The sequence below is a fragment of the Elgaria multicarinata genome, chromosome 1 (assembly GCF_023053635.1).
Source record: "Elgaria multicarinata webbii isolate HBS135686 ecotype San Diego chromosome 1, rElgMul1.1.pri, whole genome shotgun sequence".
Lineage (NCBI taxonomy): Eukaryota > Metazoa > Chordata > Lepidosauria > Squamata > Anguidae > Elgaria > Elgaria multicarinata.
The window spans coordinates 53,892,582-53,964,670 of NC_086171.1; the positions used below are offsets into that span (position 1 = coordinate 53,892,582).

General features: G+C 41.7%; 1 protein-coding gene across 1 annotated transcript; it reads left to right on the forward strand.

Annotated features, from left to right (window-relative positions):
• The first annotated feature begins 25,230 nt into the window (after positions 1-25,230).
• Positions 25,231-59,155, forward strand: LOC134395506 (kinesin-like protein KIF15). Its single transcript, XM_063121705.1, is given in 7 exon segments — positions 25,231-25,327; positions 29,334-29,424; positions 57,066-57,147; positions 57,149-57,257; positions 57,260-57,437; positions 57,503-57,918; positions 57,921-59,155. Coding segments are annotated over 7 exon segments (2,208 nt in total).
• Positions 59,156-72,089: the final 12,934 nt, after the last annotated feature.

A 72,089-nucleotide genomic window follows, 5' to 3' on the forward strand; every position in this document is an offset into this window, starting at 1 on the left:
TGTTGGAAACATTCTGCTGAGAGAACTCCAGCAACACTCTGTTGCTTAGGTAGAAGCGTTTATTTTCTGCAAAGCTGTGCCAATCTGAAGTGAAGATTGCCAGTAGTTTAACTCTCTGGTAAACAGTTTATGTGGTGTATGAAAACCCAGTGTCAACCCTAAATGAATTTGCCAGCTGCTGGATTTGCTCAATTATATTCTATTATAATTTTCATGATAAGTAGCCAAAGATCAGGAACATGGTTTAGAGGTATACACTAGAGGCAAAGTCCCGTGTCCAAAGGAAATTTGGAACCGAAGGGCCTTTGAAATCAATACAGCAAGTAACTAACTTAGGTCCCAGTGATTTCCTTTTTCCTTTTCAAAAAGTTGTAAATTGCACCAGTAGTATGCTTATATACCCAAATATATCCAGAATATAAAGAATTAGAATCTTAGAGTAGTTGAGTTGGAAGGGGCCTATAAAGCCATCACATCCAACCCCCTGCTCAATGCAGGAATTCACATTAAAGCATCCCTGACAGATAGCTGTCCAGCTGCTTCTTGAATGCCTCTAGGGTGGAAGAGCCCATGACCTCCCTAGGTAATTGATTCCATTACCATACTGCTCCAACAGTGAGAATATTTTTCCTGATGTCCAGCTGGAATCTGGCTTCCTGTAACTTGAGCCCAGTATTCCGTATCCTTCACTCTGGGATAACTGAGAAGAGATCCTGGCCCTCCTCTGTGTGACAACCTTTCAAGTACTTGAAGAGTGCTATCATGTCTCCCCTCAGTCTTCTCTTCTTGAGGCTAAACATGCCCAGTTCTTTCAGTCTGTCCTCATACAGTCAAAGCATTGGTCTTGAACACCAATATTACATATATCCAACATTTTTTCGATGTCTGCCACCACTATATATTAATTCCACATCAGACCATGAGATTTTCACTTTCTTTGAAAATGCCCACTGATTTCAGTGGAGCTTAAATGTGACTGAGCCTTGTGTGGCACAGAGCGGTAAAGCAGCAGTTTCTGCAGCCGAAACTCTCCCCACAGCCTGAGTTCGATCCCAGAGGAAGCTGGTTTCAGGCAGCCGGCTCGGGTCGACTCAGCCTTCCATCCTCCCAAGGTCGGTAAAAATGAGTACCCAGTTAGCTGGGGGAAAGGTAATAACGGCCGGGGAAGGCAACGGCAAACCACCCCGCTATAAGGCCTGCCAAGAAAACGTCAGCGAAAGCTGGCGTCCCTCCAAGAGTCAGTAATGACTCAGTGCTTGCACGAGAGGTTCCTTTCCTTTCCTAAATGTGACTAATTTTCTCTGAGCCAGGGCCAAAGTATACAAGCAATGTGACCTTAATTGGGCTATGATGCAATAAAGGGTGTGAGTGTTGCTGGTTAAAGGCTTAAATCCTGAAACTGATACTTCAGCTGCAACCTCACCTGGATGGAGATAGCTTGGCCACAAACTCCCCATGAGCTCATAAGTTCCCGTTTAGGCTATTGCAAGGCGTTGTACATGGGGCTGCCTTTAAAAATAGTTCAAAAAAAATTGTTGGCCCAAAACGGGGCTACTAGATTACTAACTGGGACTGGGCAGTTTGCCCACATTATAGCTCTGCTTTGTCAACTGCAATGGCTCCCAGTCCAATTTAAAGTGCTGGATTTTGTTTCTGTTATTAACCTATAAAGTTCTATTTGGCTTGTGATCAGGGCATAATCTACAACAAGCAGGATATAGCACTATGAAAGTGGTATGAAAGCGATATATCGTATGTAGGGATGTGCTCCGCTTCTAATCGGACCAGCGAATTAGAAGCGGAGTGGGGGGCTTCGCCTGCCCTTAAGGCGGAGGTGAAGAGGATTGGGGGGCCGGCGGAGCGTGGCGAAGAGGATCGAGGTGAAGGCAGATCCTTCGCCTCAATCCGGAGCTCCGCCGGAAAGGTAAGTGGGGTTTACCGGGCCCTGCCGCTGCCGCCCATGCGGCGACGGCGGCAGGGCCCGGTAACCCCCCCGCCCTCCTCTCCCTTACCTGCCTCCGTCCGCGGTCCGTCGGCGTCTTCAATTGAGCCCGCGGTTCAACCAGGAAGTCTGGGCCGCGGTTCAACCAGGAAGTCTTGGCCCCAGACCCAAGTCTGAAGCAGAATGCTATATTTCCCTTTTAAAATTAAGCTTTATGAAACTTGTAAAAATGAAATAAGAAGATATGTAAGATCCTAAGACGAGCCATGCTGAATCAGACCAAAGGCCTATCTAGACCAGCATTCTGTCCACACAATGGTCAACCAACTGACTGTGGGAAGCTGACTATCAGGACACAAGTGCAATGGCATTCTCCCGTTATTTTCCCAGTAACTGTGTAGAGAGCTGTTCTGCCAAATCAGCACTGCATGACTACTGAGCCTGCCTACTTGTCACTGGGCTGTTTGATGAGTGCTCTCCCTTAGAGTCCCCCCCCAACTTTTTAGGGTACTTCCTTAAGCCCCAAATGGGTTGTTGTCTCTGTCTCCTGTATGTGTGGTGCACTCAGAGAACTGAGACCAGCATTACATTATATGAGATGATACAACTTCCCAATCACTTGGGTAAGGGTATGAGTGTACTGAATTAAACGACACTGTGTTCTTAAAGACTCCTTGGTGTGCAAATGTTCCTGTATCACTTTATAGAATTAGCTTTGTAATTATAACATTACTCATCAGGCATTGATTATGCCAGCAGGAGATGCCTTTTAGCTCTACAAGACTAATAAAGGAGGCCAATTTTGTTTTTAAAGCAAACATTCCCATTCACCTTTAAAGATTTTAGTGGGCTATTTTAACAGCACACCGAATGGAATGACAGAAGGTCACCTTGTAGTCGATATGCCATAAGAAGATCTTGGAGTTGCAATTCACATGCTTACTGTACAAATCAAATGAAGGCTGTTCCTTGAGCATTAGGCAATAGGTGAGATTTACCTAAGCTTTAAATGGACAGTAGGTGAGGCTTCACCAGTTAAGGTGGCATTCAGTGGAAGGAATCAATGCTGTATTTTATTAGAAATAGAGTGCTTTCCAGAGATACTTACAGTTGGAAATAAGTTCACGAAAGGGTTTATTTTCACATATTTAACCGGGCCAAGCACAGCCTCAACCTGGGCTCTTGTTAAATGAATCCACCAAACAGCTACTTTTGTAGCTCCAAGCTAGCGTTGTGCCTTATCAATGTGATGCATCCGCAATGGGGCCACCAGCATTAAATCACAGCTAAGGGGGAGCCCAAATGACCAGTAGACAGTGGCTCAGTTCAGACAACATGTTTCTCAACGGTGGTTCTAGAACTCCACGGTGGAGTTTTTACAACCACTGTTGAGAAATGTGTTGTCTGGAGGGAAAACTCCATGAAATGGTGGAGTTGTGTGTGTGTGTGTGTGTTTAGAAAACACTCCATGCTGAATATCTATGCTGTGCAGAGGAGAGTTCCTGTACAACCATTGTGTTGTGTGGAGGGCTCTGTGGAGTTTCCCATTGCACTGAGTTGTCTGTTCCCACTTGGTATCGAGTTCCCTGGCAAGAGTGGCGAATGGAGCGAGTGCTACTCTAGGAGAACCACCAGGATTTTTCTTCTTCCAGCAATGGCTAATGGGATACCATCAGGAGGACTGGGGAAAGAGTGAAGGTGAAGACCTTTTTTATTCTCCCAGTATTTTAACAGTCTATAAATTAATTTTAACATTGCTGTTTAAATTTCTATTTTAAATTTGTGTTTCTGCACTGCTGCTGATTTTATCCTGGTTGTGCTTTTATATTGTATTTTATGTTATGGTTTTATACTGTTGATTTATACTGTGAATGGCCTTAATTTTTGTGAACTGCCCAGAGAGCTTCGGCTATTGGGCGGTATAGAAGTGCAATGAATAAATAAATAAGGAGAGAGGGTGGAGAAACTGCCAATCAAACACCACATTGACTTTTACTCAATTCCACAGTTGCCCGCAGTCACACAATGGTGGAGTTAGAACATGTTGTGTGGTGAGTAGCTCCTACAAACTCAACTGTTGGGTTAGTTTTCCCACTGAACTGGTTGCACAAGCACAATGAGCAACCACTTGCACCACAGAAAGATTCAGCAGAGTTCTGCTGGTGCTATTTCAGTTAGTGGAAGGACATTGTTGAATACTGCCCCTAGTCACATTCTTCCCTACTATGGTGAGATGTATTGTACTTCTATTTAAACCATAGTCATTATTTTATCTAGACATGTAAATTAGCTTACACAAATATTACGTAAATCTGTGTCCTCTTTTTTGGTGATTCGTTTCCTCGCTTTTTGGTAATTTGTAGGTAGCCACACTGTTGACCAACCATCTGAATAGATTCATCAGAGCTTTTCTTTCATATATATCATTTCCTTGTAGGAATATTTATTTATTTATTTATTATTTGAATTTATACTCCACCCTTCACCTTATAACCTCAGGACAGGCTTCATACATAAAAATGAAACAATATAACAACCTATGGGTTGCACCCTTATTAGATGGGCACCTCAAATCTATATACCCAATGTCCTGCTGGACTGCTACCTGCAGGGTGGGAGGAGCAACAGAGATGATTTTTCACCTTTTCGTGCTCTTGCTGTTTTGTTTTTTCTCTAGTGAGGCCTTTGAACCCATACAAAGTAGGTGTTCTGGGGCTTGAGATTCCATAGGAGACATAGGGGGCAGGGGAAGGGGAGGGGGGAGGCATAGGATTCCAAAGTCCCCCTTATGAAGTTGTGGCAGTGTCTATAGCCTCAGAGGGAGGACTCTGAAGAATCTATGGTCCCTGAGATGCTTTCTCAGGACCATGCGATTGTTAAAACAAAATCACCATCAAAGTCATAATCCAAAAGCTTAATTCACTTCAAATGACATGCATTTTGACTTGCCAACAAAATGCAAACAATGAACATGAAAGACACCCCTCACAGGGAAGGGAATTCCACAATCTTGGGGTCACCATGGAGAAGGCCCTTTCATGTATCACAAATCTCCAAAATATGTATTTGAAATAACAATATAACTCTCAGCATTTATAGAATGTGTTTGAGAATTTCAAAGTACTTCATGTACATTTTCATGCCACAGCAAATACATTGGGCATATTTGCAGGGTAAGTCCCCCTGTACTTCACATATTACAGCAAATTTATATTTTACTGCACAAGTCTTTGCATGATCTCTCTGTTGGCAATTTATAATGTGCTAAGTGTTTTGCATTATAAGTGGTACAAGTTTGTGTTCTGAAAGTCGATTTGTTTTTGTTTTTTAGCAGTACTTTGTCAAATCAAAGTCATGCATTTTAATTTGGTTTTTTGAGAATAATTCATGGCCTAATTGGTTATGCTGGCTCCAATATCTAGAAATGCATATAGGCAATTGTGCAGTTTAATTATATGCCTTGCTGACTTATGGAATCCTTTTGATTGCCCATGAAATCAGATAACTAGTGCATTTATAATTGACAGAGTGGGAACACCAAATACTTATACAAATTACTGAATACTTGAATGCTAAGATACCAAGAGGAGGTAGGTAACATCATAAAATAAAAACCTAAATTAAGCAATCCAACAAACCAACCATAACTGGCTACTTAGCATAAATGATCTTTATATAAAAGGTGAAGCAGAAAGTATTTGAGCATCCATCTGGAAAAATGACTAGTTTCACAATAATACCTAGGAAATCTGGAAAGGAAAGGAAATCATACTGCAAAGCAAATTTCTACCCACGTGTTTCAATGATGAAAAGAATCATTAGGAAAAACACACACACAGAGTCATCCAGATGAAAGGCACCAGAAAGGATTAGTATGGAGATCTAAATTCTAAGCTGCTGAAGATCAGAAGCAATTGTATTAGCGATGGCATATAGAGAAAGGTAAGGGCTTCCAGAAGCCCCAGGAATGGGGAAAGAGGTAAGGGCCCATGCAAGGGAGTGGCCAAGAGGGACAGATAAGTCCAAGGCCCTTATCCTCTCAAACCTCCAAATCTTAAAGGCTCATTCCTAACAGCTTAGCTAGGGCTGGACTTCAGCCAAGGTCATCCAGACAGAGGCAGGTGATGGGGGCAAAAGCAGACAGGCCTGGGGTCAACATTTGGGTAAGTCATTGCTAATGCTACTTGCAACCACATACTTTCTTCTTATTTTAAAAAAATACATTTTACAATTGGAGTAGCTGGCTGGGCCAGTACATGGTTATCTTTACTGTAAAAACATATTATCCCTTTCTACAATTAAATGCTGCTTTTTCTGAAGTAAGTGTGTTTGGCATCAAGGCAGTAGATGCAAACCTGACTTTATGGTTTAAGTAAGTGACCACTTATGAATAACCAAGGCCAGGTCTACACCAAGCAGGATATAATACTTTGAAGGTGGTTTGAAAACGGTATATGGAATGTATCATGGGCCCCAACAGCTGTCAATACCATTGCAGTAGCATAGATCCTGCCCCAAAAGAGAAATGAATCGAAAATGCATACCACAAAAGCAGACAAAAGAGGAAAGTGATTTACACAGGTACACGTATATGCAAATTTAGAAATAATAATCTCAATAGAAATACATTACATCTCATCACAGTGTGGAAGAATGTAAACAGGCAACCTGTATGGCTGCCTATTCAGTCTGCTGTTCAGATAATAGCTGTTGATGGTCAACAGTTCATAGGGTTCATTATATTTTAACTGGAAATACATGGGTGAGTAGATGAACTACACTGCAGGGAGGTGTAAGAAAACCATTACGCACACTCTCCTCACAAGACCGGAGCCACATAGCACACCGTGCTTGACTTATCCATCCCTGCTCCGTATGTAAATCCCTGTCTTCCCGCCCACGTTGCTGCTTATCCAAATGACCACCACAGCCTGATTCCCACTATTACTGTTGCTGAGATAAGTAGCGGCAGCAGTGGGAGGATGTCACTATGCGATGGCGACCATAGAGTTGGTTGCACTACCTAGAGTGTCAGCAGAAATTCCAGATGCTCTAGGTGGTCATCCCCATGGTCACCCTCTTTTTCCACGGAGTGGCCATATTTAACCCTGGAGGCCCTTACTCTCAGTGCACAGGGCAGATATAGCACCCATTGTAGGGGAGGAACCTCCCACAACATACTAACCCACGATGGATTGGTCTCAAACATGACTCACAGTGTGATGTCTGAACCCAGCTGACACGTTCAAATAGAGGGCTTTCCTCTGTTAAAGGGGACTCCTGGCCACCCTAGATTTAAGTTTAAAATGTGAAACTGCAAGTGCTTAGAGTATTTATTTACTTATTTTTCATTGTTCTTTTTCTCTAACATGTAAGGAATGTAGAAGCAGTTATAATGTAAAGTATGGAATGGCAGTGAAGAGACAGGGACAGGAATAATGTCAGTTGTATGCTTTCCAACTGAAGTAATACATTTGACTATATGAAGGGTCTCCCCAGTAACGCCATTAAGCCCAAGGTCTAAAATACCTAGCTGCACTACTGCTTATACTAAAAAAACTAAAAAAACCTGACATGCCGTTGCCTTAGTAAGCAGCTTTTAGTAATAAGCCTGCAAAACATATGGGGTCTGCACTGTACTATGAATGTGCTTGAATGGCTAAATGGAAAAAAAAATATTAATAGGAACCTCTAGAGAAAATGTGTTCATGGCCCATAGTGAGTTCTATAATGAATTAGGTCAATGCGAGCCCAAAACATTTTTCAAACCCATTCCGCACCAGCGAAAAAGGCAGTGGGAACCAAAGGAATGACTTGGCAGTGTATCTGTACAGACTGAAAGACCCCAGTAAAACAGCCAGGCACTGAAAGCTACGCCCAGCCACAAATGATCTCAGCTCGTTTTAAAATTTATTTTGAAAGTCAGTGTCATGAAGCCGTCTCAAATGAACAGCTGAAATATAGGCCTTCGAGAACGTTTCACTACCGTGGAGCCGTGGTATTGAATCATGGACTGCTGCTGCCTCCTCCTCTTCCATTTTGTAATAACATTGATTCATTCTTTTCCTTTACCATGCCTGAAAGGGAAGCAGAGAGAAAAGAGGCGGCTCAATTCATCCACATCACAGCTCCCAGGAAAGCTCCACCAGAGACCTCTCTGGCCTTTACCCCTCCTGTGTCTGGACCTATCCAGAGCCGCATAATCACCTAATTGACTTCCAGATGTTGTAATTAGATTCGCCCTAATGGGGAAAACACTTAGTTTTACATCATTTGCTTAATTAGTTTCTTTCTTCTGGTTGCTACAATAGAAGCTCAAGTGCAAAGCCTGTCCGGGAGATCTGGCCTGCCAAAAAACGAAAGGGAAGATGCCAAGACTGTGTCACCTTTGCAAGAATACAAAAACACCAGTTACACATGGATGGACCCCCACTCACCCACACGCCCCCCTCTCCATAGAACTCCTTGTGTTTGCTCAGGACCTTCTGAAATCATTTGGTGTCTTTAAGCTGTTTATTAGTATCAGTGTCAGGCTACAAATGTGTACAGGCAGACAGATCAATCACATATAGTGAGAATGACACTAGCTGCAAATCAAGGAAAACTGCATTAGTGCCCAAGGCCTCCCACACTTAGTAAACACACACACTAATGTTTAACAAAGACAGGTGATTAACTCTTTCCCTCATAGCCAACTATACTATGCTACAGAATGCAGTGCAAGAGTGCTTTCCATGGGTATAATAAACTTCCTGGATTACTCGTTAAGAGGGGTAGCTCAGAGATGGTTTGTCACATCCCTGCCTAGAGATGGTGCTGGTATCTTTAGATGCCCTGAGCCACTTCCCACCATGAACTGCAAAGCCAAAGGGAGGCACAATCTGGCCTCTTCCAGGCTGGGAGGTTTCACCTCACCCCGCTCCCCACCACCCCATCTCCCAGGAAGAGCATTACGACAAGGGGAAGAGCAGCCTGGCCTCATCCACTGGTCTGAAAAGAGGAAGCTGCAGGGAACTTTGCTTCCCCCTTTCTGCTGGAAAAAAGACACAAAATAGATACTACTTTAAATGTGTGTCCAGCAGCTACATTTTTCTCATTTTATTCTAGAGTAGGAGTACTCCTCCTGGATGAGATCCCTAGCTGGGGGGCGGGGGGCAGTTAGGAGTTCTTTTTATGATCTGGACTGTGTCCTCTGTTCCTTCACTAGAGTAAAAGTGAAACAACACCCCCACTAGACACACTTTTAAAGTACTGTCTCTTTTGGCCATCATTCCTAAATGTGTGCCGGTTGACCTGTGACTGCAAAACAGATGGGCGGCCGATCCTGGACTCTGCCGCTGACCAGGAAACATAAGGCCATTGGAAGGATTCACTCCTTGGCTCCCAGAAAGAACACTGTGGCAAGGGAGAGAGCAACCTGGCCCCATCCATCAGCCAAAGAAGAAGCTCCAGTGCTTCTTCTGATCCAGGGCTTGCCTTTCTCTTCCATCCCCATTGCTTTTTCCCTTTTGTATCATTTCAATTAGATGCTCAGCCTGAGAGCAGGTACTGACCTTTCTTTTAAAATCTGTTCAGCACTTTGAAAGTTGTTGTTGTTGTTGATAATAATAATAATAATAATAATAATAATAATAATAATAATAATAATAATAATAATATTTTCCCACTGGTCCTCTGATCAACCATCTACTGAGGGTGATGCCAGATGATCTCAAAGTAAATGGGGAAGGTGGACAAAAGGACAATAGAAAATGGGCAGCTGCTGCCTTGATCAGTGCCTTATTGCACAATCTTCAACTGGACTTATATCTTGGTAAGTGTGTATAGGATTGCAGCCTCAGTTTATTTAAAGATACAGGCACCTTCTCTAAGCCAAGACCAGGGATCACCTAGTGCCAACATTGCCTGCATTCTCCAGTTCAGTTTCTTATGGTGCTTACATAAGGGTACGGTTCTTCATCAGAGATGATGCCCAGAGATTATGCACCACAGATTCCTTCGAAGCTCCAGATCACCATGAGTAGCTGCTACATTGCCCATCCTGCTGCTCCATCAATCTTTCCTGCCAGCTGTAACAAGCCTGACTCCCACAGCAGGTACAAGATGTCAGTGGATTTAAACATATGGGACTGTCCTCCAACTTTGAATCCAGCAATCAAAATTGAGATGATGATGAGGAAATTAGGTTCATAAGTTCAGCTATAACCTAATGGCTGAGCAAAGACATTGACTTGGATTCAGATTTACTCATACTTGGATTACAGTCTCACTGAAATCAATGGGACTACTCTAAGTATGACTAAATCAGGATCCAACCCATATTTTGCATGGGTTAATTTAATATCTTGATCACATAAGATCCAGTATCTGCAGAGGCGCATCGATGGCCATGGTGGTCAACTTGTGGCCCTCCAGATGTTTTGGCCTGCAAATTCCCTCACCCCCACCAATGATGGGACTTGTAGGCCAAAACATCTGGAGGACCACAAGTTGTCTACCCCTGATCTGTAAGGTCATCTTGACTGCATCAGTGACCCTTGAGTAAAAACGAATCAGCTTGTCCCCTCATGCTTACACAGAAGCAGAACCCTACTCCACAGAGGTAGTTACAAACACTTGGCCCTTCACCTGGCCCAGCAATGGATATCTCTACCTCACTTTTCTGGCATAACTTGTCGGAATGAAAGCAGCTTTTTCTTTTCTTTTTTAAGCATACATTGTGAGTGTAGTGTCCACTTTAGGTTAATGTCTGTGTCCTTCTGATAATAAATAAATTCATAAACCAGGATTTTAAAAATCGAAGGAGAAAAGGTGTAATATGCAGAGCAGGACTTAATTTGATTTGTATAGTATATTGTAAACAAAGCCTTAGAACAGGGATCCAAAAAGTGTGGCCCACGTGCCACATACCGCCAGCCAAGACATTTCTGGCAGCCCACCAGATTTCCCCCCACCCCATCTGCTGCTCCTGCCACAAAAAACCCCACAGCAGCACTGCCTGGCACTTTCCTTGCTAGCATTAGGGGAGGTCCTAAGGATTTCTGAGGGGAGGTCCTAAGGACTCAAGGCTTTCCATAGCTAGCTAGTGCTAGCAAGAAAATCCCTTCCATTATCTCTGATCTCGCATCCGAGGAAGCTCCTCCACACAATGGGGGACTAGGGCCAGATTTACGTACAAGCTAAACGTTGAAAGAAAGAAAGAAAGAAAGAAAGAAAGAAAGAAAGAAAGAAAGAAAGAAAGAAAGAAAGAAAGAAAAGTTTACAACATTGCCACCAGGAAACCATAAACATCATACAAAATGAAGACCTCTTCAAACGGGGGAATAGTGTTATGTGTTTGACAAACTCCTAAATGAAGAATGTGCCCACATATAACTTGCATTTTACACAACTATCAAATTCCGTTTAATTGTACAGCCCATATTCTGCTTTTTAAAAAAATATTATTTGTTGAAGAGGGAAGGGACTCACTCATGTTATAGTTTAGGGCCACAACAAGTTTAAATCCAGCCCTGTGGATTTACATCCCTCCCTCAAGGGAAGGAGCTCTATGTGCATACACAAGTGCACACATAGAGCCTCTTTTAGTTAATTCTACTATAGCTTTTCAATTGGGTATTTTTATTTATTTGCCACATTTGTATCCTTGCTTTCCCCCTATTGAACTCACATATTGGGCTGTCCCATTTTAGCCCTGCTCCAGGACACCCAGGGAGTTTCATGGTTGAGCAGAAATTTGAATCTGGACCTTTCCATTCCAAAATTATCTTTACATTCTGCTGCTTTGAGCCATCAGAGATAGTTTACAGAAGGGCCCCACTTCTAATTAACCCCATGCTTTGGCAACTAGTATTCATTTATCTTGAAATTCTGTCTGGGTTTGTTAATCCATTCAAGTTCTCACCAATGATGGGCTTAATACATCATGCTGCCATGGCTTGTTTCCATGATGCTGTGATGTGTAATTGTCCTTTCCTAATGTGGCCGATTCCTCTTGGCACCATTGATCATCAACAATGAGTATATATCACTCTAAGGGAAGGCCCAGTGTTCAAGCAGTTCTCCTTCATATCTTCCATCTCCTTGGGCATGCATTTGCACTGGCTACATCTATCCCTGGCTTTCTCCTTGCAGTTTCTCTCTAGAGGTATCAGTTCTCTACAGTATTTGTGCAGTTTAGACTGTGATCCATCTCTGTCTGCTACGCAGGGTCACTTCTTTTTCTGCCTGCTGGTGAACAATGTGTTCTCCCCCTCTCATCCTGTATTGTAACCATCCTGCTTGACTTTCATGATTAATGTCCTTTGGTAGTCATTAGAGGTCAGACCTTCTGTGTAACCCACTTCATTACTTGCCTCATTATGTAACCTCCCCTTATCTCAAATCCTTATCTGTTTTGATTATATAAAATGTCCTTCAGAACTTGCTAATATAATTAGCTTAAAATAAAGAAAGAACCTTTCTCCTTCATATTCATCTCTTCCCTCCTTTGGGCCAAATAAGTATGTTTTGAGAGATCTATCAACAGATCTCCTGGCATCTCTTTCTTTGGTTAAAAGAAATGGCAAGAGTATCAAATGCCACAACCTTTCTGTTAGGACAACCTTGAAACTGGAGGAGGCCTCCAAGGAAGAGGAGGCGGCTCCTGTCACTAGTCCTAGTGACTGTAAGGATCTGGGACAGTGGGAGACCACTACCAGGAGCAATGCCCCACTCAAGGGGGCTGTGGCAATGGAAGAACCAAAGCACCTGGTCCCATCCACCTGCTCCAGGCCCACCAAGATCATCTCTGGGACTCCATGAACAAAGGTGGCAGCCTGTCCTGACAGAAACCCAGAGAAAGAGGTTCAATGTGTCTGTCACCATGTCAAATGTTCATGAGCCTGATTCATGAGGAGGAAGCATGCCCTGGATCAGGGCCTAATGTCAAGCCAGAAAGGGATGGGGCAACAGCATCCCCTAAGAAGCTGTTCAACTGGAGCCTATACCTTGCTGAAGCAACATCTTTCTTACCATGCTCCCTGCTAGACAATTCCCTTGCTAAGCAGACCTTCCTGATCCGTGAACCACAGACTGCTCCTGTTAAAGAACAAACTGACCTTCATGGCAGTGATGGTGGGAATGGGAAAATGGGTCCTTATTTGGAGTTAGAGCAACGTTGATAGAGAAGCAGAATTTAACCCTTTTTCCTGAGCCTCAACTTAATTCACTATCTCCCAGCTGCAATTAATAACAAAGGATGGGCAGGCAAGTATACACATTATTTTATTAATATTTATTAAATTTATTTCATTTGTACACTGCCTCTCTGCCAAAAGTGGCACTCTATTTATAATGATTAATAATGATAATAATAATAATTAATATACTTCGGGTTTGTTTGTTTTTTCTCCTCGGCTAATAGCAGCTCAAATCTTCCACAACACATCTAACTTGGCTCTTTCTCATTAAGTTGTGGCCTACGAGTCCCATCATACCCATCATGGATGGGGGTGAGGGGATTTGTGCAAATTCAGGAAGTTGAAAAAAATCTGATTCCGTCAATGAGCAGATCACAGAACAAACGGTCCCTGACAATTCACAAAATGCAGATGGAACAGATTTTACACAATCCATATATCCCTAGCATATTCTCTTTGGGAAATCCTAAAAGCAGTAAACCAATTTGCTCCCACAAGTTAACATTCCAAAGTGCAATAACTATAGTATGAATGATTGAAATTCTATAATATTTTATTCCACAAAAGTTGTTCATTCATTTTAGAATTCAAATGTTTTGATGCGGTTGTGTTGACTGATCTACTCTGATGGATTTGAGAATTCTGACAGGCTGGTTCTTTGTGGCACTAAAACTCCAGTCACTTGTCTGTAACAACCCCTGGTTTGCTAGTTTAATGGTGATATCAGAATCCTTTGTCAGTTCCAAACAGATCAGCTAAAGGCAACAAGAGAAATGGAACAGTCTTGGAGGTCAGAGGTCAAGGAAGATATTTTATGGAAGAAAGCAAATGCTGTCGATTATATTTAGAAAACTAATGCTTGTTGTTTTATAAGTGTAATCTTTCAAACAAACGAAAATTCTGCAAAAGTGCTGTATTAAGGGAAATTGTAATAGCCTATTGACCGTGGTATAGTCAATGATCCATTCATTATTGTGTCTTGAAGGCTTTTGGAGTTTGTGAAATGATGTATTTGATTTTTTTGAAAAATCGATAGAAACACAAACAGGTGATCATGAGAAGCCAAAACAATAAAATGAATTTGTATACGCTGGGCACAGCCACAATTTTAGTTTGGAATGTTTTCTAGAGTGAAATGGTGAAAATAATAGTATTAATCTCCTTAAATGAGGTAGAATGGAGGAAGGACAGTGATCATGATACTGCCCTCTTGCAATGCCATGGAAAGAGACAATCCCCATTTTTGTGGAGATCACACACTTGAATTGAAAATCTGGTTATACCCCTTCCAAGAACACTGAAGAAATGAATTGTTTCTAAATGCAGGGTAGTTACTGTTGAATTAAAAAGCCTAGCTTGAACACAATGGAAGAGCACGTCCATACCATGGTTGCATTCTCTACCTTGTTTTATTTGATCTGTCTCCAGATTAATTTACATGCTTCTGTCTCCCAGTTAGGACAGTGCTGAAACTGTTTGCTGGCACTGGATTTGTCAGCGGAAAGCTACACCAAAGTGAAGACAGGGCTAAATTTAGTAGGACTTCTAGGAACGGGACTAATTATTGTATACGTCAATCCCAGGAAGAAGATGGATAGATGTCCCTACTTCGTACGTATTTTGTACCTGATCCCTCTCTTTTATGGATTATCAGAAAATACTAATAACAAAATTGCACTTGGTCAAAAGAAATACGTAAAAACTACCCACCACAAATCTTTAGTTATTCAAGTGTTCTGCAAATGATACGCTAGGAAAGGTTTAAGTACCTATCCGTTTCTCAGTGCTGACGTCTGTCTAGTTTTGTTTTCCCAGTTCTTTTTCTCAGTTCCCCAAACCATCATTTCACTTCCATATAAAGAGGACAAAGATTATCCACATAAAATGGTTCCTTTTCTATTTACATTGAAGTAAATTTGTTCAGATCTCAATGGAGAACAGCAGGCCTGGGGCATTTAAAAAGAAATATGCAAATTGCTTGCTTCTTATTTCAGTAAAACAAAGTGCTCTGGAAATTGAAAGAAATTAGGATATAATAATATTCATATTACTTTAATAATATTTTCTTTGCACTTGAACATATTTCTTTTTACCTGCACAGCTTTTTCAAATCTATTCAGCTATATCCAGGTTTTGTCTTTTCAGCTAGAATGAAATGGATTTTTTTCTGGCATCCATGCAGTTCAATAATATTTAATAACACTACATTTTCCCTATAAAAGCCTCTTCCAATAATATTTGAAAAATATTCATGACTGGAGAGCCTATTTTCATTTTTAAAAAAACTTTATTCAGATATCCATATTGCATTTTCTACAATTGAAAATGGACTTTTTTTTCTGAATTATGGCTAGAAGGTCATGAAAAAAACTGTGCTGAACATATTCTGATGCCATGGAAATTTATCTGATGCTGAATGGATATAAACCACAATTACAGGGTCGGCTCTATCTGAAAGATATGGTCTTCTAGATGACAGGTTGCAAACACTTCCTCGTCCAGCGGTGATTTTGTGCTTTTCAAACTCAATTACCAAAGTATAAAAATGGAATTGCCAGCAGCTCCTAAAAAGACCAGCTATGGCTTTTTTCTATCTTTCCCAGGGCTAATTGAAGACATGTGGGCCTAGAAGGGTGAAAGGGAAGGCAGAAGAGATAATTATCATGTTTTATTATTTTGTCTTTTACTTTTTTGTTGTTTTTTGTTTAAAATTTTGAGCCATTTTAAGTATTTTGGTAGAAAGGCAGCATATAAATGCAGCCTCTTGCTCTCCCCCCACCCTGCATTGGATAATAGATGCCTCCGAGTTCAGGGCCTTCTCTTCACTGAGGGTGCAATCAATAAGATTGTGCCTAAACAGATTTTCCTTCAGACCAGATCTCCTTAAACTAGGGTGATCATATGAAAAGGAAGACAGGGCTCCTGTGTCTTTAACAGTTGCATAGAAAAAGGAATTTCAGCAGGTGTCATTTGTATATATGGGGAACCTGGGGAAATTTCCTCTTCATCACAACAGTTAAAGCTGCAGGAGTCCTGCTCTTTTTAAATCTGGTCACTCTAGTATAGCTCCTGAACCTTTAACTGTTGTGATGAAGATGGAATTTCACCAGGTTCTCCATATATACAAATGACACCAGCTGAAATTCCCTTTTCTATGCAACTGTTAAAGATACAGGAGCCCTGCCCTCCTTTTCATATGGTCACCCTACTTAAACTCCACCCCAACCAATTCCTCACCAAACAGGAACAGAAGTTGTACATCAGACTTCCTCTGCTTCTAGTTCCCCCTGCATCTTCTGACGTCTAGGATGATTCAGGGAGCAACTGTATTGATTGCACCCTTAGTGATCAGAACCTCCTGAATTTGGAGGTTTCTGATAATCTAAAGCAGGACAGGAAGAGTGACAGAGGTGATGTACATAAGAACGTAAGAAATGCCATGTTGGATCAGACCAAGGGTCCATCTAGTCCAGCACTCTGCTCACACACTGACCAACCAGCCATTGGCTACTGGACATGGTGCAACAGCATCCTGCCACCCATGTTCCCCAGCAACTGCTGCACACAGGCTTAGTTCCTCGAATACTAGGGGCTGTATCTTCATTTACTCATCCTCTTTCCCAGCATATTGTGCTAGACCATGCTTCGGACAGGGAGGGAAGGAAGCCGGCAGAGATGCAGGAGAACTTGGAAGGGGGGAGTCTCTAATGTTCTATGACCTCTCGAAAATGTTTGGCAGCTGTGGGATTGCTCCCTCCAGTGTTTTGAGGACTTCTTGCTGATGTTCCCCCTGGTGAGACACAAAATTGGAACCTAAAATGTATTATGTATTGGTTTACTCATACAATTTTCAAGTTTGGTAAAGTTAATTTAAAAGTATAGCTTATTCAGACAATAATTAGAAATTTACTAATTGAGTTTACTTGTAAATGTTTTAATTTTAATGACAATTTTATGAGCAAACCAAGTTATGCATAATACATGTTATGTTCCTTAAGTGACTTTAGTTCTGTAAAGAGTAGAATAGTAAGTATTGCATATTTTTCTATTTTCCCCAAAGTTTGTGGTGTGTGTGTATGTTATTTTTTTAAAAAAAATCCTCCTGGGATGTGTGTGTGTTTTCCCCATAGCTTCAACATTTATGGAAATGTTACATGGGGAACGTTGGTGTATAAGTGCTGGAGCTGTGAACTGGGTAAGAGTTTATAAAAAATTGAACCAAACGAAGTTCTCATCCATGCCTAGTTAAGAGTATTTTCACATCCACTCCATCAATGTATGGAGGTTACATGATTGCTTTGTTTTGCAGCTCTCTTTTTGAAGAAATTAGTTGTTGTTGTTGTTGTTGTTGTTAAAATATTTGTATTCCGCCTTATATGATGGGATCTTAAGGCCACGTACAGATAAAACCATACAAACAGTATAAAACAACAAATATACACAGCTAAAAAAAGCCGCTCTGAGAGCCTTTTTGGCTGATGTGCGGGATAAAAATACTCTAAACAAGCTAAACCATTAATCAAGCTAAAACCAGTATAGAATTTAAAAGCAGTAGAAACAATTAAAATTTATTTATTTATTAAATAAAGCTCTCTGGGTGGTTTTCAAAAGTGAAAACAATGAACATTAAAAAGTATACAAAATTTAAAACCATCAAAAATATAAAAACAGTATAAAACAACAGTATCCATTTAAACAACAACAGTTCTGGGGTCCATTTAAAAAAATGTATATACTACGTGATTTCTTTTCTCTTTTTTCTCTTGAGTCTAGAAGAATGTCCCAATATGTTGCACAGGGCTGAAATGTACGATGTGACATTTCATCTCACCCTCTGGTTTATGCAAGTTTGCTTATTTAGAAGTACCACACTTGTGCCAGAGACCTTTCAAAGGTAGAAAAATCTCACCGTATGATTTCTATGAAGAATATTATTCTCAAAATGGATGCTGAATATAAAAACACTATAATTTCATTTTCAATGGGAATGTTCATTCTTCTAAGACTGCAGATAAATCACCAAGGGCTTTCTAATCCATGAATTCACATCATTTCTGAGATTTATGATCCATTAGAAAGACAGTTTCAATTTCTCTTGCCCTCGCAATATTTTAATGTATAGCTAGCAGAAAATGCATTCACTCTGCATGCTTCTCATAGCAATAATATCATTTATTGATAAGCCATTTTAGAGCTTTTTTCTTGATACAGATATAGTTGGCTGCTTTGTAAAGATGTAGCTGGTTATGTTCTTTGTTTATACTTAAGTGGTAAATATGCAGAGAAGACTACTATACTGCAGAGAACAAAAGGGCACTAGCATCTCTATTGAATAACAAAATAGGAAAGAAATCTCTAGCAAAAAAATAGTTGTATACCCAATCAGAACTAGAAGATGTAACATATGCAAGATTGTAGTCTCTGTGGCATGTGATGTGCAAACAGAAGTTGGGGTATATTTGTAATCTATACCGCCATGGATCCTGAGAAAATGATTCTTTGGTGAAGGGGAAAGGCCCTTCAATAACAGTAGAACACAGGCACCAGTTTAATGCCCAGCTTTTCCAGTTAAATGTTCCCAGCTGAGAGCTCCTCAACCCCTGCAACCAATGAGAGTTGATAGCCAATTGTTTTCCCTCTGTATAAGGCAGCTTCTGAAATCCTTTGTGATAGCCTTTTGCACCTGGTATACACTTAAGTCTTTCAGTCATCAAAGAACTAGTGATACAAGCACAGTTGATACACAGTTCTTGTGGCATAGGAAATATCACACAAGGCAGTTGTGCACTGGGGCAGAACTGACACACAACAGCTGGTTGGCCTCTGTGTGAATAGACTGCTGGATGAGATGGACCCTTGGTCTGATCCAGCATGGCTCTTCTTATGGTCTTGTGTTTGCAGGAAATGTTGCACAAGGCATTTGTGCACTGGGGCAGAACTGACACACAATACAACAAATTCAGATATGCTGTCATGGGCGCAAGTCTCACCTAGGGGACTTCATAAACCTCTGTTATACATGGCTTTGTGCATTCTGACTAAATCTCCCTCTTCTTGGATATCACACCCTGCCTCCAGAGCTCTAAATGGCTCTTTCTTCTTCAAGGGGTCCTCCTTGAGGAGATCGCTAAGGGGGTCATACACTGGGAGACAAGTCAACTTCCCCACCCCATGTGTGATCTTTCCAAGATCACTCACTCACTCATCCTCAGACCAGTCATGTTACTTGAGCATCTGGACATAGCGTACACCAGCCTTTCAAACACAATAGGATTGAAACCATGTTGGGTAGCTTTTTCCCCAGATGGGTGATTTTTTAAAAAAAACAACAATACACATCTCTCTCTACCTTCCCCAGGAAAACTTTTCTTTTTCAAAAGGACAGTTTTGTAGACAGTGGTACAGTGGTAAATTTTGAAGTGCAGGTGCTCCTCATGAAAGCCTTCGCAGCCACGTACCCCAAGGAGAGTGCAACAATTCAGGCAGCTGTGTTGAGCCATGTCAACAAACCAGTCCTACACATTTTCACCTCCACTAGGAGCAGGGTATCTTGAAGGGTTAATGGGTCTTAATTGCCCATTTAAGATTAAGCTACCCCAAATACCTTGAATTACAACAGGGATAGCTCACAATATATTATTGCTTACATAATCCATTTCCCCTCAGCTATTAAGACAATTGCAGCTAAGCTCAGAAGGAACAGGGAAGTTGGTGGGGGTGGGGAGAGAGATGAACGGACATTTTACATCAGCACTCCTAATTATCAAAAAGTGTCTGTGTGGTCTCCATATGAGCTCCTGTTCCATGACACCACTGTTTGTAGATGGAATTTTCCTTCACCAATCAGGGCCAGGGGTCAGGCGAAATGTCTTTTGCAGATTTAGGCCCAGCTAATGGGGAAGTGTTAGAAATATGGCAGGTTCTTGTCCCTGACCTTAGGTACGAAAGACGAGCGTAGAAAAACACTGCAGAGGACACCACGTATCAGTATACTGAGGTGCGACTCAAACAGGGTCGGACCCTGATCGGAGCTTGCACACCACTTTTATTCACATAGGGTCAGCTGACAATGGAAAAAGGGGAGTGGAATGAAGGGGGTGGGATGCACAAAGAAAAAGGGGAGTGGAATACATTTACACAACCTGTGTGAGAGAAGTGGGATAAACAGGATACCTTTACCTAATCCCATCTCCCTTCCCTGCCATTCCACATCTCTCTGGAATGTGTGAGTCAGCCACTTCCTCTTGCAGGGTCCACAGAAAGCACAAAGGGCAGCTTAGAGTTCAATTAACCCCTTCATTTCTTACAATCCCCCCTTTGAGACTCACTTCCTCTTTAAAATGATGTGAAGTCTCACTTATCTGTTTTACTCTCACGGGGTATTGTAGTGTATTCTTCTCTCAAGTCTCGATCTTGCTGGCTTAGGGCCATGTAGGTAACTCTTATTTGCTTTTGAGTGACTGACTCAGACACATTACGAATCAAAACAGTAAGGCAGGGAATACAGCATGGCAATAAAAGAAACAGTAATGACACCATGAGCACTATGGGAACCAGACCGCGAAACCATCTAATATCAGGCAACCATGACCATAGCCAAGAAAAGATAGAATCACTTCTTTCGTTCTTCTAAGGACCTTCTTGAATAAGCGTTTCCATATGATGGATAGTGCGGTCAATACTTGGTGCATAATCAGATATATACATACAACAATGGGACTTGATCAAAACACACACACCTCCTTTCGCGGCTAAAATAAAATCGAGGGCTTGGCAATTTTGTAAGGCCACATTCCTAATTTCATTTTGTTCCTTGGCCAACATTTTAACACTAGAAACTGTATCATTGAACAAACTCTCCGTCCAATTGGATAATAGGTGTAAGTCTCTATAATTAAAGGCAACTCCCACTCCTGGAATTATTCGTCTAGCAACCTCCGTCCCTCAATTAAATCTTAAGGGAGAGTTAACTTCCCTTCGATTACGAAGCCTTCTTTTGACTGTGACCTATGATGAATAATTAAAGGGGATAGCATGCATTACCAATCTTTTACTCCCCCCCCCCCCGGTGGAACATGCAGACACATCTAACAATCAGATACATTTAGGGTTTTTGACAATTGCTTAATATCTTGAAAATATGCATTTTTCTCTTATAGATGTTTTTCTTTATACTCAAGAACATATGCCTGGGAAGGAGTGGCAAAGAACAACACAATAATTCCCCACATTCTCATGATTTCGCAATTGCAAACCCCAATAGATTTTCTTGTGTGCTGCTGTTCATAGGTACAGATTTTAAGCTTAGCTTTCCCAAGGTGCTTTGACGTGTATGTCTTTTCTTTGCTGGCTTCTTGTGTGGGACCTCTGTCAGCTTCCGGTACTGTGGCAGAGGGACCTACGTTGGTGTCCTCAGGGATGTATGGCTTTAACCTATTACAATGTGTCCACTTAGTTGATCCTAGAAATTTTATACAGGCATGCGTCACCAGTCCAACCACATATGGCCCTTCCCAAGACTCCCCCAAAGTCACTTTATTCTACTTCTTCAGCCACACTCGGTCTCCTGGCTTGTATTGATGCAAGGGGGCGTCTAAGGGAAGTGTCTGGGTCGTCACTGCATATTCTCGAAGCTGTGAAAGACAGGACTGCAAGCCAGTTAAGTGTTCTCGTAATTGGCTGTCTCCTATCTCCCATGTAACTCCAAATGAATGTGGCCGGGGAATGGGGGGGTGGAAATCCAAAAAGCATCTCAAAGGGAGACACCCCCACCCTCTTTCTGGGCATGATTCGAGCTTTTGTCAGGGCTATTGGTAACGCCTCTACCTAAGACATCTGAAGTTCTATTTGTAATTTTTGCAACGTGCTCTTCAGAGTCCTATTCATTCTCTCAACCTGCCCTGAGGCCTCCAGGGTGCATGCAGCTTCCACTCAAATTGCAAAGCTTGTGCAAAAGCCTGTGTTACTTTTGAAGTAAAATGAGACCTTAAGTCACTCTCTAAACATTCAGATACTCTATACCTGGGGACAATCTCTTGTAACAGTTTAACAACCACAATGCGAGCTGTACAGTTTCTACAAGGAAACGCTTCTACCCACCCCGTAAGCTGGCAAACAATAACTAAAAGATATTTATATCCCTTGGAGGGTGGGAGCTCAGCAAAATCAATTTGCACTCGTTGGAAAGGGTAATATGCAAGCGGCCGACTACTTGGTGGCACCTCTTTTGCAGAAGGTCCAGCCTTCTGACATACTTGACAACTCTGGGTGACCCGCTTCGCTGCCATGGTGATCCCTGGGCAAAACATTTGCCTTTTAACATATTCAATCAGGGCTGTCATTCCCGGGTGCCCCAACTGGGCATGAATCATTACAGCAAGGGGGTGCACTAAGGCCTCTGGGATATAAATTCTTCTATCTGGGAGCCCCTTCCATCTTTCTGGGAGGTCCGTCACGGTCAGCTCTTTTTCTAGCGGCCTCTTGCGCTGCCTCATCTGCTAGCTGGTTTCCTTTTCGAAGGTATGGATCAGTGCTCTTCTCGTGTGCCCGCACATGCACTATGGAGACTTTTTCTGGAAGCTTGACAGCCAAAAGCAGTTGTTCTAGCAAACTCTGGTGTTGTACAGGCTGTCCATTTGAAGACACAAACCCCCGAGTGGACCAAAGTCTAGCATGGGCGTGGCAAACCCCAAATGCATACAAACTGTCTGTATAAATGTTCACTTCTTGCCCCTCTCCAAGTTCAAGGGCTCTCATTAATGCCACTAACTCATCTGCTTGAGCTGAATATTTACTGGGCAATTTCTCCAGGTACTTTCGAGCAGGTTTAATCATGATTACAGCACATCCGGTATATCTCTGTCCATCTTTAACAAAGCTGGATCCATCCACAAACATCTCAAGGTCTGGCTTCACAATTCACCTAGTCCCTTCTTCTGCCCCTCTCCTTCCTTCTAAAATGCTGCTATCATCTTCACAGTTCTCTTTTCCTTCGCCCTTTCTTCTTCTTCGTCTCTTCTCTCAAACACCCCCCTTGCTATCTCTAGTAAGGCCAGCAGGGGCAATCTCAGAGCTCCCGGAGTCGTTTGGAGCTTTCTCTGAATATCTGGGGCAGCCTGCCCGATAAATTGCATAGTCATTAAACGCAAATTCTCTGGTAGGCTCATATCAAGGTCCGTATATTCTTCGAACCCTGTCTTCAGCCTTTCCAAAAAGGCAGCTGGAGTCTCATTCTTCTCCTGCCTGATATCAAGGGCCTTACTGAGATTCGGGGCTTTCCTGGCTGACTTTCGCATTCCTTCTAGTAGCAGAGAAAAATATCTCTGGTGCCTTTCTCTTCTTGCATCACTATTCACGTCCCAACCAGGGTCTTGTGTAGGAAGGGCAGCTATAATTTCATTTTCAGTGGCCCCAGGCTTCTCGGACAGAAACTGCACTCTTACTCTTGCCAATATCGTGGACTTAATCTCCGGCAGGCAAGAATTAAGGAGCGTTTGGGAGTCATGCCATGTGGGGCAGTGGGTACCAGCGAGAGATTCACTCTCCTGACGCGGATGCCATGGGGGCCGTGGGCATGGTATATGGAGGAGGCACAAGATCATCATCTTCTCCTTGCTGAAACACTTCCTTTTTCACAGAATGTTTCAATGATTCTTCTTGAGGTTTTATTCTACGGATCACCATGACAGGGTTGCAGGCAAACACCCATTTGGGTGGTGGCTTAGAGGTGACCACAGTCTGCCAAGGAATCGATATAGGGAAATTGATCTAGTCTCCTTGCGTCTGTCACTATAACATGAACAGCGCTAACAAGTGCCGGGGAGAAAGAACCCTCTTTTGGCCAAGAAGGACAGAGAACAGGCCATTCTTTTTCACATAAGTGCTGCAACCTATCCCTCTTCATCTTAACACCATAATCACCACAAAAAGCCTTAAAATTCTTTAAACAACATCCTAGAGGCGTTTCCCCTCCTGAACGGGACTGTGCACCACCCATCGTGACGGGGTCCTAGGGTCTGCTCCCAAACACTCTTGCCAATCGCTTTGCTCCTCGCCGGCCCTGATCCGCCTTTTAGCTTGCAATCAGAGAACCGCGGCTAAGAGCTCCACACTCGCTCGGACCGTCAGACCCTGCTCGGAAGGTCTCCTTACTGTCCTTCAATCAACTCCACACAAGCAGACCCTGCCCTCCCTCTATGTGTCTGGCGTTTCACAGATCACACTCACCGGGTCTCGGTGCACTCCTTCCGTTCCCTTGGCCGACCCTTTTAGGCGCGTCTGCAGTGGCTCGAGCCTCGCCCGTTTCCGACCAGTGGGTTCTACGGAGCTCCAAAGCGCGGTCCCACGTTGGAGAGACAGCTGAACTCAGCCGGTCGCGACTTCTCTTCCACCGTGCCTTCGCAGCTTTGGACTACCGCAGCCCACTCAGGGACGGATCCGAGTCACGGCACCAGAAATTGTTAGAAATATGGCAGGTTCTTGTCCCTGACCTTAGGTACGAAAGACGAGCGTAGAAAAACACTGCAGAGGACACCACGTATCAGTATACTGAGGTGCGACTCAAACAGGGTCGGACCCTGATCGGAGCTTGCACACCACTTTTATTCACATAGGGTCAGCTGACAATGGAAAAAGGGGAGTGGAATGAAGGGGGTGGGATGCACAAAGAAAAAGGGGAGTGGAATACATTTACACAACCTGTGTGAGAGAAGTGGGATAAACAGGATACCTTTACCTAATCCCATCTCCCTTCCCTGCCATTCCACATCTCTCTGGAATGTGTGAGTCAGCCACTTCCTCTTGCAGGGTCCACAGAAAGCACAAAGGGCAGCTTAGAGTTCAATTAACCCCTTCATTTCTTACAGGAAGGGTAGCTTTGCATTTTCCCTTCAGGTGTTGTGTTAAATTCAGGCGGCACATGGGAAATTTGGATGGGGAAACTTCCCTAGCTTGACCACAAAAGCTCATGGATTGCACAGCTACCTTGATCTGTGTTCTATACAATGATTCAGTGTGAGGAGCAATTGGGAGTCACCATACAATCCCTCAGGCTTCCTTCTTTGCCCAGCAACAGTAGTGAGTCACAGGTAGGGCTGAGTAAACAGAAGAATGAAGAATCAGGACAAGAGTTCTTTAAATGGCTCAAAGACTCAGAGAGAAGAAAGAGGACGGACAGAAGCACTGGATAAAAGACTGAATGAAGGATGTATGGGGAAGTGGGGTGGCGAGAAGGTCAAAGAGAGAGAGAAAAGACTTAGGAGGTGTAGCTGGAAAGAACATCAGGCAAGGAACAAAAACTGTAAGATACCCCCACAAAAAAACCCAAAAAAATGGTTAGAAGGGAAAGTGACCAGTGAGCTTGTTAGAAAGCTGAAGGAGAAGACTGGTAGCTAAACGGTAAAAGAGACCTTCCAATGCAGACAGTAGCTGACAGAAAATGCAATGACAATAGGCCAAGAAAAGACTTTCCCGCTTCCACAGCAAACTCAGTACTATATCATCCTGACTGCACATGGCTTGCACCACTGCGTAGTCATTCTTTCTTATCTTGCAGCCACTTGCCTTTGTTATTCACCCTGATCCTGCAGCTATTTACCAATAGCACTCTGTGGGCAACCTCCCCTGGTTCTGCAGCTACTCCCATGCTCTGTGAATATTCCTTTCTTTTCCTGCAGATATTTAGCAGTATTGCCCTGTAAACATTCATCTGGTCCTGCAGTACCAGTATTACTCTCAGAGCATTCCACCTTATATTGCAGAAACTTATTTCGGTCCCTGAGAAGGGATTTTGTTCCTGCAACTATTAACTTGAACGATCCTGTACTGTAATAAGAGTTAATAATGTCTACATTTGCTATGTATATTATTCCTTTTGGTGGAAAGCACAACAAGTGACATATTCCTCTGATATAAGAGGCAGCTCTTCTGACACCAGTCTCTTGCGGGGGGGGGGGTTGCACAAGTCAGGTTTTGAAGACTTGAACAACAACAACAAAAGCAATATAGATGCATTTTTAGCAAAAAAATAAAACTAAAGAGACTGTTTTGGCTATGTTCCCCATGGACAAAGCTCTAAGTGAATGTGTGGGTCTCATCTATCCCCACACAAAGGACAGGAGACTTCAGCCTAGGCTTTTAATAGTTATGAAGTCCTTAGAGTATGGATCATTTGCTGGCTCAGACAACTTCATTCTAGAGACTAAGTGAAAGATGATGAAATCATATGCAGGAAGAACACCTAATCAGGCAGCATCTGGAACTGATTGGATTCAGTGATGCTGATAAATCCAGGCTCATGCTCCACAGCAAATAAAGATCCATGGCACGAATCCAAGGTGAAAGCATCCAAAAGCTGTGCTGGTTGCTCAAATGCCTTCTGCAGCCTTAAAGTAGAGAATAGCACACCAGCACAAATCAAGTTAATTGTCAGTGCATAGACTACGGAGTGCTGACACCGCTGTAGCAACATCCTGTGAGAGGGAAGTGAGAGAAATTTCTCCCACTATGCAATGTGTCAATTGTAATCCCATTAAACCTGCTGGCTACTATAGCTCAGATTTGTAGCTTCTGCTGCATGCTGACTCCATGCCAGCTTTTCCATGGACAAAGCCATAAGTGAATGTATGGGTGTCATCCATACCCAGGCAAAGGACAGGAGACTTCAGCCCAGGTCTTTCATAGTTATGAAGTCCCTCAAACATGCACTATTTGCGGGATCAGATAACTTCATTCTAGAGACTTAAAGCTCCATCACACTTGGGAAAAAAGCTGGCTACCATGGCTTCTCCGCCCCTGTTTTTGTTGCTCAGTTACTTTCTGTTTGAAAACAGAAAGTAAACAATGAGCATGAGGCCCATTCAGTCAGGCGTTGTAATCACGCTGCTTCTCCCACACACAGCAGGAGAGAGCCGCAACTCAACTTTTTCTGGTATTTCTTGTGGCGCAAGGAAGGCCAGGAGGGACAGAAGGCATGCAAGAAGCAGACGACATCATGTGAGGGACCTGCAAAAAATCCATGAGTGCCCAGTAACAAGCGTGCACTAAAAGGCTCGTTGGATGGAGTTCTTGGTGAAAGATGATGACATCATATATCAGCTCTATGCTGACACAGAGATACCACACTACAGACTCACACCACCATCTCATCCCAATGGCCATGAAAGTCATCAAGACCAAGAAAGAGATCTTGGGGTTGTGGCAGGCAGTTTAATAAAAATGTCAACCCAGTGTTCATCTGCTTTGAAAAAGGCAAATTCCATGTTAGGCATAACTAGAAAAGAAAGCGAAAATAAAACTCCCAATATCATAGTGCCCACATGCAAACGTATGGTGCGACCACACTTGGAATACTATGTATAGTTTAGGTCACCGCACTTCAAAAGGGATATTGTAGAGTTGGAAAAAGGCACTGAAAACAGCAACCAAAATGACCAAGGGGCTGGAACCAAATCCCCTACAAGGAAAGATTACAAAGACTGGAAATGTTGACTTAGAAAAAAGATGAGTATGATAGAAGTGTATGTAATTATGCAAGGTGTGGAGAAAGTGGGTAATAGGACATTTCCTCCTCTCTTATAATACTAAAACCCAGTGTCATCCCATGAACCTGATCGGTGGGAAATTCAGGACAAATCAAAGGAAGTACTACTCCACAAAGTGGATAATTACACTATGGAATTTGTTAAAACAAGATGTAGAGATGGCCACCAATTTGGATGGTTTTAAAGGGAGATTTGACAAATTCCTGGAAGAGAAGGCTATCAATGGCTACTAGTTATGATGGCAATATATTATCTCCAGTGCCAAGGGCAGCATGCCTCTGTATATCAGTTGCTGTTGAACATGAGTAGGATAGTGCTATTGAACTTATGTCATATTTGTGGCTTCACGCAGGCAGCTAGTTGGCCACTGTGTGAACAGAATGCTGGACTAGATAGAACCTTGGTCTGATTCAGCATGGCTCTTCTTAGGTCCAATTCCACTTTGGCATTACACTACTCTGCTACATCTGCATAACAGTGCCAATAGCAATGGGTTGCTTCATGCTGCTTTCACAACATCACAGGTCATTGTGCTATACCACATTCGCTGATATTATAGGAGGACAGCAGATATAACCTAAAACTTTATTTGCAAATGTAGCAAGCTGGTAAGATCTGAACTGTTATAGCTGATTTAAGATCACTCTACACTATTCTTGGAAAGTAGTTTTTACCATGCATTGAATGAATCTTCAATTGAACTATGTGGGAAAGAGAAGAGTGATAGTAATATACATTTCTTAAGGAGCTCATAATTTAGTCAAAGAGAAACACCACCTTTACAGAAAGTTCCAGGCTCAATTCATAACATTTCTAACTAAAAAGATCTCAGGACAGGGTCTGACAACTTGTGTTAATCTATCTATCAGTGCTAGATAGATTAATGGTCAGACTGGATGCAAGGCAGCCTCATATGCTCAACCTTATTTTGGAGCATTTTGATTAGAGGTGTCAAAGCTCAGGCCCACCAGCCAAATCTTGTCCACCTCTGGCCCCAATCCTGCACTCTGGGTTTGCCCAGGAGGCCTCACACTTTTCTGTGATACATCATTTTGGTGGTTCCCACACTTTTGGGCAGTTTCCCCCATTCTAAAATGTTGAAATGCTTCTTCTGAGGCTTAGTTGCTGGCAGAAAGAGCTTTAAGCTACAATATGCTGGGTTTGGGAGTATTTTGGTCTGGCCCCTTTTGCCTTTGCTGTCCCCTGGAATGTGACCCATGAGAGGTTCTCTGAAATGGAATTTGGCCCTTGGGCTCAAAGAGGTTTGATACCCGGATTTAAATTGATGACTAACATGCATACATACCACAAACCAACAAGGTTGGCATGTTTATTCCATTGATTTCAATGGGCCAGCATGCTAGCCTCTGATTTCAGATAGTGGCTATACTGTTTCTCTGCATTCCAAAATGTCTCCCCTTTGTGATCTTTTAAAGGAAGATACAGAGAGCTTATCCAGAAAAATACCCCAATAAGCTTTACAGCTAAAAATGAATTGTTAGATTTCCTTTATTTATTTTCTATAGAAGGATACTCATTTCTCACTATAGCCCTTTATGGCTGCTTAGCAGTCTTCAATTCAGTCCTCTCACAGTTCCAAGACAGAATTATATTGTCATTCAAGAACGGCATAGTCAGACATGGATATGACCATTTATGTTTGTATTCCAGATTTATATACCTTTACACCCCCTGTGAGATTGGATTTAGACTATGACACAAGGCTTTATGTGCCTGTTCTTACAAGAAGAGCTGTAACAAGGTAATTTGGTACCAAGTCACCATGAACGGGATAGGTTTCGACATTGCTCTCAGTCCCTTGGAAGAAAACATTGTACCAACTATAATGATACCCTATGGAAGTTAGTTGCTGAAGTATTTGTGTTAAATTGGTCCACTGTAGATTACAGACAAATTAGTTGATATTTACTCTCTTCCTCCCACCCTCACTCATCTTTCCTTCACTTTGGGTCTGTTGAGCAATTTGTTTTGCAAAGGAAAGGACCAAAAATAGTGGAGGTTAGAATGAAAGAAAAGGAAAGGGGAAGAAAACCTCTGGTGTGTCTTGGTTGCATAGTCCAGAGAAAGAAAGCTTAAACAAATAGCAGGGCCTGCTAGCCACTCCAAAGCCAATGTTAAAATGACCCAAGAGACAGGAGACATCACATCAGTCTTTCCATAGGAACGAACTCCTCACCCACTCCAACACAGTGCTTGTCATCCCAAAACACTTTGCTTCCTGAGGCAAATGACAAAATGGCACCCTCCAGATTCCATGTAGAGAAGCTGACCAGATTGGCAGTTGACAACACTGCCAATCTGGCAGGACAACACTCTCCAATGGACTTGAGGGCAGCTGATTAGGCTAGGGGGTGCAAGGCAGGTGTGATGGCAAACACAGTCCTTGGTGTGGGGGGTGGAATTTGCCCCCATCCCACCCCTGGTTTTTGGCATGGAGCATCTTTAGACACCAGCTACATAGAGTTGTGTTGGAATTTGTCTGCAAAAACGGGACTGGGGGGCGGGGGAATTGCAATGCCTGGGGAATTTGTGCTTTAAAAAAAAACATTTATGCACATTTCCCAGGCATGGGGAAGTGTGGAAAAAAAATTCAGTCCCATTTTTGAACACACTGTGGGTAGTTTGCCTGATCACCCGTGAGTGCGCTCACCATGCAGTGTGGCTTGTTTGCAAGTAACCCACAGTGCGTAGCTAGTCACCCATCATAGGCTAGCATGTCATGTGAAGCCACCCAGAGGGAGATTGACACAGTAACAGGAACTTCCTGACTCCACTCAGATACAGATAAGTCCAGTGTGATCTAGTGATGAAACTATATATGACACTATCTAAAGAAATAGTGATTCAGAACATCAACACTTCCCCATTTCTTTGCAGACCCAAACTTCTTCTCAAGCTATATCAGATTTAGCTGAACAAAGATGCCAAGTTGGTTATTGGTTATTTCAACATCTCTTAGTAGTTTTATCATCGCTAACTTTTTGTCCCAAAATAGAAATAGGCTTAGTAGCTTATTTAGTTTATCAGCAGAAAATAATACATGATACACTTTGTGCACATACAAACTGACCGATTTTATTTTCCATTTTCAAATTGAATGGTGGATTATTTTGTTAGAGCCTGCAGTGGGTGGGGGTTGGGAAATAAACTCAGAAAAATCTGAGCTTATTTTCCAAGCAGCTGCAGTGGAAACAAAGAAACAAAGAAACAAACAAAACCTTGGGGGGGGGGAATCAACTTCAAGTGTTTATTTATATGCACTTACATGGAAGCCCCCCAAAATTAGGCCCTCTCACTTTTCTACATCTCTTCCAACAAGACTACTGCAATTTGGCCCTATGCGGGACTTTTTTCTTTTTCTTTTTAACTCCATGACATTCCATCAAATTATAGAAATTAATCCAACAGTTGGCGTTGGATCTCACAATCAGGCAGATTTCCAACCTAAGCCTATTTCTATTTCTATTTTTCTACCTGTGGACACCAATATGCCCATGGGCACTTCTCTTGGTGACCACCAGCCTCTCTGCCTCACCTCTGCTTTATACTTAGATTCTTGTGCAAGTTACTTTTCTTTTACTCTTGCCTTCTGAGAAATGAGTGGTTTGCAAGCAGCTATGCCCACTATGGCTGGCTGCGTGTTTTGTGCCCCGACCATTTTATGAATGGGCAAGCCCACCCCCACCCCATGGCAGCTATTTTTGAAGAGCACCCACGACCCTCTCTCAAAATTCCAACTGTGCTCACTGACCCCAAAAGGTTAGAGACCCCAACTTTATGTTGTCTCCCTCAACTACATCAGTTTCTATTCCATCCTTAGATTTTCATTTTGATATGCTGTTATTAATTGAAACTCATTTATTACTTTATAACAAAATCCTATGCAAACCAACTCAGAAGTAAGCCCCATTGACTTTGACTGGATTAACCCCCAAGAAAATGCATGTAGGATTGCAGCCTTTGTAGAGTTTCTCTGGCTTCACCCAACTGTTACATCATCCGACCAAAAAACCCCCAAAACAAAACACACCCACACAAAAATACCCCCTAGATAATACACAGAATGCTGAAATTTGAAACATGCTATATAATTTTAATTAGATTGAATTCAGCAGGGGAGATAAGGATACAGGGTTTGATATGGCAGATGCACAAACAATAAGAAACAAATGGAGGTTAAACAGGGAACTCATTGAAATTCTTGTTTGCTCTGTTTTTGCTCACTTTTACTGTTTTGCATTTCAATATCTGAACTGTAGTCTTCCAGAAACAACACAAATACAATTAAAAAAACAAAACAAAACCCTAATGCAGGACTCTGGCAATCATTTCGTGTCAAGTATTCCTTAGAACTCAATATCTGCACAGTCAATGTGTCTTTAATTTGTGCATAATTATGAAAGTGGACGTCTATATCTATATGCAGAAGCCAGGCTTATTATAATTGTCAACGTGTCCTTTTGAAAGATAAAAGTAAATGTCAGCAAGCAGAAGTGACTTCACCTCTGAAACTCAGCAGTACCTAAAGATCGCTGCACAAAAATATGAACTTTCCATCCAGCTTTTGCATACTGACTGGATCTAACCTCTAAGAGAAGGCAAGGGGTTCCTGGGACAGTTCGGGGGACCTGGATTCCCAGATTTAATTTGTTTAGCTTTGGAAAGCTAGTGTGACATATAAGTCCCCTTCACGTGTTATTATCTCCCTGTGATATCTGGATCAGAAGAGGCAGTGCATATTCTGAACTAGTGCCTGGACACAGTGATGTGTTGGATTAGGGCCAACAAACTGAGAACAGAATACTGATAAGGTGGAGAGTCTTGGGTATGGGGCTTGATGAGTTTGCCTGCTCTTGACTAGGTTCAAAAGAAGAGATACATAGCTTCAGCTGGAATGCCGGTTATGCCCTTTCCTGTACAGGGATAGCCTGACCACTGTAGTCCACGCACTGGTAACCTCATATTTAAGTTACTGCAATGTGCTATATGTGGGGTGACCCCTTCACTTCGTCTGGAAGCTGTAACTGGTGCAGAATATGGTGGCCAGGATACTGAGTGGGGCGCCTGGACATGCATATATTACGCTGGTGTTGAAGCAACTGTACTGGCTACACAGTAGCTGCCAAGCCAAGTGCAAGGTCTTGTGGTGGGCATAGAAAGCCCAGAATAGCTTGGGACCAGCTTGGTGACCTAGTGGATCACCTCCCCCCAATATAGACCTGTGGATCCTTAAGGTTATCAAAGCTAGACGAGGGGGTGAAAGGGTGACAATCTCACAATTTTATGATCACGAGGTCATTGCCCTCGTTTACACACAGCATGCGCCATCACAGCCGCCATTTTGTTTTTGTTTTTGTTTTTAAAGGAGAAGGAGCGCACGAGCGCTTGTGTGCAAAAGAGTAAGTGTTTTTTTAAAAAAAAAAAATTCCCTGCTACCCTACCAGACCACACCCCCGATGCCCGGCTCCCGGCTCCTCATGGTTACTCACAAGGAGCCGGGACAAACTGTGACACCCAGCCACACGTTCCGCGGTCTCAGGATCAGCCCAGGACTACAGAAAAACTGGGCTAGAAGGGTAGGGCAAAATCCCGGGGAAATGGAGGGATCCTCCCTCTCTGCCCCCAAGATCCCCTGTGTGTCATCTGGACACACAGAGATGATCCCGGGGCATTCCCTGGGATAAGCCCTCATCTAGCCATGGCCTTCGTTAATTGTGTTTCGGCCTGCAAATTGCCATCTTGCATCAACCTGGAAGTGGACCTGCAATGCTCTCCCCTCCAGTATTGAAGCAGCACCAACTAGAGCATGTTTTAGGCACAATTAAAGACCCATCTCTTCACGCAGGCCTTCCCTGATTGGTTGTACTGCCTAAATGGTTAATTATGGGGTTTTAAGTATTTGCATTTATAAATGTGATGTTTGGGGTTGTTTTTTTTTTGCTTATTTGTATACCACTTATCCACAAAATTATGCCCAAAGCATCATACAACATAACGAACAACAATACATTTAATTTTCAAGGTATCAAGCAGCAATAAATATAACAATATCCAAAAATTAACAGCCGCAAAATTAATGATATCCAGGAACTGGAAGGTTCAAGGGGATTATCATATAGAAGATTGGTATAAAGAAATATGGGATATTGCTATTCATGATAAATTAACATGTAACATCAGAGTTAGAAGAGGAATGACAAAAACGAATGATTTTGAAGTAATATGGAAACAGTTTTTGGACTTTGTATTATTAAGGGGGAGAGGGAAAACACCTCCAGAAGAATCAATGAGATTTTGGAAATCAGAATAAGATCCCTGGGTTGGGGGGTGCACTTTAATGTTAATGTTAATCAATGGTTAGATCAAGTAGAATTAAGTGAAAAGAATGTATGTTTATTAATTTGTTTAGTATGTATTATTATGGGGCTATTATTATGTATTGTTTGTATTGTTTAGAAGTATGGTTATTATGTAGTTATAGAAAATCAATAAAAATATTTTTTAAAAAAGAAAGAAAATATAATAGAAACAATTTCAAATAACCATAATCTTGTCTTCAGGCAGCAGGTTTATTCAGGCTCCAAGGTGATGGTTGGGTGAGGCAGGTGGACATGCTCAATCCTTGATGATAATCCCTCTCCAGCAAACTCCCATAGGATCAGACCACTAAAGACTGGACCTAGAAGACCAGAGCAAAAAAAATGCTTACATTACTCTAATTCTGCAAAAGTGTGGGGATCATCTTCTAGGTGAGGCCTTCCTCAAATAAAGATGGCATATGGAGAAGCTGCATCTAGCATTTGCAAGGCCACTCCACGCTGTCAGACCAGATTGGGGATGGAACCAGAAATTATTTGGTTGTCTAGTATTTTAAGGTATTTTAAGTATTTTAAGTATTTTAACTATTGCCCCGCTCGTGCTCTTCGCTCCTCTGATGCCATGTTTCTCGCCTGCCCAAGGGCCTCTACTTCCCTTGCTCGGCTTCGTCCATTTTCTTCTGCTGCCCCTTACGCCTGGAACGCTCTTCCAGAACATTTGAGAACTACAAGTTCAATCGCAGCTTTTAAAGCTCAACTAAAAACTTTTCTTTTTCCTAAAGCTTTTAAAACTTGATGTTGTGCGGACTTTATACTGTTAGTTTTACCCTACCCTGTGCCTGCTTACCCTACCCTGTGCCTGCTGGCATTCTCTTCCCCTCCTTATTGTTTTACTATGATTTTATTAGATTGTAAGCCTATGCGCCAGGGCCTTGCTATTTACTGTTTTACTCTGTACAGCACCATGTACATTGATGGTGCTATATAAATAAATAATAATTATTATTATTATTATAAGGGGCTGGAAGGGCTACCATGGGAAGGAGCAGGTGAGGAAGTCAATTCCCAGCTTAAATCTGGATCCAACCAAAAGTTATTTTGGACACTGAAATAATACAGATCACACACCCACATCAGTCACAAAATGGAAGCCACCTAGAGAAATGTGTTCTCCCACGAGTGGTTACCCAATTCAGTTTGTGAATATTTCTTCCAAAATCACTATGGATTCCGTGGTATAATTCTTTCAACAGAGGATATTCAGGACTTTTTATATCCTAATGAAAACTGATATAACATTAAAGTTTAGAAATTGGCTTGTGATATTGCTATCCAGATAATTATGGCAATCTGTTTCCATTATTCCTTCTAGGTATACTATTGAATAATGCAATATTGATGGAACACTAAGAGTAACACATTTCAGAGAGTGTCAAGGAACCTCTCCCTGATTAATGCAGAAGGCATTTCCTCCATACAGTGTTAATGTTAAATGATCATCCCTTATGGTTTTAGAGAGACTTGCTATCCTATAAGGGTGTGCAGAGCAGGTCTGCTCCTCCCCGAAATTTGGGACAGTGCTGCGATGAGGCAATTCCCTGCCCTGATCTTCAGGGCGGCTCTGTCTCCCCACACCACCAGATTATTTGTTGGAAAACCACTCCATTTTCAGAGAACTGCACTATTATCGCCAATGGGAATTAACAACAATGCATACATCTCTGTCATGTTTAAAGTTAAAGAGATGAAACTTGGCACCCTGGTAGCTCTTAAGTAGGGCTTTAGCTATGCCAAGTTTAAAGCAGTTCCCTTCATCCCTTGAATTTTAGGATTTTTTTTTAAAAAAAAATCCCTCTCAACCTCCTCAACCCCCATACAGACACACACAACTGTGCAGGACCTTTTATCCTTTGCTTTGCTGATGCACAGTTGTGGATTTTAAGTTTATAAAAATAGAGATCTGCTTCAGTTTATAAAAATAGAGATCTGTTCCCTGATCGTTTGCTCTAATGGGGTGAAATGGGGTCTATGAGAGGTCAGACAAGAAGAAACATATATTTCAAAGCATATAAACTTGAGTCCTGTCTTCAAAACAGGAGATATACTAGTACTAGTAAACTTTTCTCTCACCATCCCTTCTTCTCTTGACTTTACACCGGCCGAGTTGCATCCATACTTGCAGTATACAGATCAGCCTTTGACACAAGATTATTTTCCATACCCTAATATTGGCTTGTGAGACTGTATGGATCTACACTGCCTGCCAGTCATCATCACTTCCTGGGGCAACTCATTTACATGGAATGGTTTTCATTATTTTCATAATGTGAGCCATTTTCCCTCAATCCTTCCTTTCAGCCAACATCAATAGTGCATATGGGGAGTGGAACTTGGACTCTTTCTGGCTCCATGAGTTAGCAATGGAATGAGTTCCAGGATTGGGAAAAATGGGTTAAATCATTTGCAATCCCTCACCCTGAGCACTGTGATTGAAGTGGGGGACAGGGAGGAGACTGTGGCTATTGGTTAGCCACAGATGTCAACCTCAAAACTTCCCCCACCCTTCACCACTTGGCGTCTTCCTAATATGGAAGTGTGTTCAGTTCACCGTCCATCAACATGAAATGTCCCCTCATGTAATCTAAAAAACCTTCAGACCTAGGATCCATTCGGGGCTCTGAACAATCTTCTAACTGCAGCATGGGTTTCTGATAGGGGTTTGATCCGCTTCTCCTCGGATCGGAGAAGCAGAAGCGGATCGGGGTGATCTGCCTCCACTACAGGCGGAGGAGAAGCTGATCGGGGGGCTGGAGAAGCATGGCGAAGAGAAGCAACCATAAGCGGATCACTTCTCTTTTTGCGGAGTGCTCCGCCCGCCATTTTGGATTTTTTCGCCCATAGGATTGCATTGCAGAAAAGATTAGTGGATAACTTTTTTTGTTTTTCAAGCTATCTATTTGAAACTCACTGTGCTTAGAGAGTCATGGGAAGGGGTCATTTTGATCCTATTTTCAGCACTTTGCATGCTGTGCTTTGCTTGCTATATTTAAAAAAAATAGGGTAAAAAAGCGAGAGAGGTACCTTTTTGAAGTGCTGAGAGGCAGATTCGACTCCCAATCATGATCACCTGATGAAGCATCCTCCAATCCCAAAGTTGGAGGGGGGGATAAGCAAAATGGGATACTTAGTAACTTGGGATACTGGGAAACTTTTCTTTCTTAGTCTCCGAACTGACTTTTCCCAGTGTTTTTTTAAACAGTAGCCCCACCAAATGCACAAACACAACCTGAAATCATATACTAAGCAAATAAATAACAGATAGGAAACACAGCACTGCTACCCACCCTAACCTTGGTAAACAACTGAATAGATGTGGTGCAAGGGGATGAGGTCTTCTAGGGCATGTGGACATGCCCAATGCACACACTCCTGTCCTTGGAGGGTCATCAGAACCCTCCAAAGATTAACCAGTGGAGAAGCTATACCTGTCATGAGTTGAAGTGTCAGGTAACTGGTACTTACTTAGGGCCAGTCAAATTGGCATAGTTCCCCCTCCCCCTGGGCACGTCCACTTTCCTCTTACTGGTAAAAGACAGACATAGCCTTTTAAAAAAAATTCTTCTTGTTGTTTATTCAGCAACACTGCTGCTTTTAATTCCACCCCTCCTTTGTTTATTTATTTATTTATTACATTTTATATTTATACACCCCATAGCCCAAGCTCTCCTGGCTTTTCCTCTTCAGTGAAGTCAGGCAGGCTTTCATTGTGGTTCAACTCCTTATTGTTGTTGTTGTTGCTATTAATATTAATTAGTACTGCTATTATTAACGTTATTATTTTGTTGTTTAATAATGGCTGTGATCACAATGCAGTCAATCAACTCTGAAGCAAGGATCACAAAGCTTTACTTTATATCGAAAGGAGTGTGAATTGGGGTTATGGGTGATGCTTTAAAGGTTAAAAACCCCGCTAAAAATCAGGGGATGATGGGATTTGCTTGAAACTTGCCATGAATGTGGATCTAGATGGCATCCGTGAGGGTGCCCACTTCAAAGTTTTTATCTATAAAAATGTCAGAGTAAATCCCATTTCTGAAAATGGGGTGTCAGATTTTCAAAAATCCCCCAAAAATCAGGGGATGCTTGGATTTGCTTGAGGCTTGGCATGCATGTGTATATATGGATAAGCTATCATGGTACCATGTTTGAGGTTTCTAATGTTAACAGAAAAAAAGTTGTAGGCATTTTTGGATTTCAATGCAAGTCTATGGGGGGGAGCGGAGCTCCGCAGCGGAGCGGACCCGATCCGAAAGTTGCTAATCTGGAAGAGAAGCGGATTGGGGGGTCCGTGCACACCCCTAGTTTCTGACAGTTTTTAAACCACCCCCTAAACCCACTGTGATTTTGGAGGTTTGTCATAGGTCCAGCAGACCCCCAGATTTTTGGTGTGGAGCGTACCCCCCTACTCACCTACCTTTCAACAGAAAAAAGAAAAGGAAGCAAATATCACACTCCTGTAGTCTCATTTAATATGTATGACGGCACTCTACGACCCAAGGCATTCTTAGACTTGATGGGGTTCAATTGGCAATGGCTCAACACAAGTTGACCCTGGGTTAATGTCAGTCAGTTCAATACCAGTGGATACAAGCACTGCTTTTTTTTTCAGCATCTGCTCCAGAGCTTTGAGGAACACCACTGTACTTCAATTACAGAGGATAAATTTGCTTCAACCCAACCCTGTGATTGGCTGATATAGAACCAGCTTTAACTATGTGAAAGTTCAGCTGTTATATGTATTGGAGAAATCGGTTTGTCCATGTGTATAGGCTTACAGAAAATCACTATCATAATTTATGGTGTTTTCAAATCTTCAGGTTTTCAAAGCAATTCACATAAGTTATCTCAGTCATCCTTACAATAACACTGAAAGGTAAATCAGTGTTGCTATGCTCATATTGCAGGAGGGCAGCCTCAAGTGGAGAGGTTGCAGTTTGCTTAAGGACACTCAGGTGAGTTGTGATGGCAGAGACTAATATTGAAGTGGGGACTAACTGCTTCATACCTAAACCACTGCATTCCAACTTTGTGAAGTGAGCCAGCTTGCGCATTACATGAAATGATTATTTTACAATAAATCTATAGCTAAATATTGCCAATCTAATCAGAGAATGGCACATGCACTATTATAAGATCTAGTAGAAGAGAAGCCAAGGTTTTGAAGAATGGTTCAAATACCAATCCATTGTATTCAGCTGTGAGATCAATGCAGAATGTTCTGTCAAAGTCTTTGCCATTTTAGAAGTGTGGTGAGGACCCAGAGAAAACAAAAGTAGTGTTCCTGCCATCTTTACATTATTAATGGCTGGGACTTTCACAAAATTTATACTGATTTGCAGGAGACTTTCCCATAGTTTAGTACTTTGCCTTAACTAAGTTGGAATAACTACCTTTTGTGTGTTTTCTGCCCATATTTAATAATATCAATTGGAATCCCATTTCTGTGTTGTGAGTTTTCCAGGAAATATATATATATATATATATATATATATATATATATATATATATATATATATAAAATTCCTGGAAAACTCACAACACAGAAATGGGATTCCAATTGATATTATTAAATATATATATTTAATATATATATTAAATATATATTCAGATGGCCTAAATCAACTGGGTTATGAGAAATACCCAGAACTGCAATTGAGAATGCAGCACATTGCTCCCCCCTGATATATATGTTCAGCAAAATATGTGATCATTCACAGTGGGAGTAGTAATAAAATCTCTTCCTCCACTTTATCCTCTTTTCCTTTATTCTATTTGATTTAGACTATGACACAAGGCTTTCTGTGCCTGTTCCTATAAGAACAGCTGTAACCAGTCATGACGAGCAGGACACGTTTTGACAGTGCTCTCAGTCTCTCGGAAGATGTACCAACCATGATTATGTCCTATGGAAGCTAATTGCTGTATTCGTGTTAAATTGGTCCTCGGTTGATTAGAGGTGAATTAGTTGATATTTACTTTCTTCCTGCCACCCTCATTCATCTTTACTTTGGGCTATTGAGCAATTAGTTTTGCATAGGAAAGGACCAAAAGGGCTATAGACACTTGAGTTTCCAGGTATATTATCTACATTCCTGCTATTCTTCATTGCTTACCACATGCTCAGGTTATGCTTTCTTTCTATGAGCAAAATCAGAACCTATTTAATTTTACTGGCAAGCAAACTACCCCCAACCCCCATATAATCAGAGTCCAATATTTAAAATATGTCATTTTCAAGTGGAAGCTAATGAAAATGTCTTTTCTTTCTCTCTCGCTTTAAAAAAAATAAAATAAAGTTCAGCAGAGAGTTTTTTCCCTAGGACTTTTAAATGTCTACACATAAAGAGATAAGTCATTCTTTAATTAGCACTGGTTCAGCACAACTTGGGAAGAGATGGATTTGTCTAGTTAAGTATTAAACATCTATTTCAGTCCCTATTGGTAAAGCTTATATGCTGCTGCAAATAGTTTAAGCACTTTACTGTGAATCTGGCATCAAGGGTTGGCATGGTCGAGCACTTACTGAGGGCCCACCCCAGCAGAGTCCTGTGGGCCTGCTCCTCCTCACCATTGCAGCCTGCTTATACACCCTCCTCTTACTCTAGCTTAGACATGGGAGGTAGTGCGAAGGAGTGGTAGTAGATACCACTGCCTATTTGCTCAATGGCGCTCTTCCTGGCAGGTCATGGGTGCAATCCTACGTGTGTTTAGGCAGAATAAAGTTCTGGGACATGCTGTGTGGGGCATGTTGGGACTTGTAGGACTTCTTTTCTAACTGATCATGCATAGGACTGCACTCTCTAACAATGAGGAGCAACAGCAGCTGACAACAGAGCTGGTAAGAAGGTAGACTCATTGAGGGAGGGGGGCACTAATGGTGTCATCTCCAAGAGCCGTCCAAAACCTGAAGCCAGCACCAGGCAGAACATTTAGTAGCTTAAATGTTTTGAAACATATTAGAAATCCATCCTGGGTTAAGCCAGCCTGGGTTATCTTGAAGCTGATTTCTTCTTCAGTTCTAGTTGCTTTGGACCGAAGTCTACTTTGCTTCAGGAATTACCAACACCAGTCCAAAGCAGCCCGAGTCAATGCATGATTCAGCCAAATCCAATGCACACCCCTAATATATATATTTACCCAATTTGGGTTCAGGCAAGCCATAAAAATCTTCATAAACAAAGAAAAAAAATAAGTTTCCTTTCGTTTACCACTTTCGATAGTCAGACAATCAGATTCTGGATGGTTATAATGCTAAAATAAAAGTAGCTCGCTGCAGTACATCCTCAAAAGAGACAAAAAAGGAAATCAACTACAAAAGAGATTCTCTTCAACATGCCGGAAAACATCTCTTAATTTAATATATGCAGGATAAAACAACTGGGAATATTCTCACTAGGGAAAGGCAGGCTAAAGATACCATGGAGCTGATCAGTGCTGGAAGATTGCGTCTCTGGACTTTTCTGGTCCCAGAGTGCTGATCCTTAATAATGGAAACCTAAACACACTTTCCTTTAAAAGGGAATCACTTCTCTCTGTAGAGAGCATGAAAAGTGAGATGGATGATCCCTGACCCTGGGAGACATTTAAGTTTCTATTTGACATACAAAACCAATTTGCCTACCACCTCTTAAGGAAGGTTATCCACCCAAGACACAGTGTGATGCAATTTACTAGGCTGAGTAATGATGCTGATTTATGGATCATTCAACAACAGAGAAAACATTATACAATGTGCATTAGTAGATATGATACATCATCATATTAATGCTTTTGAATCTGATAAAAGTTGCTTGGGGACAGCTTGCACAGATAAAAGACAGCAATAGAACAGGGGCCAATTTCAGAAGGTTCCTAATATAGCCAGAGTATTGAGAATGGGAAATGCAGGAAAATTATGCCCCCGGTCAGATGACACCATTAACCGTGCTGATTAAGGGACTTTGGTTAAGCAGCAGAGCTAACGGTGTCATCTGGCATACATTTTCCTTAACTAGGTGCCTGCGCTAACCACATTGTGGTCAGCTTCACTAACCCTGTTCTGCAGCAGCGTTAGCGGCACTAACTTTGGCTTAAGGTGTCTTATGCAATGCAGCTGTGGTTTAAGGGGCTGAAATCATAGAGCTAACAGTATAGAGCAGTCTAAATTGTGCAACTGCCAGCTTTCTTAGTGCAAGGGCTGATGGGATATGGGGTGGAGCATTCAGGGGACTCAGGAGCCCATCTAACTGGTTTGTGGTTAGTGTGTGGTTAAGAAAACCAGGAACTAGACAGGGTTAACAGTGTCATGTGCAAACATACAGCTTGTGGTTAGTGCTAACCATAGAAGAGCATAGTTAAGCTAACCACAGAGTCCCCAGTGTCATCTTAACAGGCCCTGTAGCTGCCAAGGTAAGAATGTTTTAAAGATGTTTTAAAGATGTTTTAATCATGTATGGTATGTTTTTAATCAATTTTAATGTGTATTTTATATTATGTTTTTATACTGTTCGTTTTATACTTTGAATGGTTTTAGTTTTTGTGAACTGCCCAGGGAGCTTCAGCTGTTGGGTGGTATAAAAATGTAAATAATAATAATAATAATAATAATAATATCTCTAAAATATTTTCAGTGGAGAGTCTATATTTTTAATTCCTAGCTATGGATAAGGTGACTTCGGTTCCTTTGAATCATATCAAAAATCCCTTACATCACTATGAAATATGGGTCTAGTACGTCATGCACCTACACCATGCACCCAGACTTTTTAAGTGATTTCATTCTTAAGGAATCAAGTTTCTAATCCCTCCTATTTTTGTAGAGCAGTTTGTGTAGCAGGATCTAGTGTTCAGAAGGTAATGCTTTTGTGCTCTGCTTGATTGCTTCTAAATGGTTCTATAGAGTTTGCATGCCCCCCCAATGCTGTTCCCCCAATAGTCAAAGCTACCCTACCTCATTTACACATACTTCTTCTCTGATGCTACTCCTTGCCAAAAGAATTTATCTAAGAAATATTATACTTGTAAATATTCTGGAAAATAAGATTTTTTTGAACATGTTGTATTAATTTGCCTCATTTAACTTGCCTGTAGAGAGTGTGTGTGTGTGTGTGTGTGTGTGTGTGTGTGTGTGTATATATATATATATATATATATATATATATATATATATATATCACACACACACACATCCTTGAACAGATTTGTTTCTAAAATACACAAGTTTTAAGCATCCTTTCTTTAAAGTGACTAGCAGAAAGAGAATTCAAAAACTGAAGCTCATTTGATAGAAGGAATTCCCTCACCTCTGCCGAATAGTTTACCTTATTTTGACCAATTGGGCTATGATTGTCATGGATATAAAAAAGCTAGCTGAGATCAGATATAGTTATACTTTCATCCAAACATGTGTGGAACTTTCAGTTGCTATAGGAGTAAATTATGCTAATTCTTCTCTCTCTTTCATGAGACAGACGAAATGAGAATCTAGAGGTATCACATTTAACCCTGAAAATTATTTCCCAAGGCTACACACATTGGCTATGCAACCCAATAACTGTGCACAGTCCACATTGTCCCTTTCTACACCTAAGGATTATCCCACGAAAATGGAGGGATCATCCCTGCCTGCTCCCAGGATCCCCTGTGTGGCATTTGGATACACAGGAATGATCCTGGGATGATCCCGGGATGTAGGGCTGGTGTAGACATACCCATTGATTTAGGCCTAAAGAAAAATGTGAAGCCCTGCAACTTGCGGGCATATATACTCTGGTTTGATATCCTGGGCGTCTTTACCTGATCACTAATTTCAAATTAATAACTATCTATTTTTCTCTAACTTTAAACTTTTGTTTAGACGTATGGACTACCTTTAAGGTTCGAGCGAGTTAAAAGATTGTAATTTATGAATGAGAAGGTCTATCCTCATACCTGTTTCACGTTGGGATACTTTACATTGTAAACCAGGGGTGAGAGCTCATTCAACCTGAAGGCAAAATTCAATTTCAGAGACGCTCTCGGGCCACAAAGCAAGACCAAAGGCAAAGGCTGTGGTGCCAAAAATTCAATCTATCTATATAAATAAAAATGTAAATGTTCGTTTGTTCAAAATCTTAAATCTCCGAAAGTTCTTCACTGATTGCTTTGAAATTTTGATACAACGTTGCATTCGAATACGCGCGTGTTTTTATATACCTATATTATATAGATGTGACAGGTAAAAACATGCTTTTTTAAAAAAACAGCGCCATCTGTTGGACGTAAAAGCAACACATGCTGGTCAGGCTGGAAGATACATAAGCAGCAATGAAGCTGTATGGCGAATTCTTTCATTTCCCATACATGAACGAAGTCCAGCTGTTGTTCACTTAGCAGTACATCTAGAAAATGGACAATGCGTTTATTTCACAGCTGCAAATGTGCAACAAATAGCCCTGAATCCACTGGCTACAACGTTAACTGCTTTCTTCACATTATGTCAAAATGACGTGTGCTTCGTTCCATGAAGAATTGCGTCATGAACAAAATTACAACACGGGTGATCTTTTGTCGTATGTGCAATCAAATATTCCTAAGCTAATGCTTAAGCAAAATGGCATTTATGATCAAATAATGCAAACTGTCAATAACGGGGTTGGAGAAATCTTCTTCTTAGATGCGCCAGGAGGAACTGGTAAAACGTTCCTAATTACATTGATTCTGGCAGCAATTCGATCCCAAAATGACATAGCCTTAGCTCTTGCGTCGTCCGGAATAGCTGCGACATTGCTACCAGGTGGAAGAACTGCTCATTCCGCTTTGAAATTGCCATTGAACATGCAATTCATTGAAACTCCCACGTGCAACATTTCCAAAGCATCCGGCATGGGAAAAGTATTGCAAAAATGCAAACTTATTGTTTGGGATGAATGCACAATGGCGCAAAAAAAATCGCTCGAGGCTCTTGATCGATCATTGCAAGATTTGCGTGGAAACATCAGACCATTTCGGAATGCATTAATATTGCTTGCAGGAGATTTCAGGCAAACATTACCTGTAATTCCTCGATCGATACCAGCGGACGAAATAAGTGCTTCCCTGAAATACTCTACTTTGTGGCGACACGTAAAGACATTAAAATTAACTACAAATATGCATGTCCAGCTGCAAAACGATCGATCAGCTGAGATATTCTCACGTCAATTGCTGGAAATTGGGAACGGAAAGATGCCGGTTGATCTTACCTCAGGACGAATTTCATTGCCTCATAACTTCTGCAATTTAGTGACGTCAAAAGAAGAATTGGTTCAAAAAGTATTCCCCAATATTCAAACCAATTATAAGAATCATGATTGACTGAGTGAACGAGCTATTCTTGCGGCCAAGAACAAAGACGTCTACGAACTTAACAATATTATTCAGTCTAACATTCAAAGCGAGGCAGTCACATACAAATCCATCAACACTGTTGTGGAAGCAGATGAAGCGGCTAATTATCCAACAGAATTTTTGAATTCACTCGATCTGCCAAGGATGCCACCGCACGTACTGCAATTGAAAATTGGCGTGCCAATTATCATGTTGCGAAATATCAACCAGCCAAAGCTTTGCAACGGCACGCGGCTTGCAGTAAAAAAATTACTGAGCAACGTCGTAGAAGCCACAATCTTGACAGGACCTTTCAAAGGTGAAGATGTCCTCATTCCTCGCATTCCTATGATTCCAACGGATATGCCATTTCAATTTAAGAGATTGCAATTCCCAATTCCATTGGCGTTTGCAATCACCATCAACAAAGCTCAGGGCCAATCTTTAGAATTGTGCGGTTTAGATCTAGACACAGATTGCTTCTCACATGGACAATTATATGTTGCGTGTTCTAGAGTTGGCAAACCAGAGAATCTCTATATCTGCACAGACAATGGAACAACAAAAAATTTTGTATACCCACAAGCATTGTGAAATTAAACATATTAGAAACATGCGCTTTCTCTTTTCTTTCTTTTCCATTTAACCAGACTGAGCCACAACAATGCGTGGCCGGGTACAGCTAGTAAATAAATAAAAACATACCAGCATACTGTAGTTTAAAGTTCTTACTGCCAAAAATAAGGCCTTTGGAAAGGATTTCAACCCTTCAGAATGGGGGAAACTACACAAAAGTTGGAAAACTGCCAAACAACCAATGGTGGAAGAAAGCAGATTGGGCCATAGAAAGGGAACTTGATCATCTGGCCCCTGGGCCTGAGGTTCCCCATCCCTAATGCAAGCAATACTGCTGTTAAGATCTTAATGCAGGTGATCTTGGGTGGATAGTTTACTCAGAATTGTGGGTGAGGGTATAGGAATGAAACATCATGCTTAGATTCAAAAGGTGCCCGTCCATGAGCAGAAAGACTCTTCAATTCATGGAAGAGATATTTTCAACCCAGCAGAAAAACATTGCTTGAGAAAAGTGACCCAAAATTCAGAGAAGTTCTTCCATTTCTGGATGCTCTTAAGCAAGGCTTTGCACAAGATCTTTCTCAAGATCTTTTTATGGCTTACTAAAGTTTGTGGACTACAGCCTGTATCTTCCTTTTTCGCCAAGTTTCTCATACTGTAACACAACCTCTGATATGCTGTGGTGCCGCATGACAAGAAATCTTCTGAATTTCTCCAGCTTGTGCAAGAATCCAGAGATCAACATTGTTATATTTTCTGCTTCTGTTCATGGTTCTTTATATCTTTGTAGTTCCTGGCTTATGTAAATTTAACATGATTGAGGACAACAATACTGTTTTAACAATCTGTGTTGCATTATAGCTAATAGGGCATTTGTGATCTGGTTTCCCAGAAGAAAAAGAAATCTGAACAATACTACATCTTTAATTAATGCAATCAAGCCCAACGTCTGCAAGCAGTATGCTTGTAATGTTGCAAACACAAAAGCCTTTAGAATGCAGTTTACAAATGTACCTTTCTTTGTTCCTACAAAACACGAGTTCTTAGCAGGAAACACACAAAATGTGAAGGATTAACATGGGTACCTTCATAAATGGTATTCTCAGAGTTGGTTACATTATCATAGGGAGTGCTTCTGATGTTACTTTCATGGCATAGAAATTGTTGGAGGATAGATCCTTCATCATGGATAGATCAAGGTGTTTGATGGCCCTCAGGCAAGGCATCCTCAATGGGCCCCTTCCCTGAGTGAGTCTACCTTCTCACCACCATTGTCCCCAGCTGCTGTTGCTCTTCGTCCTCTTTCTCATCGTTGCTTCATTGTTGATGGGAACAGAGCCAGTGAGCAAGTGGTCTGTGGCAGCTCCTCCTCCACACCATCACCTGGCCAGAGTGAGAGTCAGGTGATCAATAGTGAAGAGGAGGAGCAAGTTCAGGACACTCTTAGAAATAATAAAAGCAAAGAAAAAGGCAAAGAAAAAAAACTCTTGCTATGAGAAAATAAGGAGACAAATTGGGGTGAACCTATGGAAAAGAGGATAGATAAAAAAGAGGCCAGGGCTCCTGCACCTTTAAATGTTGTGATAAAGAAGGCATTTCACCAGGTGCTGCATGCATACAATTGGCAACTGCTGAAATTCCCTTTTCTCTACAACTGTTAAAGATACAGGAGCCCAGTCCTCCTTTCCATATGGTCACCCTAGACAAATAGATGATGAGGATAGCCACCTTGTTTTTTCATCATGGGTTTGTTTGTTTTTTACTTTGAAGTAAAGTTAAATAAAAATAAAGGTAACAAAAAGAATATATATAATATAACAACTTTAGTAAAGAAATAATGAAATGAACTAATTATAATTCCTAGTCCATCACCAACATGCTTATGGAACAGCTATAGTAAAGCAGTCTAAGGGTGCAAGCCTATGCATGTTTAGACAGAGAGAGAAAATCATATAACTCCCAGCATGGATAGGGCTGCTCTCTTAAGTAGGAGCTCATTATCTAATGAAAGAATGAAAATACAAGTTATGTAGTATAGAAAACAGATATATTTGCTTGTGTGAGAGAGTGTTGGTCAGAAAAATATAAGCAACTGTACATGGTTGGAATTTGATGAAATGTTTGAAGGGCTTCAACATAGGAAATCAAATGGAAATCAGGGTACCACACCATCTTTCTCAATATTAGGATTCCTTGCTTCCTGCACTTGCTGAGTAGATTTATACATTATCATGGTCTCCCAAATTTTATCATCCCACTGCTGATTATTTGGTTGCTTTAGAGACTCAGCACTTACACAGTCTGCATGACTTCGCTGCTGTATACAATTGCTTAAGAAAGGCTTTATGCAGGGAACCAGGATCATTAGGTTCAAAAAGATGAAGAAGCATAGCTTTAGGAGATAGCAGTAGCCACTTTATAAGCAACTGTTATAAGCTTTGCAGCTGAGGTGTTCGTAGATATCTTTAAGGATCCCATTTGTAATGTCAGTTGAGAAGGAGTGCTATTTTTATGGGCCCTGTGCTAATGTACTGGATTTAGTGAGCATTACAGACAGTCACCACTTCATTTTGCCATCAAATTGAGGATTCCACCATGACACAATATGAGTGATAAAATGACAGATGGGCTGAGAGGGAGGTGGGCGTTCTCAGCGAGCAGGCTGCCAAACGGCAGCTTTGATGATGGCGAATGTTTGATTGCTTATATGGCAAGTGTTTGCCCTCAACTTTGAAAAAGCCGTCTGTGGCTTCTGTTTGAATAAAAGATGGCTTGTCTTGTGCGTTTCCAATATGCTCTTCTAATTTATCTTTGCAAGGGGAAGAGGGAAGAGTACTCCGTGCCAGGATGGAATGAACCGCTGTGCAAAACACACTGTCGTTGGAGCCATGATGGTATGTGCCAATATATGACCTCTCTATTTAGGGATGAACTGTGCAATTAGAAATTTCATGCAATACAACCCTTCAGCTATACTATTTCAGACTTGAACTGGAGAACTGCATGACTGAACGTTCACCTTGCATCAAAACCTTCCAATCAATGGAAAGTGAGTAGATCGAACAGTTCTAACTTTTTCTGGCTTGAGAGCTGCATTTGCCCTGGCCAGGGTTGGCCTTAGAGGTGGGTGCACTGGGTAGTCACCCAGGATGCCAAGCTGAGGGTGGTGCCAAGCAGAGCTGAGGTGCTGTTTTTTTATGTGCTGAAAAGTTTTGAGATTTGATTTACAGTGTGTGTGGAGGGGGAGGTATTCAGACATCTGATTCTCCACCTGTAATCCACTGTGGAGTGTATGATGTGATATTCAGCTTTAAGAACAGCTTTCCTAGGCTCTTCTTTCTCCCACTTCACTATGACTGTGCAGAGCACTTAGTAGGCTATTGTCATGAACTAGGACCTCAGAGGATCCAACTAGGATCCTCAGAGGATACTGACACCTTCTTCTCAGAAGAAGAAGCTCCAGAATTAATGGTTCAGAGAGAAGACTCAGCTATGGAAAGACATCATAAGGCTAAGGCTTCTGCCTCCCCAGGACCCAGTTCTTCAGGAAACCTCAGGGGCCAATTCCCTGCACCTAGAGGAGGTTGCATTACCAAACTTTGAGGACTCAAGTCCTGAGGAAACTAGTATGCCAAAGCCACTCCCGCCTTGTTGCAGTTGGAGATTCCTAAAACAGGCCAGGCCAAGCTTGTTTAAGAGAAAAACCCTCAGCCAGTATGGAGGTGGGCCCAACCAGCCTAAATCCAACAACACTTCTATTTAAAACTCAGTCTTGCTCTGATCTTTGTTGGAGCAACATACAGACCCTGTTCAGATTACATGTTAAGCCACTGTGGTTAAGCACTTTGAGCTAAAACCATGACTTAGCATGTCATGTGAACCATTCCTAACCAGTTTAACCATGCTCACTAAACATTTGTTGCAAAAGGGTTAACAGCCTAACGATGGTTTAGTGTGTTGTCTGAACAGGCCCACAGAAACCCTGTCTAGCTTTCTGCTCCAGCACTGACAGAGCTTTCCATGGAGCTGATCTTTCTGCCTTGTGTTTTCAGAAACCTGACCTAACCTGAACTGATTCATAGCAGAACCATGCAACCCAAGCCACATCATAGAACATCATCAGAACCCATCTCCTGAAATGGTGCAGTTATAACCATTCAACAAATAATAAAGAATGATGATGTGTGATCTCTTAAGTTTCTGCCCTGACTGGCACAACTCTTGATATCATCTTTGAGCTTCAATCCTTACTCCAAGGACTCTATATATTTTTATAGCTAAGGATGGATGGATCAGTCTATTTTCAGCCCATACTGGTCTGACATGCATTCATTCTTTGCCTGTTCTATCATGTTTCTGCAGTAACCTGTTTTCTTTTACAAATTCCCATGAACATTCATAACCTAACACATCCTTGAATTAATTTTCTCACAAACGATGCATTTCTAAACATATTTTCTCTTAAATGTTATAGTAAGACATTTTATGTTAAAATCCACATTTTTGTACTCATGTTGATGTCTCTTTCATTACCACCCCTGCGCCAGATTGACTGCCTTTGTGTGAACATACAGAGGAGAGTGGTATATATGAGTCCTATAAAATGGGTCAGCATAGGGAGTATGTGGGATCCTATAAAATGGGTCAGCATAGGCAGTAAAGCACTCCAACAGAGAACAGTATTGCAGACAGAAAAAGATGCAGATCCTGTCAGTCAAACTGCAGTAAAGCATCTTGACCATCTAGAGCAACCTGGTGCCCTCCAGATATTTTGGTCTTCAGCACCTATAAACCACAACCATCATCTCCAATTGTCAGGGATTCTGGGAAATAAAGTATCACAATGACTGGAGGGTATCAGTCTGCCTATAGACTAAGAGAGAAACGGGTTGAGAGAGTTTTCCCATACACAAATGGATAATCTCGGCATTATGTAGATTAAAAGCTCCTTGGGAGCAGGGGTCTTCTGAGACTCTGTAGAACACCATACACTTCAATGGCAACAAATAATAAAAACATGAAACTTTGGGGATCTTCATTTATTCCACAAAGTCCCCACATTAGTCCATACTATACTAGAAATAGGCCTAAAAATCAAAACCCTTTTTTATATCCTGCCGTGAACATCCCATTCTCTAATCTCGGTCCTCTTGCCGAGGGAAAGGAAAACTGAATTCCTTCTATGAAAAGGTTACTGATTCCTGCCATAAACCATTTGAAATAAAACAATTGGATCATCATCTGTTGTGCTTCAGAGGGCAATGAACTTACCTTTCCAAAGACACAAATGCTTCAGGGACTTCAGCTGAAGCAGAAAGAAAAGGGGAGAAGGTTATTTCTTGCTCCCTCCTGGAAAGAACATTTCATGTCATGGAAAGCTGATTATGCCACATTTCATTTTTTATTATTATTTAATGTTCATTGCCTGAGTTAGCTTTGGCTGCCAGCCCCAAGCTCATCGGAAGGCTGAGAGGAATCCCTTGGTTTTCAGTGAAACTGTGCTTGGAACAGTATGGAACCAGACGATTGCACTTTTCACATAGCTTGATTTCTGTCTGCAATCCTTTTAGGGATAGGGGAGAAATTCCAGTTCACATTTTAATGAGAACTTACCAATTTCACACTTTTGGACAATATGCAAACTGAAACTCAGCTATCCTTCAAAATTTGCATGTCCCCAAATGTTGCCATGCAATTCTCTGATCAAAAATTCTCTGTACAAAAATGGGCATTTTAGGGGGAAGTGCACACAAAACTGTGTTGATTCATTAAAATAACATTCAAGTGCATTAGACTAGGGTAATTGTTTTTAAAAATAAAATGTGTATAAAAAAGCATGTATTCGGAGAACTGGGTACGAATGTTCACGCAAGTGTTTTTTTAATTCTCAAACTTCAGGGTGAACCAAAATTAAGGTCAGAACAATTCTCAACATTCAGGATGATCCAAACTTAAAACTGCAAAAATGTGAAATGGAAACAATTGGAAACTGACAGATTCATTCATCCCAAACCAAACTACATGTTCTTGAAGATGTAGAGTTACTTACTCTAAAGTCAGCACAGGAACCCTGATCTGGATCAGAATCCTAGTGTGAAGGGCGGAGGTTAATTGTTTTCCCCCACCCCACCTTACTATGTTCGCAGAGCAAATCAGGCCCACTGCACCTTTAATTTTCTTTGCCAAAAAAGGGGGGATCCATTTGTGAGAGTAGGTCATTAGCCTTGATCCATCAGTTCCATAAAACCGAAAAGCCCAGAATACTTTCAAACAAAAGTGTTTTTAAAATTTAAATTCCAGTCTAGTTACAGCATTGGCTTGGCTATTATAAGGATTTGTCTTATATCAAGGCACAGGGCCTTTTCAGTCTCTGAAATCAGCCTTGTCCAATTCCTCCGCCTCAAGCTTGATCTCTCAGGCCAGCCTGTAGTCAATTAGCTCCTTCTCCTGAAGCTCCCCATGCTACTTTTCATCTAGCAGAACATCTCTTCCCACTTGCCTCCATCTCCACCCTTCGCTCATCTGGCATGGGATCCTTGCCTCTGATTGTCTCCAGTGGGATACAGGATCTGCTATCTCAGTAGTTGTTTTAGTGGTACAGGTGGGTTGCACTGCCCAAGAAATGCCCAGCCTTCCCCTCTGGTGTCTCTTCTATCCTTTTCCTTTCTACTTGACTCCATTCTTTCTGTCTCCTTCTGGTCTCCCACTCCCTTTCTGGTATTTTCCTTCTGCTTTTCAGCTTCCTCAGTAGGTGCCCCCTTTTAGACCTTGGGTTCTAGGCGATCCTACAGACTGCTCTCCAGAGAGCTGAGACTCACACATAGTATATATGATTCTCAGGTTAATTAAAATTTGCACTAGGGTGAGTTATGGGGTCAGGAAAACACACTAGAATCAAATTACTTGTGGCACATTAAGACTGGAGCTCGGTAACAGTGATAAGGTCTCAGAACAGCAAAATCCCAGTAATCATGTGCAAGATTATTTCATTTGCCACTCTCTGCCCATTTATACAATGGCTGGCTCTGTGTCCTTTCTTTATTTGACTTGATGGTTGATTTCAATCTTCCTTATATTCCATAGATGACATTTCTATAGATTGCCATATACTGAACCAGTCTTCTGAATGGTTCAGGACACCTCCAATTTAGCACATGCATCCTGAAAACAATTAACAAAATGAAATGTTGCGTACCATTCACAACATTCAGCACATGCACATGTTTTGAAAACTCATGGTGATTATAATAACACCCTCTCAAAAAAACTGTATTAATTTTAACTTCTTTAAATTTTTGCAAGTCTTCCCTATTGGTGGATACTCATTTCAATTAAAGGAAATTAGCAAACCCTTCATAATCCTGTTTCCACACACCCCCCCCCCAATGTTAATGTTAATCAAAACCAGAAGGAAAATAATACTGTTTGCACAGATGAAGCATGTTTCCATTCAAAAATCTGAAATCATTTCATAAACATTGATTTGAGGCAGAGGGTGGGGGAGAAAGTGACATGAAAAACTGTTTTAAACATCTGACTGAACAGAGAACTCCACAAGTAATGACTGTAGAGTTCAAGGGCTAAAACACAACAAGGAGATTGCCCCAGCAGTATCCATAATAGTGAATGATTAAGAACATAAATGAAGTCTGCTGCCCTCAGATTCACTCTTCTTATGTGGTGGGTCTGTTATTTAAATATAAGCTGCTGCTGCTTCATCATAGGAGAGCATTTTCCTTAAAATTTAACTTATCTAGGAAAAAGCAATTCAGATGCAGCATCTGGTATTTAGTGAAGTCTTGCTTTTCATCCAATTTTCCAGATGAACTGAAAGAAGAGCAAGAAGCCTCGACCAGCTGCCTATAGTTACTCGGCAAGCAAATGATTCATCCAGCATCAGAAACCAGACTTCTAATATTTACCCATAGTAGACAGAGGGCCTTTCGCCTTCTTTAAAAGGGAGGGTAGATATGAATGCTTCCCATTTCTGCGCTTTGCTTGGGTTTATATGGGGCCTTTTGCACTATCAGGACACCACTGGAAAACTTTTAAGTCAGGAATTTTATTCAAAAGCCAAAGTATTACTACACTTCAACTCTCTCTCTCTCTCTCTCTCTCTCTCACACACACACACACACACACACACACACACACACACACACACAGAAGTGTTTATGAAACTACCATAGTCTTTTCAGTGCTACATTTTAAAATTAGCACGTTCGTGTTATTACATGCTGTAGACATGCACCACTGACATTTTTTCTAAAGTTACTATCGTTTGTCCACTTATCTGTGAGAAAGCCACACTGAATTCAGTAGGGATTACTTCTAAGTATAGATATGTATGAGATTGCACTGTAAATGATAAGACAACACACTATTAGCATACAATCACAATACCCTTTGGGTGGAGAAGAAGAGAAATGAGTTCCAATGCTATTTTTAATGCTGCATTGCCAAAAGTCAGGGCAAGCGCCCTCTCCCCCTTGGCAGAGCCAATTAGTTTCTTGGTACACCTTTTAGTTAAGGGCAATGAAGCAAGCAGGCCATCAACTGAAATGCAACTGGGAAAAGATGTGTACTGAATCCAACCAAACACTTCTTAGAGTTCATTATCAAGCCTACTGTGCAGCAGTGAGGTAGGCAAAAAAGAATTTGTTTTCGACTTCCATTGCATCTCCACAATGCATTTCTTACATGAGGCTGTTAATTGGCTGAATCCACTATGTCTACTTTAAGTTTCGTTGCAAAATTGAGATAAAGTTACTACGCAAAGAGCATTCCTTTCCTGCTTTTCTGTTACATAACCTCTAGGTGGCACTGTGGTATAAGTGAAAAAGCTGTTTATTTCACTTTTACAATTAAAGACTGCATTTTCCTTGCTTTTGAAAAAAACGTAATTGCAAAAAGTGCTCTTTAGACACAGAAGTGAAACTGGAGGGTCACATTGTCATCTAAAGAACCCATAAACAACTGTGAGTAGGGAATAGTGAGTGCACAATATATGCCTCATGTTGCCCAGCAAAGCTGTTTCAGTTGGTGAAGGGTTATTACAATCTGAAGCTGAGAGGGAATTGGTGATACTCTCAACAATGGAGTCACTGACGGAGCTGGAGTTGGAGAAGAAAGGAAGAAGGGGCGGAGGGAGGGATAAAGAAAGCCTCCCGGGATGAAGGGTGAGCCACGTGACATGACGTTAGTACGCTAATAGTGTGTTGTCTTATCATCACCGGCGAGGTGATGTTTGCCCTGTCCTGGACAGGGTTGCACTCTCCCTAAAGGATCGGCTCCGTAGTTTGGGGGTGCTCTTGGATCCAGAACTGTCACTTGAGGCACAGGTGAACTCAGTGGCAAAGAGCACCTTTTATCAGCTTAGGTTGATATACCAACTACGCCCTTATCTGGACAGAGAGCCTAGCTACAGTTATCCATGCTCTGATAACCTCTCGCTTGGATTACTGCAATGCGTTATACGTGGGGCTGCCTTTGAAAACGGTCCGGAAGCTTCAGCTGGTACAAAACAGGGCAGCCCGTTTACTAACAGGGACTGGCCGGCGAGATCACATTACGCCAGTCCTTTTCCAGCTTCATTGGCTGCCAGTCCAGGTCCGGGCCCAATTCAAAGTGCTGGTATTGACATTTAAAGCCCTAAACGGTTTGGGGCCAGGTTATTTGAAGGAACGCCTCCTCCCATATGTACCTGCCCGGACCTTAAGATCATCTACAGGGGCCCTTCTCCGTAAGCCCCTGCCAAAGGAAGTGAGGCAGGTGGCTACTAAGAGGAGGGCTTTCTCCGCTGTGGCACCCCGATTGTGGAACGAGCTCCCCAGAGAGGTCCGCCTGGTGCCTACACTGTACTGCTTTCGTCGCCAGCTGAAGACCTTTTTATTCACTCAGTATTTTAACACTTAATTTTAACTTAAATTTAAATTTTACTGCTTTAACTCTGTATTTTAATCTTATATCAACTTTGCTGTGTGGTTTTATCCTGGTTGCGCTTTTTATACTGTATTTCGTAATTGTGCTTTTAACCTGTTGGTTGTTTTATTGTGGTTTTAATTTTTGTGAACCGCCCAGAGAGCTTCGGCTATTGGGCGGTATAAAAATGTAATAAATAAATGAATAAATAAATAAATTAGTACCCTCTAGTGCCAAAGGTGATGCTATCAATGTTTATGTGAGAGTGCGTCCTCCAGAAGGTCCAGAAAAGACAGCTGGAGGGCTGCTGCAGAGCCTGAGAGTGTTTGTTTGTCCCGCCCACTCCTACAGGTACTAAAGGGACCAGGGTGCTGGAGGTGCGAGCCTGTGGCACGAGCCAAAGGCCGAGAGACAAAGGGCTCTTGGCCTGAGGCTCTCCGCCGTGGGCAAGAAGCCGTGCAAGAGGAACTGCCTCGTCGCAAATAAAGACTCCGGAGTGTGCTTTGCGATCAGCAAACTTGGCTGTGAGGAGGAGAGGAGTGAACATCCATAATAAACAAACAAACAAGTCCCTGCTTGGAGGGAAGGGAATCGGTTCATATTTTATGCTGCTCTAGTTTAATATTTTAATATTTTTAATATCTTAGCCAATATTTTAATATTTTTAATATCTTAGCTATTTTGACTATCACTCTTATTTTTTATTTTATCTTTTAGCTTTTAAAATTTAAAACAAAATTTTAACGAATTACAGCTGCTTTGATCTTTGGAATTTATTTTCAGAAAGCATACATCTCAACTCTCTGGGACTATAAGCAGAGTTGATTTGTACAAGTAGAGTTAATTTGTAACTGTTTTTAATTTTCTCATTTTTAGAGTCTGTCTGTCTGTATGTTGCTAGATTTGGGGGTGTGGGTGTAATTAAGTTGCTCGTTCTATTAGTCAGTGTATTTCAGTAATTTAATCTGATTTATTTTATTATTGTCTGATTGACAAGGAACCGTTAACTTCAATGGGTCTGAGAAAGCGTGCTCGTAGTAACTTCAGTTCGAACTAGATACTTGCAAGCCTACTATCCCTACCTCTAACAGATTTAGTGTGTTGGAGGTGGAGAGTTTTGAGCCCCAACCTTTACGTGCTGAAAACAATGTCATAAATCAGAATAGTATAATAGAAAATATAGATTTACAATGATGGGTCCTCCTGATTCTGATAACTTTACACATAATCGGAGAGGAGTGATTCCACGAAGCTTCGAATATATATTTTTTTCTAATTGAACGTGAAAAAGAAAAGGCTGGTCCTGGTAAAAAAATTCTCTGTAAGTGTTCATTTATAGAAATCTACAATGAACAGATATTTGATTTGCTGGATTCTGATCAGCTGGACTCTTCCTCAGAGAACACATCACAAAAGGAGTATTTGTTGTTGGTGCAGTGGAGCAAGTGTTGACTTCAGCTGCTGAAGCATATCAAGTATTAACAATGGGCTGGAGAAATCGTCGTGTAGCATCTACCTCAATGAACAGAGAGTCCTCAAGGTCACATGCTGTCTTCACTATTTATTTATTTATTTATTACATTTTTATACCGCCCAATAGCCGAAGCTCTCCATTGATTCTACTATCACAGTAGAATCAATGGAAAAGAACAATGAGATTTTGAACATCCGTTCCGCTCTACTCAATTTGGTGGATTTGGCTGGATCTGAGGGACAAAAAGATACTCATACTGAGGGAGTTAGGTTAAAGGAGGCAGGGTACTTTAACCGATCATTAAGTTGCCTGGGCCAAGTGATCACTGCACTTGTTGATGTGGGCAATGGAAAACAGAGGCACATCTGCTATAGGAATTCCAGGCTCACTTTTCTGCTACGGGATTCACTTAGAGGCAATGCCAAAACTTGTATCATAGCAAACGTTCATCCAGGATCCAGATATTTTGGTGAAACCTTGTCCACTCTTAATTTTGCTCAGAGAGCAAAACTGATCAAAAACAAGGCTGTGATAAATGAAGACACCCAAGGCAATGTAAGGCAGTAAAAGCCGAAGTGAAGAAACTGAAAGACCAGCTTGCTCTGCTTGCTTCAGGGCAATCTGTGCATGATGCTTCTCTTCCTACAGCTACCATCTCTCCTGATGTCGGAAATACAGATTATATGAACCGTTTCCTTGAAGTAATGCTGTTCTTGGAAAAATCTGAAAGTGAAAAAAAGATGCTGTTAGAAAAAGTTGCCCAGCTAGAAGAACTTTCTGTCAAAAAGGAGAAGTTCATTCAGTCCAATAAAATGATAGTTAAATTCAGAGAGGATCACATAACCCGTCTTGTAAAGCTACATAAAGAGTGTCATGGCACTTTTTTGCCTACGGACCAAGAGGACTTTGTCAGGGAACTGAAGGAGGAGCTAAAGACTCTCAAAGAACAGGTGGAGCACCATCCACGGGTTGCAAAATATGCTATGGAGAACCATATCCTCCGAGAACAGAACAAACAGCTTCGCTCCTCACAATCAGTGAAAAGGGCCCAGGAAATGGATGCTCAGACCATGGCAGAGTTGGAAAAAATATTCGTAGAAATTTCAGGAAGAGAGTGTAATAACAGAGGTCAGCCGGTGTGTTCTACCACCATGTCAATAGATAGCAATACTGCAGCATCTACTGAAAGGCTGAAGGAACATCTGCTGCATATGCAGAGTGAACTGGCAAGTTCCAAACAAGAACATGAAGAATTTAGAGAGCTAACAAAGAAAAAGCAGATGGAGCTAGAGTCAGAGCTTCACTCTCTACAGAAGGCAAACCAGCACCTTGAGAAAATTTTGGAAGCAACTAAGGCTTGTAAACGCCAGGAAGTATCTCAACTTAATAAAATCCACATAGAAACTTTAAAGTGCATGACTACTCCAACAAAGGCTTATCAACTAAGGTCTCGACTGGTGTCACGATTAACCCCTGAAATGTTTACCCAAGAGTCTACTGATATTCAGAGTCCAGGAGAGACGGTGGATGATATTTTTAATGAGCCAATGCCTCCTGAGATGAATGAACAAGCATATGAGGCTATTGCAGAAGAGCTAAGAATGGTGCAGGAAGAGTTAAGTTCTTTTCAGATTAAACTAGATGCAGAAGAAAGTAAGGGAATAAAGCTTCAGCAGCATATTAATAAGTCAGAGCACCATACTTCACAACTGCAAGAGCTTTTTGACTCAGAAAGAAGCGGCTGGCAAAATATGCTACCCCGCCCAACCAACGGTTTGGGCGGAAAGCAACCGTTGTGAGCCGGGCGGGGTGGAAGGAAGACGCTCACGAGGCTCAGCCACGTGAGCCTCGTGGAGCAAGTGCGGGGCCGCTTCTATAAAAGGAGGCCCCTGCCCAGACTCGGCCTCTTTCGATTTCGGCTGCTGATTACTTGGCTGCTGATGCCAAGTAAAATGGCTTAGAACTTTGTTTTGAAAAACACCAAAAGGGTGGCAGGTGCACTTAGAAATCAGCACTGCAGTTATGCAGTGGTCATTTTTCACTTATCTCTTGTACAGATAGTGATGGACATCCAAACTATTTTTGTGAGAAAAGAAAATGCTGGCCAAGGCACTGGTTATCTTCCATTTATTTCAAGGAGCTCCACTATATCTTTATCTTCCATCCTGACAGCTACCAAGGACAAGGGGAAGGATTCAATTTGGCTTTCTTATTCCAAAAACAATTACTATAAATACACCAAATATAACACAACCATGGTGCTTGTTATGTGCATTTCAATGAGGCAATATTGCTCTGAATTAAGGCACTGCTTATTTATATGGCATATTGCAATACTAAACAGCTTGGGAGCTGGGTAGCCTTTAAAAACACCCATGCCACATGAACCTGCCCCAACTACAAAGAGGGCAGGTGGGACCAGGAGAACATCAGACTTGGCACTGTGATGATCTTAGATAGGGCCTGTTGTTGTTTTAATCTGACTGTTGACCTTTCTGCTGGTCTTGCTTTTAGTTAAAGCATGTGAAGGGGACGTCCCAAGACCCTCTGATCTATCTCATGTGTCGTTTTGGTTTGCTCGCTGCTGGAATGCCACAATTATGATGTAGATTTCATGTAATAAGTTCTGGGCAGATACAGATACAGATACACACACACACACACACACACACACACACACACACACACACACACACACACACACCACATATCAGAGTATCTTGGATTATGAGGGAACCAGATTCCTGGTGAATGCACAGTGTTCTGAATAATGTTCAAGGGGAAAGGCACAAGCCAGAGAAAGGAAATCAGGTATAGATGTTTGTTTGCTAGTGTTAGAAGCCTTCAAGCAAAGGGAAGATGGTGTGCTTGTTTTTAAATGAGAACAAAGATATTGTAGGCATAATGAAAACCTGTTGGAATGGAGAGAACCATTATCATACTATTATTATTATTATTATTTATTTATTTATTTATTTATTTATTTATTTAGATAGCGCCATCAATGTACATGGTGCTGTACAGAGTAAAACAATAAAATAGCAAGACCCTGCGCATAGGCTTACGATTCTTTCTGGACACAAATTCTATAGGGAAGACAGGTGAAGGTGTGCTTGGTCAGTGTCAGTCTGTATACTAGATGGCATAGAGTCCAACAAACTATATCCTGAACTGACATTTTCAGGAAGGGAGTCTGAGGAACTGAAGCAATGAGTGGTAGTGCCAAGAGATGAAATTGTGGGCAACTTTAGAAGGTCCAGGGGGCCTTCTTTGTGACTGATGAGGAAAGGGATCTTGGGGTCATAAGAACATAAAAAGAGCCATGCTGGATCAGACCAAGGGTCCCTCTAGTCCAGCACTCTGTTCACCCAGTGGCCAACCAGCTGTTGACCACGGACCCACAAGCAGGACATGGATGCAACTGGTATACATAGGCTTACTGCCCTCCTGCTACCAACTGCCGCTGATGAGGCCAAGAATCAACTGTTGCTGATGAGGCCAAGAACGAAGAATCTAGTGCCTAAGTTTTCTCTTTTCCTCCGCTCCTCCCTCCCAATCCCCTTTCCTTTTGTGTCATGTTTTTTAGATTGTAAACCTGTGGGCAGGGACTGTCTTAAAAAAAAATTTTGTAAGCTGCCTTGAGAGCTTTTTTTTTTTTTTTTTTTTTTGGCTAAAGGGCAGTATAAAAGTGCTTTAATAAATAATATAGCACAAAGCCATCAGAACTGGTAGCCATTGAAAGCCTTCTCCACCAGGATCACAATATGAAGCGCACCGAAAATGTCAACCCAATGTGCAGCTGCTGTGAAGAAGTCTAATTCCATTAGGAGAAAGAATCAAAACCAAAACCACCAATATTGTAATACCTTTATACAAATCCACACAATTTGAATATTGTGTACAGTTCTGCTTACCACACCTCAAAAAGGATATTGTAGAGTTGGATAAGGCACAGAAAAGGGCAGCCAAAATGATCAACTCCCCTACAAGGAAAGGTTATAACATTTGGGGCTATTTAGGTTAGGAAAGAGGTAAAGGGGGGCATGATAGAAGTGTATAAAATTATGCCTGGTATGAATAAAATAGATATTAAAACCTAGGGTCACGCAATGAAGTTGAATGGTGGGAGATTCAGGACAGGGGAAGGGAAGTAATTCACACAGAGATGTGGTGTTGGGCACCAACTGAGGTGGCCTTGGAAGAGGGTTAGACAACTGCATGGATGATAAGGTTATTTGTGGCTTCTCGTTACTTCCTCCAGGATCAGAGGCATTAAGCTTCTCTGGGGAACAGTGTGTGAGGACTATTGCCCTCATGTTTTACTTGTGGACTTCCCATACATAGAAATGGGATGCTGGACTAGATAGGCCTTGCTCTGTTGTTCTTATGATGACCTGATGCCTAGTGTCTTACCACTGTGACTGTGTCACAGGCAAGCATAACAGGTGGATTTGGCTACTGCTAAACCTCCTGAAGCAGGTGCCATTGTTTTGCTGGCTCATGACACTGCAACTGTCATGTAAATGAAACAGCCCACACAGATCCCTCAGCTACTATCTCACGAGTAGGGACTGATATGGTTTGAAGTCATGGGAACATCTGAACCATAAGGTTTTGATGTGCACAGTAGGCCTTCATAACCTCTCCATGGGCATGGCCTCATTTTAGAAGTCAGGTTTGGTAGAAGATATTAAGTACTAGCTTGTTCCACACGTGTTCCTCCAACTCTCCTTCTGCTGTGAGGCTTACCAGCTCTTTTCAGAATCATTTTGAGACTTCCTGAAAAGGGCATTTTAAAGAAATCATGCTGAACGAAAATTTCTCTATCATTCCATCCCTTTCTTTTTCAGCTGAATTTTCATATCTTTCATCCTGCCATGATTTGGAATAATAAACAGATCTCCCTAAATGACAGCCTGCTATCTATTTGAAGTGTCTCAAAAATTCTCCTCAGTCCTCCCACTTTTTACTTTTTTAAAAAAACCAAATATATACTCTGAATAATTCATAGAGGTTCTGACCAGCAAGCACATTTTCTGGCCTTCCCCCCCCCCCCTTGCTCTCTTTCATGTGGGGAGTGTGGGGAACAGAAAAATCTTTGTAAATTTCCCTCTCTTATCTTGTCACTTGTGATGCTTCTGGGTGATTGTTTTGGCTGGGTTTTTTTTCTTCCTTTCTTTCCCTCCTGCCATCTGACTTGACTTGACTGTGGCAATATTGTTCTGCTGAAACAAGAACTATGATCATCACAACAGCACTGTTAAAAATGTTATAGACTCCATAAAAACAATCACATCTGCTGTAAAATGGGAGGTGATCAAGAGCACCACATCATTCTCATCATAACTTAGCTTGACTTGTCTGGCTAGAGAAACAAATTACGGTTAATTCCTCTTCCTCCCCCCCTTCCCCACCATTATTGTGCAAAGTGATACAATATGCCTATTTGCTGCCAGACCTCTGCTGCTTTAAAGTGAGAACAATGGTTTTTAAAGGATAGGAGATGTGATTTGGGTTTGCAAACTGTCAGGCTAGGGTTTCTAAAGAGAAAAGGGAAAAAGCAAACTAAATAATGGCAACCATATTTTCTGGGCTTGTTTGGGGACAGAAAGAAGATGTGTACAAGGACGTTTAATGACTAATGGACAAGTAGTATTGTTTAAGGGAGGGGTAGGCAAGGTGGGGCTCATGGCCAACAGTCTCCCCCGTGTACCTTTTTGGTGCCTGTTGAGGTGGCTCTGTGTTACTGTTTCTATGTAGGAATGAGAGAGTGTGTCTATGGGTGATGAGCCAAGGTGAGGAAGGCCATAGCTAGGCGGGGCGAAATCCCGGGGCGATCCCCAGGATTGTCACTGTCCATCCACATGACGCACAGGGGATCCTGGGATCAGGGAGGGATGATCCTTCCCTTGCCCCGGGATCTCACCCTACCCTTTAGGCCCAGTTTTTCCATGGTCTCGGACTGAGCCCGAGACCGTGAAACATGTGGCCGGGCACCACGGTTTGTCCCGGTTCCTCACAGTTCCTCGCGAGGAGCCGGGACCCGCACATGGGGCGCAGAGCTCCTCAGGAGCACTGTGCCAATTGGGGGTGGGGGAGGGGGAGCAGGGAAAGTAATTATTTTTTAAAAAACAAACCACCTAAAAACCACCTTTTTTAAAAAAAAAACACTCGTGCACTGCTGCCTCTCTAAAAATAAAAATAAAAAACACCTCTTCCTCTGAGGTTGTCGCACACTGTGTGTGAACAAAGGGGGATCTCATGATAAAAACATTGTGAGATCTTCACTCCTCTGTTGCACAATAACAGGTAGGTCTAGCTAAGGCCGAAGTGTGCGTATGCTGTGTTTGCTAGCTGATGGGGTGAGGGAGAGAAAAAGAGTTGAAACTGTTAAGTATATGAAAAGAAATACTTGCTTAGTCATTAAAATTGTGTGTGTATGGCTATCTCGGGGTTAAACAGAGAAAGACTATCTGTGGGTAATTACCTTGAGATAGAGGCTGTTCTGGGAACCTTGCCAAGATTCTAAGTTAGCCTCATCACAGCTGTATGTAATGTAGATAAGAATTGTGTAGATCTGTATATAGTTTCTCACTTGTGTAAAATGGAACTGATCGCTGCTCACTGATCACTGCTCTATGATCACTGCTCTCTGTGTATGCCTCAGTGTGCTGATCTGAACTGATCTGAATTGAACTGCACAGAAGCCTGAAGGAAATAAACCAGCTCTGCTGTGTAAGACCTGCGTGATGTGTGTTTGTTTCTGAGCACAAACAGAGTTCCAGAGAGAGAAAAGTTCTGGCACAATAACCCAACAAAGGTTATGGGCCCAGTCTAGACCAGCCCAGTCCAGTCTAGCCTAGACCAGCCTACGCCAGCCTAATCCAGGCAGAAGAACCAGAACTTGATGGGAACGGTGCAGTATCAGAACCAGGAGTCTGCTAAAACAGAAAACTGTTGATGAAGGAAGACATCAAGCTAAAGCCAGTGCTGCAAAGTGAGGAAAAATCTCAGTCGGCTGACTCTGAGGAGGACTCTGAGCAGGAGGACGGTGAGATACAAATTCCTAAAGCAGAGGGAATGGCAGGAGCTAATATGTCTGGTTTGCATCAATTGTTGGAAAAGCTGAATGACTCTAACTATGCATTATGGTCTTACAAAATGCAAATGTATCTGATTCAGGCTGAACTGTGGTATGTAGTCACAGAGGATCCACCAGATAGAGCAGATCCACAGAATGCTAAATGGTTTAAGGATGATGCAAAAGCAATGGCAGTTATTGCATTAGCTGTGGAAGACTCTCACATTTCCTTCATTCAGTTTTTGAATACATCAAAAGAGTGCTGGAATGCGCTACAAGCTGTATATCAAAGAGAAACAGCGGGCAGTAAAATAATTCTAACCCGGAAGCTGTATGGAATGAAGCTGAAACCAGGGGAGTCTATGTCAAACCATTTGAAAAGCATGAGAGAAATCTTCAATCAACTCAGGGCACGAGGGATGGAGTTTACAACTATACACCAAGTCTATGTGATTTTGTCAAGTCTTGATTCATCGTATGACGCGGTTGTCACCATGATGGAAAGTCAAGAGGAGAAAAATTTAACCCTTGAGTATGTAGCTGGAAAACTACTGGAAACCTATGAAAGAAGACAAGCTTCAAAACAACAGAGCCTTAAATATCCTGTGGATGAATTTCAACAAAGCCATAAATCTTCTGATGTGGTGGCTGCATTAAAGGCAAGGAAATGCTTTAATTGTGGTTCCACAGAACACTTAAGGCGGGATTGCAACAAGAAGAAGAAAAAGCTGTTGACAGCAAAGTGGAGAGAAGAAAACAACATGAATGAAGCTGAATCAACAAAGAAGTGTCTTCTAGCAAGAGTCAAAGAAACAATGAATCCTTGGTTTTTGGACTCTGGGGCTTCAATAAGTATGGCAAAAGACAAACTTTCATTTGTAACCTTGGAAACTTCTACTTCAAAGCAAAAGTGTGTTACCCTTGCAAATGGAACAAAAATCCAGATTTGTGGTGTGGGTAATGTATATTTTGATTGTCTGGGAGTTGAACTACAAAGTGTTTTATATGTACCAGAATTGGAAACAAACCTTCTAAGTGTGTTTCAGTTAACAGAAATGGGGTATGAGGTTTGTTTTACTGAAGAAAATTGTACTATAAAACAGGGAAACAAGGTGTGTGTGCAGGGAATAATGAAAGAATCTTTGTATATAATTAATACTTGTACAGAAAATGAAGTTGTAGCCAGCAAAGTCACAACAAAAACAATAGCCAATTGCAAACCACACCAAGAGTGTATCCATTTAACTCATAAAAGGTTTGGTCATGCCAACTATAAAACAATTTCTAAGATTCCAGAATTGTGTGAAGGGGTGAAAATCAAACCATGTTCTAACTATGTAGAATGTAATGTATGCAGTGAAACCAAGTGTCATAAGTCAAACATTCCAAAACATAGTGAGAGAACAACAAAAAGAATTTTTGAATTAATTCATGCAGATCTTGCAGGTCCTTTTGAGACAAGTCAAGGAGGAAACAGATTTTTCTTGTCTATTGTTGATGATTACAGTAGATTTGGATTTGTGTATGTGTTAAAACAGAAGAGTGAAACTTTTGGAAAGTTCAAAGCCTTTGTTAAGTGGAGTAAAAATAGATTTAAAGAACATATAGCTAATCTAAGAACGGACCGGGGAGGTGAATTTCTTAGCAACCAATTTAAAAAATTCCTCAGTGATGAGGGTATACAACATGACCTTACTGCTCCATATTCACCATTTCAAAATGGAGTTGCAGAAAGGAAAAACAGAACCTTGCAGAACATGTTAAGAGCTCTATTGAAAGAGTCAGGATTGTCTAACCTGTTCTGGGCAGAAGCTTTGTCCACCTCAAATTATTTGTTAAACAGGCTTTACCACTCTGTACATGAAAAAACTCCATATGAAATGTTTTACAAAAGAAAACCTAGAGTGTCACATATACGGGTTTTTGGAAGTAAATGTTTTGCTCATATTCAGAAAGAAAACAGACCAGGAAAGCTAGCTCAAAGAGGTTTGGAATGTAAACTGTTGGGATATGATACACAAACAAAAGGCTATCGTTTGTGGTCTCCATATCACAAAAGTGTAATTGTGAGCAGAGATGTAGTTTTTCATGAACAAATGCAGGAAACAAAACAGTATGTAAGTTTGCCTGCAGAACAGAAAGCTGTAGAAACAGAAGAAATTCCTGAACAATCTCAGCAAGAGAGGGAGGGGGAAGAAACTGTGGAGGAGGAAACTATGCCTGTAACTATGCCAAGAAGATCAGAAAGGGAACGCAAAGCTCCAATTCGTTATTCAGATGAATACCAAAGCAAACAGGTTTCTCATAGAGCTTTACTAATAGCCTATGAACCTACTTCATTTGAGGAAATTCAGGAAATGGAACCTACAGAAGCTCAGGGCTGGCATGAAGCAATGTCAGAGGAAATCAGAGCAATGGAAAAAAATGAAACGTGGGAGCTAGTACCTTTACCTGAAGGTTGTAAAGCCATTACCTGTAAATGGGTATTCAAAATAAAACAAAATGAGAAAGGACAGGTGGAACGTTCAATGGTAAAACACAAAGAGATGCTTTTAAAGCTGGGTCTCAGATTGTAATACAATTTAAACAACATGCGCAAGAGGAGGACTGTTAAGTATATGAAAAGAAATACTTGCTTAGTCATTAAAATTGTGTGTGTATGGCTATCTCGGGGTTAAACAGAGAAAGACTATCTGTGGGTAATTACCTTGAGATAGAGGCTGTTCTGGGAACCTTGCCAAGATTCTAAGTTAGCCTCATCACAGCTGTATGTAATGTAGATAAGAATTGTGTAGATCTGTATATAGTTTCTCACTTGTGTAAAATGGAACTGATCGCTGCTCACTGATCACTGCTCTATGATCACTGCTCTCTGTGTATGCCTCAGTGTGCTGATCTGAACTGATCTGAATTGAACTGCACAGAAGCCTGAAGGAAATAAACCAGCTCTGCTGTGTAAGACCTGCGTGATGTGTGTTTGTTTCTGAGCACAAACAGAGTTCCAGAGAGAGAAAAGTTCTGGCACAATAACCCAACAGAAACAGTTTTTTATTGGCCCTAAAAACTGTGTTTTCAAAGGAGTTGTTTAGTGTGTTGGGGCTCAGTCCCTACTTCTGCCTTATTTCCAGTTTTCCAAGCAGCCTTTGTGACTAGCTATGCCTCCCATGGCAGCCATTTTGGAGCAGTGGCCAGGAGAGTTTCTAACATTAGCAAACATACCCATGGGCCCCAAAAGATGGTCTACCCTTGCTCTAGGTGCATGAGCCAGGTAAGCTCCAAGAAAGCTCCCACCTCCATCACATGAGTCCCACAGCCCCGAGAGGTGGGCCAAGGCACCATTTTGGTGCCTCCAAGGACTCACCAGATACCTTATTTGTATCTTTCACTTCCTGCACCACCACCTTGCCATTGTGACCAACCAAACAGATCTATTTATGTCTATGGCCCCCTGGCATTAATTTCATGTAGAATAAGCAAAAAAGTATATTTATGTCTGTGCCTCCCTGGCATTAATTTCCTTTAAAATAAGCGAAACCCAAAAAAGAACAGTTTCCCCAAGCCATTCAGGTTAACAGGCAAAAAATAAAATAAAATAAAAAATCCCACTCAGCCCTTATGCAACCAACTTCTCCTACGATGATGCTGGCTCAGGCAGATGGAGTGGGTGGTATTGCTGCAATTTCAACGCTCTTGATAATACATGACAGTTTCAGGGGAGAGCAATCTAGCTAAAAGTAATAGCAATGATATTTCTTTTCCTCTCCTAGTATTGTAATAAGTGGTTCACCGTACACTCCTATACATTTCTACTCAGAAGTAAGCCCCCTTGAATTCAGTGGGGCTTACTCCCAGCTAATTGTGTATAGGATTGCAGCTTCGATCATGTATTGCTGCTAAGTTGCGCTACTGAAAATCATCTGAAGCTACTGACAGCCCTTGTGACAAATACGGAAGGATAAGAACAAAGAGGGCTGGGGGAAATGAATCCTTTAAACCCGTTTTGAGCAGTTTGGTTTCTAGCTTTAGCAAGAAAATCTCAAGTTTGACCTGTGAGATATGGGGCTGTGTCAGGAGACTGCGAGGGCTGTGTTAGTAGTATTGGAATAGAAGCCTAAAGCATCTCCCAAGGGACTTGAGCCCAGAAACATCTAATGCAGAGGCATTATCTTGACTTTAGCAGTTACTGTCTAAAGCCATACAGATGTTTCTGACTATCTAGGGATAAAAGTCTTTTTAAAAAACCCACCCCAAAAAAGCTAACTCCTTTTGAAATCTGAAAGTTTCTTGGCAAATCAAAGAAACGAGCTGGTTGTATTATCTTGAATCTAACAGTAAGAATTTCACCTCTTTTGGAAAAAAAAGTTTAAGACAATAAACTTAAACATTTAAAAAGAAAAAAAGATGTAGTGTTGAATCTAGGATCTGTCTTCTGCAAGAGGAAGGGACATTCTATGAGAAGAAGGTCTCTCTGCCTGATTTTGGGGGATCCCCTCCCACACCACAGCTCACCCCATTCAGCCAGGTCTGAATGCATTTTTAGGGGGCTGCCATGGAAAGGAAGGGGCAAGGAAGTTGCCACGACACAGGCTCTGAACAACAGACCTGGCCACGGCTGCTCCCTGCTCAAGCCAAGCACCACTGCTTGATACGCCTGAGACGAGGGAAAAATACTGCCTTTCTCCAAACTATGTGGAGAAAGGGGTTAAAATGGAGAAGGATTTTAATATATAAAATAAAACACTGTGAGTTATATGTGCTGAGGTGAATGATTGTCAGAGTGGGTGCTAAATGTGTAAACTTCAAATGATCAATGCCAAACCGACATGTGGGATTTTTGTGGTAGTTAAAAACAAAATAATTAAAATTTATTTTTAAAAGTTCACAAGTTTTGTTTCAAATAAAACATTTTAAAACCTTTTTGAAACCTTTCATACAATCCTTTCACTCATTCACATACGCACTTTCCTTTTTCTCACACAATCATTCTTGAACTTCCTTTATTATCAGTATTGATTAATATACATCAACTACGTGCACACCACACTCTAAAGACACCACTCTCTACACTGACCCTCAAATTTCCCAGAACTTAAGTACCATCAACACAGAGAGCATTACAGACTCTAAGAGTAACTAAGAAGTCCCCCACAATCCCCTCAGTCATTCCCTTATATATCACTCCTCCCCCCTCCCAAGACATTGTAACTCCGCCCACTCAGGCCAACATTCTAAAACCCACAGACTTACAAACTGCAGACATACATTTGGGAACTGACTTGTGGGGTGTAACGCCACAGAAGTCCACTTCCATCAATGCAATTGATCCAGTGTAAAACTGGATCCAACTCATGCTCTTTCTAAATACACAACTAAAAAGTCATCTGCAAAAAACACAAAACCCCAAAATGTAAGAACCTACCTAATGGATAAGAATGCCCATGCTAGCTCCCCAAAGGTTTTGAATGGCACAAGGCAGTCTTTCATTCATTGCGCCACAATTGCTGCGAGACAAATGCTTGGATTGCAGCCTTTTAAATCTCACCAGATGCTAGAGCCAGAGGACAAGGGGCTGGACATCCACACCCAGAAGTTAGATAATAGCCATGGGGAGGAAAAGTTGGCCTTGGCAAACTACTGCAGATCCTTGTGCCAAATCAGACTAGGTCAGTGTAGACTACAACAGCCTTCTCCAGCCTGTTGCTTTCCAGATCATTTCAACCAAGCTTTATCAGCCCCAGCCAATACACAGGAATGCTGGGAGTTGTAGTCAAAACCAACTAGAAAACACCAGGTTCAGGTCTACATTGGCTGGCAGCTGCTGTTCTGCTGTTCAGATAGAAGCTGTTCCCAGCTTCTATCCGGAGATGCCAGGGTTTGAACCTGCCTTAGGAATTATTTCTAAGGTAGGAAAAGTGGGAGAAATGGGGATAATTTAAAGGGCACTTAGATCTTTGCCCAATTAATACTGTTGTCTAATTTAAAGGGAACTTAGAAGGCTCCCTTGCCCAATTAATTCTGTCATTTAATTTAAAGGGAACTTGGAAGGATCCCTTGCCCAATATGCCACTCAACAATTTAAAAGGTAATTAAATTACTCTTGCTCAATTAGAAGGATACTTGATAATTTAAAAGGTATGTATGATATCATTGCTCAGTCAAGAAGTAACCCTTAAGAGATACAGTGGGTCCGTGCACCTTGCCTCCTATGTTTGGATTAAGGTACTAAGGTGTGCCATAGTCTCTGGCATTGGAAAGTACTGGACCACAATCAAACAAATGAATAGAAGTAGTACTAGGATGACCATTTGAAAAGGAGGACAGGGTTCCTGTATCTTTAACAGTTGGATAGAAAAAGGAATTTCAGAAGGTGTCATTTGTATGCATGCAGTACCTGGTGACATTTCCTCTTCATCACAACAGTTAGAGCTGGTCAAGAGGGCAGGGTTCCTGCAGCTTTAACTGTTGTGATGAAGAGGGAATTTCACCAGGTGCTGCATGCATACAAATGAAACCTGCTAAAATTCCATTTTCTAAACAACTGTTAAAGATCCTCCTTTCCATAGGGGCACCCTAAGTAGTACAGCATGCTTTAATGAATCTGAAAAAGAATTTCACACTAGCACACAAACCATATAGCCTTAATACAAAGACAAAAGAAGGAACAGACAGCACACACTTCCAAATATTCGCCAGCAAAGGATGACCTGCCTCAGGAATTCCGTGATCTGGCACTGTAGAAACCACCAGTCTCCTCAGTTTTGGAAAGCAAACCCTGAAGCTAACATTAGGGTCTGTTATATATCCTCTTTCTCAGCCCAATGTTTTAAAATCCACACCTATTGATATATACAGAAGCCTTAATATTTTAAGCCAACTGATGGGTTCCTTGGCAGTGATCTAACTCTACTGGGGACTCTTCCTCAATTCTTAGGACCACACCTGTGATCTACTGGTTTTACTCTAAAGAAGTTTCCCATATTTCTTAATCTGTATCGTGTGTGTGTGTGTTTTGTTACTATATGTGCCTTTCCTCACTGGAAAAAAAAACACAGTTATTTCCCATCTAGAATCATTCTTAATGTGACCTTGTTTCCTGTTCTGAACTGAGCAAAAGGCCAGAGGGCTCAATACAAGGCAAAAGACAAAGCAGGCTGGAAGTTGTAGTCCCCAGGAGAGCTCCTAGTGAGCAACTTGCAACAAGGGCCAGATCTACACCAGGTGGGACAAAACACTTTGAAAACTGTATATGGAGTGTGTCCTGGGCCTCAACAGTTGTCAAAGCAGTTGTGTAGATCCTGACAAGGGCAGGATCTACACTACTGCTTATAACGGTTTACAATGATTATGACAACTGTTCAGGCCCAGGACACATTACATATACAGTTTTCATACCGTTTTAAAAGTGTTATATCCTGCTTGGTGTAGATCGGCCCAAGGTCTGAGACCAAACTGAAGCTGCGAGTAAGCGAGCAGCCGGGAGAAGCCACGCACTGGGCACAGCATTCCATAGGAGCGTTGTGCCCATCGGGCCAGGGGGGGATCACGGGGGGGAGATCACTGGGGGGGGAGATGGGGGCTGGGGGAAAGAGCGGATCTGGCAGGAGAGGGGGGAAGAAGAAAGGGGACGGGCATGGCGGACGGGGGGAAGAAGA